The sequence below is a fragment of the Panthera pardus genome, unplaced genomic scaffold (genome assembly GCF_024362965.1).
Source record: "Panthera pardus isolate Hobbes unplaced genomic scaffold, ASM2436296v1 HiC_scaffold_15, whole genome shotgun sequence".
Taxonomy (NCBI): Eukaryota; Metazoa; Chordata; class Mammalia; order Carnivora; family Felidae; genus Panthera; species Panthera pardus.
Window position 1 is genome coordinate 3608708 of NW_026526710.1, and position 70527 is coordinate 3679234.

At 48.2% G+C, this 70527-nt stretch overlaps 2 protein-coding genes across 2 annotated transcripts; one reads left to right on the forward strand and one right to left on the reverse strand.

Annotated features, from left to right (window-relative positions):
- The first annotated feature begins 7486 nt into the window (after nt 1-7486).
- CCDC63 (coiled-coil domain containing 63) lies at nt 7487-51314 on the forward strand. Its single transcript, XM_019467459.2, has 14 exons — nt 7487-7548; nt 15520-15960; nt 16923-17029; nt 19777-19869; nt 20264-20433; nt 23291-23480; nt 29153-29272; nt 32951-33132; nt 33917-34098; nt 35972-36192; nt 42228-42302; nt 45833-46025; nt 48652-48855; nt 51122-51314. Exons 4-14 carry the CDS (start codon nt 19861-19863, stop codon nt 51208-51210), a joined length of 1635 nt encoding a protein of 544 aa, XP_019323004.2. The 5' UTR covers nt 7487-7548; nt 15520-15960; nt 16923-17029; nt 19777-19860; the 3' UTR covers nt 51211-51314.
- Nucleotides 51315-51886: 572 nt separating this feature from the next.
- MYL2 (myosin light chain 2) lies at nt 51887-60101 on the reverse strand. The gene is made up of 7 exons (XM_019467460.2): nt 59971-60101; nt 58630-58719; nt 55939-56014; nt 54697-54801; nt 54023-54101; nt 53886-53934; nt 51887-52224 (listed from the first exon to the last, which is right to left on the reverse strand). Exons 1-7 carry the CDS (start codon nt 59971-59973, stop codon nt 52126-52128), a joined length of 501 nt encoding a protein of 166 aa, XP_019323005.1. The 5' UTR covers nt 59974-60101; the 3' UTR covers nt 51887-52125.
- Nucleotides 60102-70527: the final 10426 nt, after the last annotated feature.

Genomic DNA, 70527 nt, shown 5'->3' on the forward strand with positions numbered 1-70527 from the left:
GCCAACATTTATTGCCAATTTACCAAGCTCTTTATACCCATTAATGTAATTTCTCCCAAGGACCTTCTAGGGCAGAACTGTCATTACCCCCATTTCACAGGAGAGCAAATTGAGGCCAGGAGAGCTGTGGCAAGCACTGCTATGTATCTCCCCACGTCCATTTGAAAGCAAAAGAAATCCAATTTTTAGCAGGGAACATGGCCACTTGGAATTTCCCAGCCTCCTTTGTGGGTAGGTGGTGACATGTGACTGAATTATGGCTAACAGAAGGAAGAGTTCTGGAGAACCCTGAGCCAAGGTGGATATGCTCCCTTTGCTGGTGCTTCTTTGTCCCTTCGTTAACTTGCAGTCTGGAACGCAAATGCCGCCCTCTTGGACCACGAGGTGGGACCCTGGACGGAAGTGCGTCTGGCTGGGAGGATCCTGTGTCCCTGATGCTGCTCGACACTCTAACCGGGCCTGGCCTGGACTTTTCCATCAGGGAGAAATAAGCTCCGTTCTTCTTTAACAGGTGCCACCTAGCGTGGGAAAATCGGAAGCCAAGGGGCCATCTCTACCCAGCCCATTTGAAATGGAATCTGGGTGAGGATCTGGGGCCACAGGCAGTGGGGGCTGAGGGAATCCACTCCTTTATTCCACAGAAGTTAATGAGAGCACACCACGGGCCGGCCCTGTGTTAAATGCTGGAGCCTTCCAGGTAAGGGGCTTGGGGGTGTGCCATGTGGGCCCCAGTCCTTCCCATCCCTACACGCCTGGCACTGCTGTCCCTCCGGTCAAGAAGCAGAGTCCATTTCTCCAGCCCTCCAGTCTGGACTTGGCCGTGTGGCTTGCTTTGGCCTGGTAGGCATTAGCAAACATGATGCAAAAGCGGCGGCTTGTGCACTGGGGATCGTTCGTTGCTGCCGGGAATCCTGCGATCACGGCTGTGCGAATGAGCCCGGCTGGGGCTGGCCTGCTGGGTGAGGAGGGGGGCGCGGTCATCGAGCCCGCTGCCGAACACGTGAGTGAGGATCTCCTAGATCTCCCAGTCCCATTTAAGCCACTCCAGGCCAGAGCTACCCAGAGTAGCGAGAAATAATAAATGTTTGTTGTTTTAAGCCACTAAGTTTTGGGGTGTTTTGTTATTCAGCTCAGTGATGCGAGAAAGGACCTCGATTTTCTCTATCTGGCCCGTCACCTTCAGTGCGTTGCCTCATTTCCTAACCTTGTCCCCTCATGTTGTCAAGATAGCTGCCATGTACCCCAGACCTCATGTCCTGGGAAGACAGCATCCCAAACGTGAAGTCGTGACTCAGCGGGTAAGAGCCTGTTTTTTGGTGCAGCTCTTTATCAGGTATAAAAATATTTCCCCGAAGTTTCCACCTTCAGTTCCATTGGCTAAGACTGGGCCATGTGTCCGCACCTACACCAGTCACGGGCAGAGAGAAACAGGATTGGCATGTTTGGCTTTGAGTAACCATGATTTGTCCCTTGAGGCTGGATATATTGCTGCCTAAACAAAATCAAGTTTCCTCTAGGAAGCAAGTTGGAGAGAGTGGCTGTTTTGGGGGACAGTTCCTGCCACACTGGAGACATGATATGAGCAAGGTTTCTGTGGCTGAAATGTGCAACGTGTATCCAAGAAAGTGACAAGCAGACCAGTGTGGTCAGAGGGGAGGAGGCACCTGAGAAGTGGTTCCCAGAGCGACTGTCATGGGTGTTCCATGATGATTAAAACAGGGTTCTTTGGCCAGGTGAGTTCAAGAAAGGCTGAGTTGCACAACATTCCACAGTTTGTGTTCCTGTCACTGTTACAGGCCTTCTGGGAGCCTTGAAAAAGGCTAATAGTTACCAGGAATTTCCAGGGACAGGAACGGAGGAGACCGACTGTACGTCTTTCCCAAACTGGGTTGTCCACAGAAGGTTATTTTCCTCAGAGCATCTTCTGGCACTTTCGGCCAGGGAACTGGAAGCTTTGGGAACTGCTAAGGGACAGTGAGTACGGCGGTTCTCGACCAGGGTAAAGGTGTCCCCCATGGGACATTGGGCAATGTCTGGAGACATTCTGGATTGTCTTTACTGCAGGAGGAGTTGAGGTGGGGGAGGCCAGAGATGATGCTGAACATCCTACAATGCACAGCACAGACACCGCCAGCACCCCCCCCCCCCCCGTCTTCTTCCTCTGTCAAACAAAGAATTATCTGGTTCAAAATGTCAATAGTCCACACAAAATGTGTGAATGTTCACAGCAGCATTATTCATTATTCAAAAGTAGAAACTACCCAAATGTCCATCAACTGATGAATGGACAAACAAAACGTGGTCTATCTCAACAATGGAATGTGGTTCAGCCATTAAAAAGAATGAGGTATTGATCCATGCAACAAAATGAATGAACCTTGAAAACATTATGCTAAGTGAAAGAAGCCAGATACAAAAACCACATACTATATGATTCCATTGATGTGAAGAGTCCAGAATAGGCAAACTCACAGGGACAGAAAGTAGATAGTGGTTGCCAGCAGCTGAGGGAGGGGGGATAGGAAGTGACCACTAAAGGGTGTGGGGTTTCTTTTTGGGTGATGAAAATGTTGTAAAATTGTGTTCAGAGTTATGCAACCCTGAATGTACTAAAAAGCATTGAATTGTAGGCTTAAATGGGTGAATTGTAAGATATGAGAATTATATATCAAAAGAGCTGTTTTTTTTAAGTCAGTAGTGCCAAGATCGACAGACCCTAAAAATAGTAGGTAATTAGATTGACAGAAGAAAGTTGGGGATCAAATGAGGGGACCATGAAGGGCAGGTTCAGAAGTCTGAACTTTATTACCACCAATGGGTGACAAGATTAGTGGACCCATCCCTGAATATAACCCATATGTCAAGACTCTTTGAGCACCTACTCTGTGCTGGGCATTTTCATGTACATCACCCCGTGCAAACCTCATGATGAATTTGTAGTTAGATCTACCTCCCATTGTAGAGATGAGTAAGCTAGACTCAGAGAGGTTCGCTGACTTGACTGAGAGTGCACAGCTGGTAAATTGTAGAGCTGGGGTCTGAACGCATTTGGATTTGCCCTTGACCCCAAAGGCTGTGTGCTGACTTTCAGTGAGGGCTCTGACCCAGGGGGTGGCATGTGGGCCATCTGCTTTGCCTCTCTCCTGCTGCAGCCCTGGTTGGAGCCTGTGGTCTTGGGGCCATCCCAGGAGGCCCTCCCTGGAGTGCTGACGTTTCTCTCTTCTGGTCCCTCTGCCCAGGCTGCAGCTGGCATCTGGATGAGGGTTGGTTGCTTAGCAACGCAGTTGCGGATTTTGCCCTGAGCCAAGGGAGCCGTCTCCTCAGTCTGGGCTATGGGAACTTCAGGGAGAACAGCCCCAGGAGGGCCTGAGGGAGCTAGGACTGAGTGGGGAGGGCAAGGACAGCTATGTCCCTGGGAGGGCCTAGAGATGGGGACACTCCTTAAGGGAAGACCCAGCTTTAGAGGACAGTGAAAGAGAGCCAGGAGACTTGAGTCAATCATAACAACATTATTTTAACCACACCTACATTTCTTGAGCACTACCTGCGTGCAAGGCACTGTGGTAATTGCTTTACGTTCCATAATCCTCCCCAAACACCATGGAATAGGTTACTGTTATTACGTCCTCTTTGCAAATGAGGATCTGGGCCCACGGGGGTTAACTGACTTGTCATGCAGCCAGAAAGTGGGGAAGCTGGGATCTGAACCCAGGCCCCTCTGACACCCAGCTCAGCCCCAATACAGCCATGGCTGGGAAGTTGGTGGAGAAAATCCACCACGTGGCTCCCAAGGCCCTGTGTGGACTGCTCTGTGCTCCCTGTCACTCTGCTTCTTCCAGACACATCATCTTTGCCTCATTTCCTCAAACACTCCAACCTCCTTCCAGCCACAGGGTCTTTGCACTTGCTGTTCCTTCTGCCTGGGATGCTCTTCCTCTACTCTCTTCACTTGGTTTAGTCTACTCACCCATCTGGTCTCCAGTGGAACATCACTTCATTCATCCATTGATCCAAACACAGCTATTGAGTGCCTCCTGATGCCAGGTAAACATTAGTAAACAAAACAGACATGATCCCAGCCCTCTTGGAGGGCTCATAGAAGAGACAATAAATGGACAAGTCACAATTGCATGAGAGACATTCCCTGACTCCCCAGACCTTTGACAATAATCATTAATTATCAGTTAATTGTAGAATTATTTATTTATTGCCGGTCTCCCTTCCTAGACTGTAGGTTCTGTGAGGCCAGGGATTTTGAGGTTGCATTGTGAGGATCAGTATTATTATCACCCCCATTTTATAGATGAGGCACAGAGAGTTTAAGCGATGTGCCCAAAGTCCCACAGTTGGTAACTGATGGAGCTGGGATTTGAACCCATGGCTCTAGGGTCTATCTATGGTTTCTATCAGTAGGTTTTGAGAAAGGAAAGAAAGAGGAAGAAAGAAGAAAGAAAGAAAGAAAGAAAGAAAGAAAGAAAGAAAGAAAGAAAAGAAAGGAAGGAGGGAGGGAGGAAAAAAAAGAAAGAAAGAAGGAAGGGAGGAAGGAAGGAAGGAAGGAAAGAAGAAAAGAAGGGAGGGAAGAAAAGAAAGAAAGAAAGGAAGGAAGGAAGGAAGGAAGAAAAAAACAAAGAAAAGAAGGGAGGGAAGAAAGAAAGAAAGGAGAAAGAAAGAAAGAAAGAAAGAAAGAAAGAAAGAAAGAAAGAAAGGAAGGAAGGAAGAAAGAAAGATGGGGAGGCAAGGAGGAAGGAGGGAAGGAAGAAAGGGAAAGGGCAGGAAGACTGGAAGGAAGAAAGACCTCATCAGTGGTCCTGCCTTCCGTGGCCAGGCAAATTCCGCAGGAAGCTGTCTGCTTCAGAGCCAGGCCCAGCCTCCTGGGTCCCAGCTTTCCCTGCAGCTGTGTGGCAGCCCAGGGTTGCACAACAGCCTGGGAAGCTCCTTATATAATGTACCACCCACCAGCTTGCTTTGGGCCACAGGGAGGGAGCAGGAGAAGGCAGATTTGAATGTCAGAGGAGTCTTTTGGGATCTGCATTCCAACGTCTGCTTCTTAGCTGGGCAAACTGGGGTCTCAAGAGTACAATCTCACAGCTCCTGAATCCAGCTCAGGGTTCTAGAAAGTACTGTTACTTTTCCCCAGTATTCCAGAGGGTGCATTCTCAACATCTATGAGCCAGTAACCTGGGCTTTCTGGGGCCTTCTATGTTCTCATATTAAGGAAGGATTCTGGCCAGAGAGACAGAGAACAGTTTCACACAAGGCTGGGGCCAGGGAACACATCCAGTCTCTGTTTATACAAAAGAAGTCTGACGCGATTGAGTTTGAACCATGTGCCAAGCAGTGGGCTAAGAATTTCGCATGGATCCCCGCCTCCAATAGCATATAGTGAAGGAGAACTTATTGTTTCTGTTTCACATAATTTTGTTCCCTTTCTTACCAGCTGTGTGACCTTGGACAAGTCCCTTCATTTTCCTGAGCTTCCATTTCTGTTTGACATTGGCAAAATAAAGGGACTCATTCAAAGTCACATGCTAGTAAGAAGGAGAGCCAGATTTTTCCATCCACCAAAAATTGCTGATATAGGAAAACGTACTACTATTTTGGGGCAGAGAGTAGGCAGAGCTGATTAAGACTCCACTTCTGCTCTCAATGAGATGACAGTCTCGAGAAGGAATAGCAAGTGTGGTTTTTTTCTTGGAAGATTGCCTGAATCAGTCGTGCCTGCCTGCCTGGACTGCTGCCTGTTGGATCCATTGGGAAAGAGCTCCAGGATTGATTAGTAATGTCTGCCATGGGCCCAGCAGTGAGGAAGTAGGTATTTGCTTCCTTTGGAATTGGAGACCCCACAGGTAGAGTTTGACATGGCCTTCTCAAAGGGACTGCTACAAACAAAGTGAGGGTCTGTATGGAGCTCTGCAGGGGTGAGGGAAGGAGGGAGTTTGCACTTCAGGGCAATCTCTGGAGATGATGATAGGTGAAGGGAAAGATGTGGGCGTGGCTGTGAAGACGTGTGGTGTAACAGCTTTCCAAACTGGAGGTCTTTGGGGAGGCGGAACAGCAGCCTAGAGAGCTCACAGGCTCTGGATGCAAAGAAACTCTGAATTCAAATCATGGCTCAGGATTTGTCACTTGTTTAATGTTTGACCTGCAACATATCATTTCAGCTCTCTGAACCTCAGTTTCTTGTTCTGTAAAATGGGGGCTAGGTTATTGGGATGATTGCTGCGTGCTGGTTCTCGCTCTGGTGGACCCTGACCGCAATGATCCAGGGAGGTAGTGTCAGCGCCACTCCCCACAACACTCAGGAGGGGACTCGGGCTCTGTCGTCTGTGCAAATGGTGCCCCCTGGTGCACCATCGTGAATGATGCCTCCTGGAGTTGTGTGACACAGCAGCCTGGATGAGGAAACAGAGGCCCAGAGAGGTTAAGTCACTAGCACGTGGCAGAGGTGGGATTTGAGCTCAGGTCTGTCTGACTCCACAGCCCAAGCCTGAACTACCGTGCCCTCCTGCCCACCAGTGATTTGTCAAATCTGGAAAACGGTTCGGTGTCCGTGACTGTTTGAACTTTGGGAGATCGTGTGAACCGTCACAGGATTTTCTCACGTGGATTTCTTCACAGAGATACATAGCAAATAAGCTGATGACTGCAAAATTCGTGAGTGTCTGGTGTGCAGTGAAAAGTAACTCAGAGAGGTGAACAAGAGGCTTGCTGCAAAATGGGACCCCGTCCTGCAGCTGAGTGTCTGAGGATAACCTAAAAGGAAGAGTGTGGCAGCAGCATTTTCAAGATGAGGGAAGCAGGCGAGTCCTTGGGCTGCAGGCAAAGAGATAAAGCAGGCTGAAAAAACAAATTTGGGGACTAGAGGGGGTGGCTGGCACACCAGCTCCAGTTAGGGTCCCACGGAACAGGAGCTGGGCTGGGGAAGAACACAGCCCCCATGAACCAGGCCACCTGCATCCAGACAGCATGCGGTGCCCCCGCCCCCAACCTCATGGATTTAGAGTGGGAAAAGGGAAATTGAGACGTCCTTACCAGAGGAAGTCAGGAAAAGTCAAAGGTGGTCATTACATGGATGATTTGAGAACATTCTGGTCACTCTCAAGTTTTTTAATTTGATGACCATTGACTCAATCAGCTTTTACTTTCTGGGTCTTTAAATGATGTGGAATATGGTGGGGTTTTCAAATGATGCCAATTCAGGGTGGTAGCTGAGGGGTTGGGGATGAGGGGTGAGGAGAAGTATGTTTACTGCCCTACATCAGGTGGCCTCTGCGTTCAAGCCATAGACGTTCCCAGAAGGTGAAAAACACAACTTCCCCAAACTCCCTGCTGTTATTAATCAGCAAACGTCTCGGGAGCAGGTGTGCCTGAGTGAATTTTGGGGTCACGGCAGATAATCCAGTCTGGCTAGGCTGAAGCAGGTGACCCAACTATCTCTCTGATCCTGAGCCACCGAATAAGGGGATTAATCTAAATCTCTCAGAGGAGAGGACAATTTTCGAGAAAGCCTGGGACCCACAAAATGAAAGCTGGACGTAGTGGCCTGAGGTTTGTTTACTGGGATCATTTAGAAAAGCTGCCATCGCGGTTGAGACACCCCAGGATCCCGGGGGCACAGAGCTCAAAGGGGTCTGGGAGGAATGGAAGTAGAAAATTGGGGAGGGGTTGGCGTGAGCTTTGATGGGAGTCGATGCCTTTCTCAAGGGGTCAGTAATGACCAGAGCTAGCGGATGGTCACGGAACAGAGCCAGACAGGGTGCATGTGGATTCTGGCTCTGCTTTCTTCCTCATCGCGTGACCTTCGGCAACTCACTTCCCCTCCCCTGTGTCCAGTTTCCTCATCTGTAAAATTGGACAATAATAGTACCCACCTCACAGAAATGTTGTGAGTGAATGAATGTTTGCAAATGCCTAGAACAGGGCCTGGCATGTAGTAGGAAACACTATATAAATGTAAATATATAAATTCAAAAGGATTTAGGAACTGTGTCAGGAACCGGGGTCAATGACTTAATGGTAGAACAAAATATGCTTCTAGTGCTCTTATCAGTGAGGAAATTCCAAGAGTGTTAGGAGTTCCGTGCCAGAAACTGGGGGCTGGGGCCAATACAGGTGACCACTGGACAACATTGGGGTCAGGGGCACTGACTCCCCTGCCCCCAGTCAAAAATCCCCATGTAACTTTTGACTTCCCCAAAACTTAACTGCTAACAGCCAATTGTTGACCAGAAGCCTTACCGATAATATCAACAGTTGATTAATACACTTTTGTATGTTATATATATTATATACTGTATTCTTATAATAAAGTAGCCTAGAGAAAAGAAAATGTTAAGCAAATCATAAGGAATAGAAAATACACTTAGGGCACTGAACTGTTATCAAAAAAAAAAAAATCCACATATATGTGTACCCACCCACGCAGTTCAAACTCGTGTTGTTCAAGGGTCCGCTGTATGTATTCTTTCTATTATTTCACAGAGGGGCCACGTGGAGAAGCACCAGGGTCAGGCAGGAGGTAGAGGGAGTGAGGGAAAAACATGGGCCAGAGCCTTTACTGTGATTTTTGCAGGAAGGAACGGGCAAGCGGAGAAGGTTTAAGACGGACTCATTTGAATAGCACAGCAGGCTCCCAGGTGCAGATTGTGTCCCCTTTTGATAGTACCTGGCACTGGGGTGATTGGGGCAGGGGGAGAGTAGCTGGGAGCTGAGAGCTCGACGAAGTAGGCAGCCAGAACTGGTTGGTCTGCATGTGGAAGGCGCACTCCCGGCTGGGTTGTTGGCTCTCCGGGAAGGAGCTGACCTTGCCAGAGGCAGTCCTGGACAGTATCAGCAAGGCCCCAAGTCCTTGGAGCATCGGAATAGATATGCTCACCGCAGCGCCTTACAAGCATCAGCGCTCGGTATCTGTAACCAATCTGCGGTATCAGTTGGAGTGACCTTGGCAGCTTGTACCAGAAGGACTGATTAATAGAGGCTTAAGAAAGAAGATGCTTAATTCAGTCTGACACTACAAGAGGTCTTGAGGTGGAAACTTCCAGCTTTAGCTTGTCAACTCAATAGTCTCCTCTGGGACCAGCCCGTTTCTCTCCTTTGCCTTTTTTTTTTTTTTTTTTTTTTTCCTGCCCAGCATGCTGGTGATGTCTCTCCCTATGGTCCCAAGCAGGAAAGCGGTTTCAGTTACTGTTGCTCTGTAACCATGCCAGAATTTAGTCGTGTAAAACAATGCGATTATTTCTTATACTCTGCGGGCTGACAAGAGTACAGCTGGGGGGTGTTTCTGTCCCACACGGTGTTGGCTGGGGCCATTCGCTGAACTGCATTCAGCTGGCAGCTGGGCTAAGCTGGAAGGTTCCAGAAGGCTTCGTTCATGTGACTTCGGCTTTGGTGCTCCTCTGGGTGGTCTCATCCCGTGGCCAGCTTGCGCTTCCTCACAGCCTGGTGGTCTCAGTACTCAGACGTCTCTCCCAGTCAGTGGCTGGCTTCCCTTCTGCTGTATTCCATTGGTCAAAGCAAGGCCCAAGGCCAGCTCCAGTTCAAGGGGAGTTTTAAAAGTGGGGCACCTGCCATCCTCAATAAAAGGAAGAAAAGGAAAGGAAGGAAGGAAGGAGAGAGTGGATTTGGTAAGACAAATGGTAGAAGCTTCAACGTCCCCTGAAGAGGCCAGACAGAGGCGATCTTTCCTTAGAGCAGCTGAGTGGCACTGATGAGGGAGCATAAGGCAAGCTGAGGGCAAAGTACAAGCGAGGGCACCCCCCCCCCCCCCCCACTCAACGGTGGGACATATGTGATATTCCTCAGGCTCTCCTGGCTGCCTAAGAACAAAGGAAAGGCAAGAAAACAAATGGTTAAATTGACAGGAGTCTCCTTAGTGTATGGACAACTTTGTAAACTGCAAGAAAAGGTCAATCTTATCCATAGCCTGATCTCCAGAAACCTATAGACTCTGTTTCCTGGAGCCCTAATATCACCCCTCATCAGGAGGGAAGGGGGTTTAAGTGCTTGCCATCGTGATGTCAGAAACAAAGGCAAATGAAAAATTAAATGCCCTGACTGCCTACAGCCCAGTGACGAGTCCTTGAAACAGGCAGAGTGACCTTCCTCTAGGAGCCCAGCTGACTCCGTGATGACACTTGGCTAGGGGCAAAAGGAAATCTTGGCTTAACATTACCCTGACCCCCCAGGATCCTGTGAGTCTCCTTAAACACATAAAAATCCCTTTGCAAGCCTCTTTTATCTTTAACCCCCAAGCGTGTGTTGGCAACTATACCCCAAGCGTATGACCCCTGATACGCATCAGAAGGGTCTCATGTCAGGGGTTTTGCTAAACAGCACTAAATGGCGTTTTGCTAACAACAGCTAGCCCCTCAAGGTCCTGGAAACCGTGCTTCCAAAATTCCTTAGAGACTTGGGCTGTCCCTAACCCCCTCCCAACCTGAAGGTATATAATCAGTCGCCCTTCACAACCCCAGTGCGGCTCTTCCTGCCCACGGGTCCTGTCCCCGTGCTTTAAGAAAATCACCTTTTTGCACCAAAGACGTCTTCAGGAATTCTTTCTTGGCCGTCGACTCCGAACCCCACCATCACCCCCAAACCCCATCAGCACAGCGGATGTTCATACTTCTCGGAGCACCGGGCTAACAGAGAGCATCCACAGTCTTCTCTTTCCCTCTCTCTCTCCCTCGCTCGCTGTGCTCTGCCTGTTCACAGCCTCGCCTTGGGGGCGGGATGCTAACACATGTGGGGAGGGGGGAGGGCCCAGTTATTTCAAAAAGATGGAAGCGTTTGGCACTGCTCCTGGTGCCAAATTGAAATTAATGCTGGCTTCACTCCCGGGCTGGTTCCGTCCTCTCCAGAGGGCAGCACCAAATCCAAGAAGGTCACTTGCTTGTCGCAGGGGAAGGTGGGGGACGGGGGCTGTGACTGTCAGGGCCCCAGAAGAAAACTGAATCCGACTCAAGTGGGTCAAAAGACTTTAAAGAAGGGGCTTTTCTCAGAGTGTGGACTGGGTTAGGGGGTCAGAGAAGGGAGGTTGATGCACAGAGAGATGAGCAGCAGAGGGAAGCCGTTACTACCTTTAATAAAGGCTAAGAAGTAAGATGCTTAATTCAGTCTGACATAACATGGAGTCTTGAGGTGGAAACTCCTAGCTTTAGTTTGTCAACTCTGCAATTGACAGGAAGACGGGAAGGAATCAGAGGGACTGAAGTGCATGGAGGGCTGGGGCTGGGGAGGTAGCCCTCTAGACAGAAGCTGGAGCTGGAGGTACGCGGTGGCTTACTGCCAGAGACACCATGCTCAGTCCAAGAAGGACTTTGAAGGAAATGCCCCCCCCCCCCCCGCCTTCTGATCTCCTGCTGGTCCCTCCCATTGGCTACACGCCCAGCTGGAAAAACCAGTAGGCAAGGGAGCCCAAGGGTGATGTGGACACCAGGTTGGCAGAGAAGGGTACAGAACGAACTGGTGTAGGGTGGGCAAAGTGATACAGGGGTGTTGTGTTATGCATATGCCCAAGACATGTGGTTATTTTTCTAATTATTTTTCAATATTCTAGAATGTCCCATTAATAGATATGCCACAATTAAAAAATAAAATAAAATAAAATAAAAACCCTCTTGGGGTGCTGGGGTGGCTCAGTCGTTTAAGCGTCCGACTTCAGCTCGGGTCGTGACCTCACAGTTCACGGGTTCAAGCCCTGCGTCGGGCTCGGTGCTGACAGCTCGGAGCCTGGAACCTGCTTCGGGTTCTGCGTCTCCCTCTCTCTCTGCCCCTCCCCTGCTCATGCTGTGTCTGTCTCTCTCTCTCAAAAATAAATAATAAACATTAAAAAAAAAAACCCTCTTGTTCATCTTTGTAGAAAACTTTTTTATTGAAGTACAGTATGCGTATATAACATATATACATCAGAAGTGAACCGTCTGACGAGTTTTCACAAGTGAGCTTATCCACGTAACCAGAGCAAGACACAGAACATTCCCAGCACTCTGGAAGCCCCCTGACTCCCCACCAGCTATGTCTGTTCCAGCTCCCTTCCACCAGATACCCTGTATTCTGACCTCTCATTGCACTGGGCCTTCTCCCCAGTTTTGTACTTTACATAAAGGACACTCTTCAGTATGAGCTCCTAGGGGTCTGGCTTCTTTCCCTCCACATGGCTATTTTGTTGCTGTTTGCTTACTTCCACTTGCCCCTGTAGAGTTGTTACAAGGGCATTTTTGTGTCTATGGATCTTTCTTTCTTTCTTTCTTTCTTTCTTTCTTTTTGCCTTTGGACTTATTTTTTTAGGAAGAATCCCAGACTTAGGTTTCCTGGGTTGAAGGGTGTAAACACTTCTAGAGATCTTGATGTGTGAGGCCACATTACTTTCTGAAGGATGTGGAACCCTCATCATTCCTTATGTTAGAAGTCTGCCATTGAGATTATAATTGCTGATTTGGGCTTTTGTGGAAGGAAAGCCAAGAGGGAATCAGTTTTGGATCCTGTTGAGGAGGAATCTGAAACCGGCAATGTGAACGAGGGACACTCAAACTATATGTATTTTTTCCAAAATTATTTGTTATTTCATTAAACAAAAAACTATTGGGGCGCCTGGGTAGGTCAGTTGGATGAGCGGCTGACTTTGGCTCAGGTCACGATCTCACGGTTGGTGAGTTCAAGCCCCTTACTGGGCTTGCTGCTGTCAGCTTAGAACCCACTTCGGATCCTCTGTCCCCCTTTCTCTCTGTTCCTTCCCTGCTTCGGGAATGCTCTTTCTCTTTCAAGAATAAATAAACATTAAAAAAAAACTATTATGGCAAAAGTCAGAATCTCATCAGACTGACCCTTCTCTTGTGGATTGCTACTATTTTTATTTTGAATCCATATACAGAGCGAAATATTTCACAATCTTGTTTTAGGCTTTAAAGTTCTCAATTTGGCCCTAGCAGTTTCAAGAATTTAAGGCTCAGAGAGGTCAACTGACTTTTCTAAGGGCACACAGCAAACCAGTGGCAGAGCCAGGAGTAAAACCTGAGTATCTTAACAATTTGTCCAGTGTTCTCTCCACTATAACGCTGTGCCCTCCCTGCCTGTGCCCCCTTTTCTGAGAGTTACTTTCACAGTTCCTACAAAGGGGCTATTGTATCCCCTGATCATGGTCCCCTGATACCATATGATTGGGCCGACAGTGAATATCAAATTTAGACCGGGCCAATTGGATTCTCTTTCCTAAGAAATTGAGATTAGAACATTGATTTTTTTTTTTTTTTTAAACTGGGTTCCAAAGTGAGAAAACTCAAAAGAAGCAAGCTGGGAAGGAAGGGAAAGAAAAAAAAAGTCTTTAAAAATAAGGGATCAGGGGGGCCTGGCTGGCTCAGTTAGTAGAGCACAGAACTCTTGATCTCAGGGTTGTGAGTTCAAGTGCCACGTTGAGGGTAGGGTTCACTTTAAAAAATAAAAATAAAAACAAAAACAAGAGGTTAGGTTGAGAGACCAGGTAGTTTGAGAGACAGAGCTGGAGAGAAGAGCTGACTTGGTCCCCGATAACTTTCCAAGTTCTTAGTTCTTATTCCTCACAGGGCTGTGCCTCCAGTTCACCCTTGATAACCCTAGTCGTCATATAAGTTAACCTGCTTTTGGCTTCAATAAGAAAATTTATTAATTCTTATAATCGGAAGTGCAGAGTGGGTTTCAGGCATGGCATGATCAAAGTTCCAGGTATATTGCTCTGCAACTCTTTCTTGGCTCTTCCCTCCATCATGTGTTGGCTTTGTTCTCTCATTGGCTTCTCTCATGGTTACAAGAGGGCTGCTATCAACAACAGGGGCCACATGCTTCCTTGTTCCCATCCATGGAGCTAGAAAAAGCATTTCCCCTCCAACCTTGGACTATAAATACTTCCTTTCTGTCTGTTTAAGCCACTGTAAGTTATGTACCTATTCTCTAAAGAGTTGCAGTCTCCAGGAGAATGCTATGCACTGATTGGCTTGCACTTATGTTCCTGATCCAATCGTTGGTGCGGAGGATGGAAAGGTTGTGATTGGCTAAGGATAATCAAAATCTACCCTGGAGATACCAGTGAAAACCAACTTCTGGTCACCTGGGCTGCATGGGAGAGGGCTGGTTACCTGGACAAATCAGAATCAGCTAGGAAGGAAGAAGGGAGAACAGATGCTGGAGAAGGAAAAAAAGAGAAAAATCATTTTGAATCATTTCAAGTGGATTTCTGATCCTTGTAGCCCAAGAATCATTTGGACAACCAGCTTCCCGGTCTGTAGCCAAATGCCTTTGCCCAGCCCCTCTGCAGCTTGATTCTAATTTCCTCCTCCATTCTGTAGACTCCGTTATCGCCAACATTTCTCACCACTGGCTCCTTGCTTTGGCAAGCTGGCATCTCAGTCTGCTCCAAGCCCTGCTGATGGAGCTGAAGATCTCTTTAGCAGAATCAATTCTGGCATGTTCTAATTTAAAAAGCCTTGCACTTCTCTGCATGGGGGCTGCTGAGATCTGTGCCCATAAAGGCAGGGAGAGTAAATTCTTCTGAGGGAGAGCCTATTTTTAACAAGTCCTGAACCTAATTGAACTTAATCATTTTTCAGTCGTTGACACTTGAAATGTGTGAGTCACTAGGCTATGCATGGAGCAGAGGGCTACGGCGGCCCTTTAAATATCAGAGACATGCTGAATACCAGCTTCCAGAATTGCTGCTAGGGCCTGGGGCGGTGGTTTTGCTCAGGGTTATGGTAAGACATGGGGCCCTAGAAACAGACAGCCCTGGATTCGAATACTGGCTTCCCCACCTACTGCAACAGTCACTGTGTTTCTTCAAGCCTCAGTTTCCTCATCTGTAAAATGAGGAGGCTAACACTTGTACCAAAACACTTCACGTGACTAATCAAGGCCTGACATGAGGCTGCTCAAAATCCTTATTCTACTTGGTGTGAGTATTCATATGTTTCCTTGCAGAAATGTTAATGTGTTTGCTCCTGACATGTTGCCCAAACCCCATACATAATATGCCATACCCTAACTTTCCTCATGGTTACAACATGGCTGCCAGTGAACAGGGACCACGTGCTCCCTCTTGCACCATACTGCCTTTCTGAAACCAAAAATGTAGTTAAGTTCTAAAACACATTCTGCCCCCAGGGTTTAGGGATAAGAAAAATGGAGCTCTTAGTATGGCTGAGCTACAATAATTCCAGGGCCTAGTAGGTAAGGTGGAAATCCCATGGAATCAAAATTACCCTGGTGAAATCGTGCTTGCAATCATTTGCTTTGAGCAACCTGGAGCCCCAGGACAAGTGGCCGGCTTGTGTTAAGGGCCATTTGTATGAAAAATGTTTAAGCTGCCAAACTCCATTCGGCCAGTGAAAAATGCTCACACCAGATGACCTGGGTCAGACTGGGGGTTCCCTGTGTCAAGCTCATAGAGGGTAGATATGGGTGCGCCCGAAGAAAAATGATGGGCAAATTTCCCCCCCGCACTGGTGACGTTCTTTTCTTCCTCTTAAATCCTGGCTTTCTTGTTTTGCAGAGCAGGAGGGAGTGGATCCCTCTTAGTGCGTGTGGAGACTGTACCCCGCGAGGCTGCTGTAAGTGTGCGGGAGAGGGAGACGAGCAGGAACCGGAGTTGCCAGCCACGAGGGCGGAGGGCCTTAGGCCGGTGTGAGCGCCGGTTACTCAGTATGGTGGGGGTGCGGCTAGTCTGGGAAGGGGTCGCTGAGAGGTGTGTCACGTCCCCAACCCCCACCTTCCCTCCATTCCCTTTGGTCCTCTCCCGAGGGCCCTGTGCTTTCCCACCGCCTTCCAGGGGAGAACGCCCGTCTGTGCGGGTCACAAAGGCGCGGGTTCTAGGGGTCCGAGAACTCCCAGACGCGGGTCTGGGGGGGTGGGTGCAGCGGGGCCGCACACACTCTGGGTGCCTTTGGACCCCGCAGCGGCTCCAGCGGCGGGACACGCAGCCGCGGCCATCGGCCCCTGGTAAGTTTCACCGCTCTGGCCACGCTTGCTGCTCCACAGCTCCCCCTGCTGGGCAAAAGCAAAGACGTGGTGGCTGCCCCCGCCCTTTCCTACCACCTGCCCTAATCTGGAAAATGTCAATTAACTATAAATAAATTACAATGTGTAAAATAACGTCAAGAAAATCCAACAAACTTCCATTTCCCCCTATAAAGATCTCAATTAAAAAAATTTTTTTGTGTGTTTCTGCACCCCTGCTTGGCAAGCATATGTTTAACTTACTACCGAGTTAGGCAGCCTTCACTCAGTTTTCACAGACTGGGGCCCAGCTTCTGTCTCAGACCTGGCGTTTTATAACCCATGTAGTCACGGTCTGGCTTTTCCTTTAATAGCAGGTTGTTAAAATTCAGCAGCAAAGGAGGAGCCCGCCTCCCTTACCCCAGCGAATTACATATTAGTTGGTAAAGATGATCTCAGCCCGGGGTGGGGGGAGACTTCATTCATTCAAACACTATTTGCTAAGAGCTTCTCATGTGCCCGAGACTATAGATATTGTAGTGGATGAAATGAGGCCCAGAGAACCAGACAGCATGTGCCTGGTGATCCCTGACCTGGGCCTCTGGACTTCTCAGCATTTTCCATTGCATACTGCTGTCCTCAGAAGGGGGCAAGCTGCAGATTCCTCTCAGGAACTGCCAACTCGAACCCCTGCTAGCTGCAGGCAGTTTCAGGGACTGTGGGAATTGGAGGGAGGAGTTAGGCACTAGGGAGAAGTGGAGTCTGCAGTCAGGAGAGTAAGGACATTACCCACATTCACATTTTAAAACATTGATTGCTAACCAGGACCGAAGGTAGGTTGAGTCTGACTGAGAGCTTCAAGTTTGAGATCCTTGAATAAGAGGGTGGTGGGTCAGGGGCCAGCATGCCTGGTGGTGGGGCTTCTGAAGGCCCGGCTGTGAGAATGGGGGTAAATCTCTCCGCAGGGGACGGATAGTCCCAGCCCAGTGGGCACAGAGAGTAAGAGGCCTGTGTTGGTGTCTGGAAGCTGGAAAGAGCCCAGGGGAGACCGACTGTGTGTGTCAGCCAACAGGTAGGAAGCTGATGGTACCTCCAGCTCCTGGGGGAAAACACAACGCAACCAAATACCCTCAAGGGCAGGATAACCTGATACTTGACAATCCTGATTCACAAGCAAGGGACATTCATCAAATGCCTGTTATGTGCTAGGCACGGCACTAAGAGCTTTATACACATTAGTTTATGCTAAGAGGTGGGTGTGGGCATCCCCATTCTACAGATGAGGAGACTGAGGCTCAGAGAGGTGGAATCACACTGTCAGTGAATGTCAGGTTTACTTGAGTCATGCTTTTAGAAAGGTACATCGCAGATCCTCGTAGATCCAAAAGAACCCTTGAACATAGAAGAGCTCTTGGATAATATGAAATTAGAGCTACATAAAACTCCAGAGTAGAAAGAGGTCCCAAAGTGAGTATCCTTTGGCTAAACGTCATCAGTCAGGTAAATCCTGCTACAGCTTTTACCCCAGCTTGAGCTCTCTTACACACTGGTCTTATTCCATCCTTCTTTTAAGGAACATCCTGGCTTTTCCAGACTTCCTTGCCAGTCACTTCCCACTGGATGCTGCGCCCTGGACTGGATGACACAGCAACTCTGAATACTCTTTTTATCCACTTGCCTCTCGGCCTTTGCTCAGGCAGTTCTCTCTACCCAGAATTCCTTCCTCAGTTTTCTTCTCTGCCTGGTGAGCTCCTATTCATCCTTCAAAACCCAAATTAAAACTCACCTCCTTTGTGGAGTCTTTTGCACTGTTTTACCCTGGACAGAATTCATAGCGCCTTGAAGGCTGACTTGCCACTCGATTCCCTAAATGTGTAGCACACGGTAGGGGCTTAGTCCCTGTGCTAAATGGATCTAAGCACTTCAGGCATGAGAACACATTTTGGTTACAAGTGATTGAAAACTCCTCTCAGATTGTTTTAGGAGAATGTTAGTTCATGTAATTGGACCTGACCCAGAGGTATCTTCAGGCTTGCCTAATTCCTGGGGTTTGGATGATGTCTCCAAGTTTCAATCTCTCACCATTTTGTCTTCTCCACGTTAGCTTTATTCTCAGGCTCCCTGCAGGGGCAAGAAGGCTGCCAGCCCCTCCTACCTCATTTACATAGGATCCAAAGCAGCAGGAAACCAAGTTGCTCTCTTCCTGAATGTCCGATCTTAAACCCCACTATTCACTCTGCTGGGACCAGCCAAGGTCGTTCCCATCCCTGAAATGATCACTCAGGCCAGGAAGGGTGGGATTATGCAGATTGACCAGGGATCCGGCACTCTGATTGGCCCTTCCAGAGTCATATGGCCCAATCTGATGGGGTGGGGTGGGGTCAGCCCCAGGGAGCAAAAACTGACCAGGAGTGAAGGAATGGGCAGCTTCCCCAAGCAAACCACGGTATTGTTACCAGGAGACGGAGGAATGCCACACACTCCTCAAGCCCTCATAAACAGTTATTACACTGGACCTTCACGTATGAAACAATCCATAGCATATCATATCATACCAGCCCGTTTACTGAGCACTTATTATGTGCCAGGCTCACTGCTAGGTGCCTTACTGCTTACCAACCCAAGGCTAATAAGTGGATGAGGAGGAATTTTTGTTGGGATTTGATGATTGGGACAACCTATCACTGGACTTTAAACCACTGGACTGGAGGACCCCTCAATGGGTGGCAAAGCCAGAAGTTTCTGCTTTAGGAATCCAGCCCTTGAAGTCTGGGAGTTGGGGTGCAGATGATCTCACAGTCCTCCAGGGCTTGTGGGGTTAACATTGTCGTCCCCGCCTCTGAATACATGGGCCAGATGAGGTTGAAGTTATGACTTGATAAAAATGCCTCTTGTACTACTGGCTGCTGCTTTTTAAAATTTTTTTAAATAATTTTTAAAAAATGTTTATTTATTTATTTTGAGAGAGAGAGAGAGAGAACCAGTGGGGGAGGAGCAGAGAGAGAGAGAGAGAATCCCAAGCAGACTCTGCACTGTCAGCACAGAGCCTGATGTGGGGCTAAATCTCACGAACCATGAGATCAAGACCTGAGCCAAAATCAAGAGTCAAATCAAGGTGTGCCTGGGTGCCTCAGTCATAAGCGGCTGACTTCAACTCAGGTCATGATCCCACGGTTTGTGGGTTCAAGCCCCACACTGGGCTCTGTGCTGACAGCTCAGAGCCTGGAGCCTGCTTCAGATTCTGTCTCCCTCTCTCTCTGCCCCTCCCCTGCTCGCCCTCTGTGCCTCTCTCTCTCAAAAGTAAACAAACATTAAAAAAAAAAAAAGAGTCAAATCTAGAGTTAGATGCTTAACTAAGCCACCTAGGCACACCCCAATGGCTCCTGCTTTAAAAGGCAGGTGTGTGTGTGTGTGTGTGTGTGTGTGTGTGTTCTGTCCTTAACTAAAGCTGAAGTTGGGCTAATTGCATTTTAACCCCATCAGAGGACACATTGCCCTGATGCCATTTGCCCCCTCTTCTTTGGGAACACAGGGAGCAGGAGGGTAACCGGCTCGCCAGAACCGTCTGCCTGGCTCCTAATAATAAATTGTGAGAGGAACAGGTTTCAGGCAAACACTGTGTATTAAAAAAAAAAAAAAGAAGAAGAAGAAGAAGGCTCTTCTCACACCCGGGCAGCCATCTGCCGTGTCCTCCACACGTGCCAAGTGGTGGGAGGAGGAAGGGACTGCAGCGGGTGGGGAAGGGAGGAGGTGCCCGCCGGGTCCTTAATCGCCAGCAGGGAGGCTCACACATTCTCTTCCTCTTGCCACTGTGGACAGGGCACTGCAGAGACAGAGAAAGGAGCGCTCGCTGGCTTTGACCTTCCTGGTATCTGAGCATAGGGAGCGCACAATTCCTTCAAGATGCCGATGGTAGGTATTAGCTCCTGTGTATGGAGCGCTTGCTGTGGGTCAGGCCCTGTGCTCGCCACTATACATATATTAGCTCATCTAATCCTAACCACAAATCTATATGCACCCATTTTATAGATGAGAGACTGGAGGCTCAGAGACGTTAAGTGATTCACCCAAGGTCACACAGCAAGGCCGCCTCTTCAGTATGCAATAATGAGGCCCAGCCTCCTCTCTACCCTGGCAACCCAGAGTGGGTTTTCCCTGTAACAGACAAGCAGTTGACATCACCCAAAGCCAGTCTCCCACCTCTAGCCCTGCCCCCAGACACCCTCTGCCCTCTGCCCTTGGGCTGAAATGTAGGCTTCTCTGGTCACCCAACCCGTTGGTCAATGCCTCTCCCCATCTCACGCAGTCAAAGAAGCACAGGAGAAAACGCTCCGAAGTTCTCAAGGAACCTTCAGAGAAGGTCAAAGAACAGCTGGCTGAGGCTGAGCTTCGGAAGCTGAAGCAGCAATTCAGGAAGATGGTGGAAAGTCGCAAGTCCTTCAACTTCTGCTCCCAGCAGAAGATCTCGAACCAGCAGTGAGTGATGGTCAGAGCTTTGTACTGAGCGAGCTTGGAGAAAATTTTGGATTTGGTTTCATGGGATTTACTTTCTCATGTGGCCTCTGGGCAGGAAGCCGATTCTGAGCCCAATCTGGGTACTTAGGTGGGACAGCTTCAGTAGGAGGGAGAATTTATTCTCAGAATTAGGGTGTCACAGGGACTCCAAGGGGGGCAGGACAGCCATGCCTCAGGGAAGGACCCAAATGAAAAACTATTTCTGGTTCCTGTTTCTTTGTGCACGTGGGTTTCGTTCTTCCCTATCTGGATCTCAGCCCTGGCCGGTGGGAGGTGGCTGCCCCAACTCCTGAGCTACCAAGGACCACACAGACTGTAGTGAATCCCAAAGTCCCAGGAAAGAGGGAATCTGATTGGCTTAGTTTGGGTCAGGTGTCTACTTCTGGTCCAGTCAGCTGTGCCCGGGGGAGGGACAGGACCATAGGGCACAAAATGGCTATTGTCACTCCCATGGTTCTAGCAATGGAGGTGGGGGAGTTCCCCGAGGAGAGGAAATCATCAGGCTGTGTCTATCCCAAAATATATTTCCTGCTTGTGCATCCTTAATGGAGTCTGCAAGATCAAATATTTGAAATTGGATTGTCCTAGAAATTATGATGTTGATAGCTTCTTTAGACAATAGAAAGGTGTTCCCTGGGGTTGAATAAGCAAATATCCTTAGATTCCCTTCAAGGGAATGTAATTCCTTAGCTACATCCTTAACATTTATACAGGCAGAAACTGCCCATTATTAGAAAGAAAATCTTACTGTTAGATGACGTGTGAAGTTCAGAGGGTAGGGGAAAAGGAGCTCTTTCCATTTCCTATGGATTCAACTCACACAGAGCTACCGCTAGTCCGTTTGGGATCTTCCTGTGAATTAGAAAAAGACGCCCTTTCTCAAGACACTTTACTGCCATCTCTTGGAAACACTGTCATCACATAGGGATGTTGTTAGAACAAGATGAAGCATCTCCCAAGAAAGGGTACTAAGTCAAGAAATCAATGATTGTTTTTCAAGCAGATGGTTCTCTCTTGGGCTGTGCAGTCCACAACCTGCACATCTGTGCTTGGCAGCCCTGATTCACAGCTTACCGCTGGTGGGCATCAGGAAATGCCTCCTTCCTGGTGGGTCTCTGACAGTTTTTCTGGAATCTTACCCTTCACACTACCACCTTCATCCCACTTTTCACTGTGATGGACCTAAAGGGGCAGGAGTGGAAAAGTGGAGATCTTAGATTCTTCAAGTGAAACACCTATAAATAGGGGCCAGAACTGAGATGAGCTGAGTGAGGTGCTCAGGGTGCAATATTTAAGGAAGTGCTTTTTCCAGTGCTTCTCCTACACCTATACCACCTTAAGAGTGAAAGCCTCCTTAAATTTAGGGACGCCTCACTCCCAGCCCCAGTCCTGCTGATAAGACAGACAAACCCTCCTTTTGCTTTTGCTGAGCCCTCTGAATTCCTAACTCCGGTGAACCTCTGTTCGTTTTTCTCTCCACCTTAACAAAGACCCCCTGCCAAGAGGGGCTTAAGATGGGGAGAAAGGTCCCAGCTACCAGGTTTAGAAGACAAGCTGCTCTAGAATTAGGGGTGCATTCCCACAGGTGGCTATTTACATTTATAATTGGTGGAATACCATTTCAAGTTCAGTTCTTCCTTTGCCCTCCACAGCCTACGTGGCTGGTGGATTCTATGGGACAGTGCAGATAGAGAACAGTTCCATTATTACAGAAATTCTATTGGAGTGTTGCTTTAAAACAGGGCTCAGCGAGCCATGACCCCTGGGCCAAGTCTGGCCGGCTGCCTGTTTTTGTAAATAAGGTTTTATTGGAGCATGGCCACGCCTATTTGTTTATGCGTCTCCTATGGTTACTTTGTTGAATCGTTGCAATAGAGACCATCTGGGCCTGCGGATCCTAAAATATTTACTTTTTGGCCCTTTAAAGAAAAATGTTTGCAGACACCCCCCCTCCCCCCCCAGAACATTTTGCTGTTCTAGAACAATGCTTCCAAAACTTTAATGTGCATGAGTCACTTGAGGATCTTGTTACAGAGCATATTCTGATTCAATAGGTCCTGAGTTAGGGCCTGAGCTTCTGCATTTCTCCAAGCTTCCAAAGGCTATGCAGGCAGCGGGTCTGCAAACCGCACTGTGCAGCAGGTGTCGGTGCCTCGACTTTGCCAGAAACAGCCTCTGTGCCGTTTCCAGTCATTGGGTTGTTGAGTAGTCGCGCGAGCCTTTTCTTTTCAAAATCCCTGTTTGCCCACACACCTACCCCTCTCTTCTCCAGAGGGGAAGGGGAAAGCGAGCGAGCGAGAGAGAGAGAGAGAGAGAGAGAGAGAGAGGAGACTCACGTCAGTCATTTAATAAATCATTAGCATCCCGCGTAGAGACAGTGGGGGAGGTTGGAGGTTACTGAGCATCTCTGTGTTGAGGCGAAATTGAAAATGCCTGGCTGATGGGCTTGCCTCTCGTGACCAGAGATCATTGGCTGCAAAGTCTGGAAAGAAAGTCGGCAAGATCAGACAGATGCCCATGAGCTGCTGTCAAAAGAGGACCTGGTCCTAGAACTTAGGTGTTGACAGGCACGGCTGCGAATTGTTCCCTAGCAAGCACAGGCCCGCTAGAGAGGGGCGGAGCCACAGAAGGTGCGGTGAACTGGGCGGCGGGCGGTCGGAGTTCTAGCCCTGGACCCCAGACCCTGACAAGCCCCTGCCACTTGCAGGGGCGGGAAGTACCTCTCCGAGGCTCCTGCAGCGCTAAGGAGCCTGGGGCACCCGGGCGAGGTCAACTCGGGGCGGGGTTCAGAGTCAACCACGTGCTGCTTTCCCAACAGCAAGGAGATCAAGACCCTGCAGAGGGAGCAGGAGGAGATCACTCTGCTTCTGGGTCTCATCAAGTCCTCGAAGAACTTGGAACTGAATGGGAGAAACTACACGGAGCTGTGTTTCCTGCTGCAGACCAAGGAGGACTACGAGGCCCTGATTAAATCACAGAAGGTGCTGTTGGCAGAGCTGGATGAGAAGGTGTGGTCTTTCTCGTAGGGGGTTAACCAGAGCGAGGAGCAAGGGCGGGGGTGGGGGGCGCGGGAATACCCACCATGCCTTAGGCCATATCTGACCCCCCCCTCCCATAGTCTAAAGGTGACTGTGGTCACTCCACCACCTTGGGACCCCTACTCTCCCAGTGCTACCAGACCATTCCTCCGCTGTGCTCCCCAGCGCCTCCCCCCTACCCTTAGAGTCAATTCTCAACCACGCGCTGTGTTGGTCAGGAGAGGTTAGGTTACACCGCAATAACACCCCTCCCCCCACAACTCAGTGTTTTCAGCAATAAAGGTTTCTTCTTCGTTCCTGCCGTGTCTATCATGGATTGGCCAGGGCTCTTCTATCTTCTCATCCTGGGACCAGGCCGATGGGGTATCCACCGTCTTGAATATTGCCAGGTGTTGTGGCAGACAAAAAAAGTTCTGGAAAGTCTCACACTGGCAATTGAAAGCTGCAGCCTGGAAGCAGTACATTGCTTCTGCTTATGACCCATAGGCTCAAAATAGTCAAATCCATATATATCCCAAATGCCCATCCCCGAACAGTCAACTCTACCCATCCACAAAAGGGTCGAAGAAGTGTATGTATCCAGAAGGCAAAGAGCTAGAGACATTTGTTGGACAATGTTAATGGTCATATCTCTTCCTATGGCTTGAGAGGCCCTGTGATCTAGGCCCTGCCTACCCCTCTGTCCTCATCTCACGTCATTCCTTCCTTCACTCATCTCACCCAGCTGCAGAAGACTTCCCCCTTCCAAATATGTGAAAACTGGTCTGACCTCAGGGCCTTTGCACGCGTTCCCCTGATCCCCGCTGTCTGTCTTTTATGTCTCAGCTCAAATGTGACTTTTAAAGGGAGGCCTATATAAGAAATTTATCGTCAAATTGGTTTCCATACAATACCCAGTGCTCATCCCAAAAGGTGCCCTAAAGGGAGGCCTTTTCTATGTCCTCTCTCCTATTTAAAGCATATCCCCCTTGCATTAATTAGGTTCCTGGCCAAAAACAAATAGTATGCTCAGTAAGGTACTTTGAGAAGAGTTTTATGAGGCACTGTTTACAAGGGCGTGAGCACAGAGTAGGGACATTGAAGCACTGTAGGGTTAGCCACAGTGGGCAGGGGGCACACCCCGGAACCTGAACACAGGGAGCATGCCAGGGGGAACAAATACCCCAACCTCTCTCTTCTCACCCATGGACCCCCAGTGCAAGGAGGCCATTGTGGACTCCTTCCAGGTCAGCTTCCTGGGGCACAGAGCAGGGTGGGTGGCACAGAGTGGAGAGTGAACCTCAGCAGTCAAACAGAAGATCCCAGGACACCCCCTCGGCCCCTTTCACGACATCCCATGGCCCCCCCTTGATAGCACTTCTCATAGTGGTAATTATGGCTTAACACAGGTGTCATCTGTCCCTATAACGTGTCACCTGCAGGAGGGCAAGGACCATGTCTGTTTTGTTCCCCTCGGTACATCCCACGCGTGTGCCAGTGCCTGGCACATAGTAGGCCCTCAATAAATATTTACTGACTGAAAGAATCTGGAAATCTCATTACATCTTTCCTCTGCTTGCAAATCCTTCAGTAATTTCCTGTTGTTCTCGAGATAAGGGCCAGACTCCCCCGTGTGGTCTGCTGGCTCGGCTGCCTTGTGTCCCTCCTGCCCCTTCCACCTTCCCTCCTGCTCCCCCCTCCGTGTTCCATCCACACTGGCCACCTCCATAAACCTACAGTGCTGTCTCTCCCGTGCAGGCCTTTGCACATGCCCTTCCCTCTGCCCGGATTGCCCTTCCATCTTCTGTGCTTGGGGAGCTCCTATTCATCCTTTAGGCCTCAGCCCAAATGCTACTTCTGCCGGATACTTGTCCCTTCATTTCCCTGCCAGATGCTCCCACTGGACGTGCCCAAAATGCCTTACATCTCCCTTTTCCTAGGACTAGTTATGCTTCATAGCTTGTTTCTAGTCCTAGATTATAGGTTTGTGTTGAGGCCAGGGGCCATGATGCCGTCTTGGTCACCAGCATCCCCCTGTTGTCTGGCACAGAGAGGGCGTCTAAGAATCATTGAGGAATGAATGAATGAATTTGTGGATGAGAAAGGAGGCAATAGCAGTGAAGAAAGAGGAAAAGTGAAGAAAAGATGGGGACATGGGTCCTCAGAAATAGTAGGAAAAGGCAGCCTGCTTTGGAATCCGCAAAAGAACATGGGGCTCACCGCCCTGTACAAAAGCCCTTTTTGCCCAGCTCCATCCCAGGGAGGGCAGGTCCCAGAATCCCCTGCTGCTATGCCCAGAGCTTCCTCCTTGCAAGAGGTCACTGGAGGCAGGGACCTCACCAGGCCCTGCCTGGCCTCAAAAAGCAAATAAGCCTATGCCTTCGTGCTGGAGAGAGCACCTTGCGTAGGCAACGCATTCCTCTGGCGGTGCAGCCTTGGATGTGTCTCTCGTTGGGCAGAGGCCTAATTACTCTCGGCGTCACAAAAGCAACGTCCGACAAAGAGATGCCAAAGGGAACAGGAGGCTGAGTTTAATGACAAGAGTCACTGGGCAGAGTGCTGACACCACAGCATCCTTTGACAAGGAGCTAGAACCTGAGGTCCCCCGGTGAACTCAGGCAGGGGCGGGCATCCCTTGGGCGCAGGCCACGCTTTGCTCCGGAGATGCTGCCCTCCCATATATTACGACGAGTCGTTTGTTTCACTTCGTAGGTGAGTTAGTGGGCCTCTGTGTTGAGGGAGCTGCCTGTGCACAGCATAAGAGAGAAGAAAGTAGACGGGGGTCTGACTTGAACCAAAACCTGGCTACTGTGATTGAATCATAAACAGCGTTCACGTGCCTTACGAGTTTGTGGGCAACCTGGCGGTTCCCTTGATGCCTCATCATCTGAGCTGCCATCTTGCTTGATGTACCAGTGGGAATGTGTTGGGCTATGGAAGTTTGTTTTTCTCACATAATACGATGTCTGTCTGGAAGAAGATTGTCCCAGAGACGGGTTAGTAGCTCTACAATGATGGGTTGGTCTTTTTCTCTCCGATCCTCTTGGTTGGCCCTCGCCTCATGGTCACAAGATGGCTGCCAAAGCGTAGGTGGTATAGCTTCTCAGAATCACATTCAAACATATGAAGAAAGGATAGGGGGACTTGTTCTTACATGATATTCTCACTTATGAGGGAGAGAATATTTCACAGAAACTCCCAGTTGATTTTCCCTCATTGGCCAGGGCATATACCTACTTCTAGGCCAATCACTGGCAAAAGGAAATGAAATTTCTATAATTGGTTGGGGGCTAGACCAGGGGGCAGTAAACTGTGGTGTGAGAGCCCAACCTGGTCTGTTTATGGCCCTCCAGAAAAGAATGATTTTTGCAAAGAAGACAGACTATCTCTTCCTATGACTGTTTTAGGAAATGAGGAAACTTTCTCCAGAGGCTTCCCTAGCCATCAGCCTGCCTAATTCGTAGGCCCTAACTGGTTTAGTCCTGTCCAACCTTGAATGAATAAATCATAGGCAGAGGGGACAGCATTACCATGGTTGGCTTGGATCAGCCTTCTGGGGTGAGATGGGTTTTGGGGGCCAACAACCCACCGCATCCATTACAGTTCTGGCTGTTCATACCTCTTCCAGCTGCCTGGCTCTGGAACATTCTTCTCTCCTTTGCTTGGTATCTCTCACTGCCTGAAACCATCTTTCATGGGCATACTGTGGTTCCTTCAAGATTAAATGTGGGTGTAGACCAAATTGGTGGTCTTCAGGACAGATTAAGTCTGACGACATGAGGGCTTTGGCCCAGTCAGTGTTTAAAATTTATTTTAATTAGTTAACTTGTTAAAATTGAGAGATTTCATGTAAAAAATTTGGGTATCTGACTTTTCTTCAAAAAAAGAAAAAAGACGGAAAGATTGGGTAACATTGACCCTGAATTTCCGTGGGACAGCTGCAACTAAATAGTGTTGTGGTGACACCACAGCTGTTTACCCACTCTCTATTTCTTCCTCTCTAACAGATTCCTAAAGAGCTATGTTTCTCATCTTCCCTTGCAGCTAAAGGTGGGCAATGAAATTTGAGGGGAAGTCTGTTGGGGGGTGTCTAGCAAGTTTTGCTTCCTAGATGTAGGTCCTAGCCATTTATCCATGTTGCTTCTTCTACCTTCCTGCCTGGAATATGACTGTGAAAGCTGGTGCAGTGGCAGCCATTTTTTGACCATCAGGGAAAGGCCAGGTGAATTACAGAGATCTTGTGTTTAGTTCCTTGAGTTACTGAACTTAACCTGGCACGTTTATGGAGAGGAAGATAAACCATAATTTGTTTGAGCCATTGTTTAGTTGCATTTTCTATAATTTGTAGTTGCATGATACGAGCTGCTGCCTCTTAAGGCAGGGAGTATGTGTTCCAGTTTTCTATATTCTCCACCGTCCTGTACGGTCTTATAGTGAGCCCACTTTACTCTTTTATGCCACCTGCTTGGGCATAGTTTGCAACCTCTAGTATAGATTTTTCTCTCAATGTTCCATGGTCATGACTGAGACTGCGCTGTATAGACTTCCTGAAGATTTGGCAATAACCAAAGGAAACCACCATCTCAGGGACACTAACATAGAACCCCGGATGCGACTGCTCCCAGAATTCATCAGCCCAAGCTCAGCACAGGGGCGCCTTGCTCCCAGCTGGAAGCCAGCCTCCATGTAGCTGACAAACTTTATATTTCATTACACCAAGCACTTAACGTCTCTCGTCTGGAACTTCTCAATTTCCAGACAGGAGCTGGGCTTCAGATAGTGAATTCAAGTTACTACCTCCAGACAAACAAGAACATAAAAAAATTGCTTTAAATGGCAGTGCCCTGACCCTTCACCCAGCAGGGTTCCAAAAAAAAAAGTCTCAGAGCTTAGTCTCAGTCCAAACCCTAAGAAGATAAAGTACCTCTGACACATTAGGACCCGGCACTCACTTGTCTTCAGATAATAGTTCCATAAACTTCTGTAGAACCTGCTAGGATTTAGCACTAGCCAGCTGCTTCCAGATGGGGCTAACTTTTGGGAGGCAGTTTGGATCTCTGCCTGGGTTGGGTTAAAGCTGTATGTCAGGTTGGTTACGCACGTTGCTAGTGCTGTGAGGAAATGACATGACCCGCTGTCGCTTGTATGAGAAACTACAGGGTGAGCTCTGTGGGAAGGTGACGGCGGGGGTGGAGGTGGGGGGTATGCTTGGGTCTGGAGAACTTGGCTGGAGCTGCAAGCGTAGAGAGAAACACCAAAATTCTCTCCTGCCAGCCATGGCAAGGGTGTATGGCCCTTCTCTGAAGTCAGAATCAATGATCCCAGTGCGTAAAGCGCACGGTGTGTTAGCGATGCTTTTGGCCACAGGTGACATGGTACCTAACCAAAAGAAGCTTGCACCAAAAGGTGAGTGAAATGTACAGGCACAGGTAAAAGCAAAAACTCTAAATCGCCTCATTTTACCCCAAACTGGCTAAGATTAAGTTCCGTTGAGCATGCATTCGAGAGAGAAATAAAAAATCCTTTTGTAGGAAAGGAAAGAACATTAGAGTTTTTATTTTAGCACACTTAAGTTAATGAACTGTTGAATCTGTACCCATATAGATATTAATTTAACACAGTTGGGGGGGGGGTTCTCTCTCTCTCCTTTTTTTTTTTTCCAGATTGCTCAGATGGAAAAAAAAATTATAAACCAAAAACAGATCTTCGCCAAGATACAGAAAGCCAATGACCCCCGGAAACTGCAAAAACAGATCCACATTTTGGAAACCCGTTTGAATCTCGTACGTACGTGTTCTCTGCAGCTTTGCAAACCGCTCTGCCTTCCCTTTGCTCAGAGCAGAGAATGATCCCCATGGTACCTTTAGCAGAACATATCCATCTTGTTGGTTGACTCAGAAGAAGGTTAAATAATAGGGTTCATACAAGCCAGGCAGCCTTTTAGACTTACCATCCACCCTACTCTATCCACTCTGTTCCATCCACTAGTTGACCCACTGTTACCCAAGGTGCCTTTCTCTTTGTTGCTCTCTGCGTTTTATGTACCATGCTGCTGCCCGTCTCCCCCCACCATCCCCATCTCCCACCCCTCCCGGGATACCTGTTCTTAGTCACTTAAAAACTCTTGCTCATTCTCAAGAAGCAGCTCAAATATTAGCCCTCAGCAAGCAGAATTAGTTAGACCTTCCCTCCCATCGCAATCTGTTCACACCTCTGTGAGACCTGGTACTTTTTGGTCGTTGTTGATGTTGTCTCTAGGAGATATTCAGCACAGACATGCATAACCAGATAAAGAGAAAAGCGGTATTTCCTGATCGCTTTCAGTTTATAGTGAGTTTTGCGTTAAGCAGGATTTTCTAAATTGCAAACTGGCTTAAGCAAAAAAAAAAAAAAAAAAGAGAATGGATTGGTCATGGAACTAAAATTTCAGGGGCAAAAGTGGGGCCTTCAGGAACAGCTGAATCCAGATGCCCCAAACATGTCTTGAGGATACTTTCTCTGTCCATCTCTCCTTTGCGTAGAGATGACTACATTCTTGGGCAGCCCCCCAATGTGAACAAACACCAACAGAAAAAGACAATCTCTTTCCTAAGAATTCAATCGTAAGTCGCAGGGAGGGCTCCCCTTGGGCCATCCTGAGTCAAGCGCCCATCCCCAAACCAATCATGGTGGTCAAAAGAACGAAATACACAGACTTGAGTCACATAACTACGCCTGTATCACTCCCCCCACTCCCACAGCCCCCACCCAAAGTCAAGGGACGGCGGCCCTATCCAACAGTGTGGACTGAGAGCCAGGGAGAAATGGTTCTCCTGGAAAAGCAAAAAGAAAGAAAGAAGCAATGCTGGGCAGGTACAAACACATTTCAGTCTGACTTGTGAAATTACAGTTCTCACAAAACGAGCCAGGAGAGAAGGAAAGTGAATTGATTTGGAAGGAAGCCTGTCAGTGCCTCATTATGCAAAGCTCTTAGCTTCCCCCAAACTCTGACCATCAGGCTTTAGCCGGGCATGTTTGAAGGTAATTGGATATGACCTCTGTCTGCCCCGGTAACCTGAAAGTAGACTGAAGACAGGGCAGTGTCTTTTTAATATCCATGCACAGTGATTTGTACCCGTGTCTCAGAATGCCTAGGATTTGTGTTAACATGCAGATTCCTGGGTCCCCTCCAGATTCACTGGTTCTGAGTCAGAACCTTTAAGGCTTAGACCCAGGCATCTGCACTGTTATTATAACTCCCAGTGAAACTCTTACTGAAAACCCCAGTGAAACCAAAGGTTAAGAATCAAGGTTAAGGTTAATGATGCCCTTGGTTAAGAATCATTACTGCCTGGCACAGTGTGAGGCTTAGAGTAGGTACTTAGCAAACATCTGTTGATTAAATGAATGAATAAAGGTATGCATGATAGAGGTCTACTTTTTTGTTTATAGATCTATTCAGGTTTTCTGTTTCTTCCTGAATCAATTCATTAGTTTGTTTCTTTCTAGGAATTTGTCCATTTCATCTAAGTTATCTTAATCTGTTGGTATACAATTGTTCCCAGTATATTGCCTTATAATTCTTTTTATTTCTGTAACGTCTGTCGTATGTCCCCTATTTTATTTCTGAGAGGTTTGCTCTTTTGCATCTCAAAATGGTCCCCTTTCCTTTCTTCCCTGACCAGTTCTGGGTGTGCCTTTTAGTAGATTAGGTAACCAACTCTAAAGGTTATTTCAGGGTCCCCAAATATTCCATGACCTTAAAGACTCCTCTATTTACTCAACGGGGCGTGAGAGTCCTCCCCATTTTTATCCCACAATCAGAGGATGGGTAGCATGGCAACAGTCCTGGAGTAGAATTCACACTACAGTGCAAATGACTGATAAGTGGTACCTTCTTAAGGGTAAGTGGAAGATATTGAGAGAATAAGGATGATTCTGTTCCTGGATTCCCTTCCCTTGTGTGGTGGCTACTGACATATCCTACAGAGGAGCCCAGGGCCAGGACTAGGGTGAGGCAAGTAAAGAGCCCAGAGTGCAGAATTTAAGAAAGCACTCATGGAAATGCAGGGTTGACACCAGAAAATGAGTACCTCCTTAAATTTTGCATCCTGGTGGCCTCACTTGCCGTACCCCATCTCAGCCCTGTGGAAGCCTGAGGTTTCTCCAAATATGCCTTGAAAACCTCTGATCGAATCTACTTTCTTGTGATTAGGACTATTTTCTGCAATTGTTTCTTTTCAGTGTCTATGGGAGCACTGCTCATAAAAATTTTTTTATTAAGATAAATTTATTAAGATGTACAGAAAAGTTGAGGGAATCAAATAATGAACACCCACATACCTATCACTTAGATTTAGTAACTGTTAACATTTTACTATTCTGTTTCACCCTTCTTTTCCCTGAAGTATTTTAAGGTAAATTACAGACATGATGACATTTCACCCCAAATACCTCCATCTCTGAAATCAATCATCTTTAAAAATCAAACATTTTCTTTCATAGCCACAAAACCATTATCACACCTTACAAAATTAATACTATTTCCTTAATATTGCCCACATTAAAAACTTCTCTGGCTGGCTCCAAAATGTCTTTTAAAGTTGGAGACTGTCAAGTTTCACCTAATAGGTCTCTTAAATTTCTTTAATCGACAACAATGGATCTCAAGCAGAAATGATTTTGCCCCCAAAGGGACATTGTCTCTAAAAAGAGACATTTTTGATTGTCACAACTGGGTTGGGGCTGTGCTACTGGCATTTATTTTTATTATTATTATTTTTTTAATGTTTATTTTTGAGAGAGAGAGAGAGAGGAGGGGCAGAGAGAGAGGGAGACACAGAATCTGAAGCAGGCTTCAGGTTCCAAGCTGTCAGCACAGAACCCGATGTGGAACTTGAACTCACAAACCTTGAGATCATGACCTGAGCTGAAGTTGGACGTTCAACTGATTGATCCACCCAGACACTCCTGTGTTATTGGCATTTAGTGGGTAGAGACCAGGGATGTTTCTTTAACAGCATAAAGCACAGGACAGCTCTCCACCACAGAGAATCATCCAGGCCCAAACAGTGCCAAGTTTGAGAAACCCTGCTCTACAAAAGCCCCATCCCGACTCTTTCCAGCCACCAACTTGTTGAAGAGTCTGGGTCAGCCGTCTTCTAGAAAGTTCTACCTTCTGGATTCGGCTGCTTATTTCCTCATGGCGTTATTTACCTTTTCCCCTCTCCCCTGCCCTTGCTAAAAACTGGAAGTTAGGGATAAAGGTAGTTGAGAAATTTAAAATCCGGGGGGTGGGGGGACTTACCTAAGACCACTTAGCCCGCTGGTGGCCAGCCCAAGTCTCCCACCCAGCACTCCCATGCGGTGCTGTGGGCCTGGGGCGGGAGGTGGGGGAAGACCTTCCCACCCTCTGGCTGTCTTCGGAAGCTGTCTCATGCCCCAGGAGTGAGCTCAGTATTGAAGCACGGCCCCGCCCCCAGGTCACCGTGCACTTTGACAAGATGCTGACCACCAATGCTAAGCTCCGGAAGGAGATCGAGGACCTGCGGTATGAGAAGGTTGCGTATCACAATGTGTATCAGCAGCTGCTACGGCGCTTATCGATGCAGAAGAAAACCATGAATGTGGCCATCGAGCAGTCTGCCCAGGCCTATGAGCAGAGGTGGGCTGGGGGGAGACCTAGGGGCAGGGATGTCTCTTAAGCCCCTGCCGAGCACCTCTGCCCCTGGGCTTATGCATTGAGGGATCTTGAATCATAATAACTCTGAGCACTGACTGTGTGCCCAGCACGATGCCAGGTTCTCTGGGTATCATTGCAACCCTCACAACTGCCCCCGGGGGTTATTACCCCTATTTTATGGACCAGGATACAGAGGCTTAGAGATGCCATTTGCCTGAGAGCCAGGTAAATGGCGGATGTGGTAGGACTGAGATTCAGACTTCTCTGCCGAACCACCTCCTCCAGGTAGCCCTGCCTCTGGTCCTAGGGGCCTCTCAGTCTGGCTTATCTTCTTGCCTCCCACTCCAGGGCAAGAGGCATATAGCTGGGCTGTGAAGAGAACAGGTTTTAGAGTCAGATCTGGGTTTGAATCCTGGCTCCATCATTACTGTATTATTGTAAGACCACTTTGGGTGGTAGGGGGGAATAAATATATGTATATAAGGACTCGCTGGGCCACAGTAACTGACAAGTGGTGATGATGATGATGATGGTGATGGTGGTGGTGGTGATGATGATGATAGAAAACTCACTTCCTGGGGATGGTCTGGAGCCAGCAGCTCCTGTCATTCAGGTAAGGAGGGCTGTTCTTCCACTCCCAGCGACCTCCACGATTAAAAGAAGTGATGGCCATTGGCAGAAAGTCCCTCTGGTCTGGTAGGGGGAGGGGAGGGGAGGGGAAGGGAGGAATCTCCAGACGCTCAGACCCTGTACCTGCCCCACTCAGGCTGGAAGCCATGGCTCGAATGGCCGCCATGAAGGACCGCCAGCAGAAGGACATTTCTCAGTACAACCTGGAGATCCGAGAGCTGGAGCGTGTCTATGCCCACGAGACCAAGCTCAAGTCCTTCTTGCTCATCAAGCTGAATGATCGTCTGGAGTTCGAGGAGCAGAGCAAAAAGGAAGAAGGTACGTTCTCCAGGCATTTTCTCTCTCTCTCTCCCCCCTCCCTGCCCATCTTAGCTGAGGGTGCCCAAGTCCTTCTGTAGTAGGCATGCCAACTTTAGCGAATAAAATTACAAGATGCCTAGTTAAATTGACACTTTAGATAAACTGAATACATTTTTAAATAAAATAAAAATTATTTGTAGGTTATCTGCAATTGGGACACAATTTATACTTTAAAAATGTATTGTTTGTCTGAAGTTCAAATGTAACCGGGGGTCCTGTATTTTATTGGCCAACCCTAACCCATAGGACGTGTCCTTACTCTGAGGTTCTCCTTCCATTGTTTTGTTGGGGGAGACTCGGGTATTAGGTCCCCAGGACCGTCCCCACGTTTGGCGATTTGCTAGGAGGACTCTAAAGATTGAGTGTGTAGGCACATGCATGGCTGGGAGGTGGAGACACAAAGCACGGTCAGCGAAGGTGAAAGGGGCACCGGGCAAAGTCTGGAGGAAACCGGGTGTGAGCTTCCGGGATCCTCTCCTAGGGGAGTCGCACAGGACGTACTTAATTCCCCCAGCATCTCACTGCGACAACACGTGTGAAGAGCTGTCTGCCAGGGGAGCTCATTACGGCCTCGGTGCCCAAGATCTTACTGGGGGCTGGTGACGTAAGTGTCCTCTCCCCTGCACACACCAAAATGCCAGCCTCCTGGAAGGAAAGTCCGTGTTTAGCGTCAACCCCTCACAACATCTGCCCAGCCTGGGCACAGTGAGTCCCTCCTAGCATTCGGGCAAAGTTTTATATCCCTGTAGGGCACTGGTTACCATTTAGGTGCCCAGGTGCCCGCCACGGGACACCCTTGCAAGAAGAGCCCTTTCTAAGGAGGACAGTCTCAGGGCCGTTGTATTCACTGTCTCCTGAACAGACGGAAAAAAATCTGAGCTCTTCTGAGAGCCCCCTCGGGAAGCTGCATTTCCTGGCTCTTCCTGTCTTTACATTTGGGACCGTGTTGTGAAAAGTGTGTTTCTGAGAAACCCCATCTCTCACTCTTTAACATAACACGTAAAGGAGTCACGTGGCCAGAGGTGCCTAGGAAGATCTAGAAAGATCCTTGTGATTGTCATGTGGAGGCCGAACCAAAGAGACAAGACTGGGGCGCCTGGGTGGCTCAGTTGGTTAAGTGTCTGACTCTTGATTTTGGCCCAGGTCATGGTCTAGGGAGGTGGGATTGAGCCCCGCGGCGGGCTCCGTGCTGAGTGTGGGGCCTACTTAAGACTCTCTCTCTCTCTGTCTCTCTCTCTCTGTCTCCCTAAAAAAAGACAGAGAGAGAGAGAGAGAGAGAGAGAGAGAGAAGACTGGGTTCAGGAAAGGTGGGGCTTTTGCAGGCATCAGGCTGGAGAGAACGAAGCCTGGAGAACCTTCCTGGTTCTCATTCCTTGAATTTGCCGGGGTCTGAGCCTGCCCGGGGCCCTCTGCCAACAGGGCTCCCTTGACCTTCATCCTGCTCAAATGTCATCTCCCTCGAGAGGACTTCCCTGGCCACCCAGCTCCCCCGTCATAGCACCTGACGCGTCTCCTCCATCACCTGGGCTACAGATTTCTTCTGTCTGCGTGGACATCTCCTTTTCCCTTCTCTGCTTGTCTGATTCCTGCGCTGGAAGCTCCACGGGGCAGGGGAGTGTGTCTGCAGAGCCCAGCACAGCGTCTGGCACACAGTAGATGTTCAGTCACGTATCTGTGAAGCGACTAGGGCACGAAGCTCTTGCACTCCCCCTCCTGGAAAAGCCTAGCCTCCTCCCCGAGGCACAATAAACATTACGGAGCCGTCTCCCCGGCTGGCATCGCTCCGAGCGGCTTCCTCTCAGCCTCACACTTCCCGGCTTTTCCTTCCCAGCCCTCAAGGCAAAGAAGTACAAGAGGAAGAACAAGGGTGAGAGTTTTGAGAGCTACGAGGTGGCGCACCTGCGGCTGCTGAAGCTGACAGAGAACGGGGACCTGAATGAGCTCATCGAGGGATTTCTGGCCAAGGAGGAGAAGAACTTCGCTCGGTTCATGTACGTCACGGAGCTCAACAACGACATGGACACGATGCACAAGAAGACCCAGAGGATCCAGGTCGGGGCTGCTCTTCTTTCCTAGGTCTCCTAACGGCCTTTCTCAAAGGGGGTTCCTTGAAACACACCTTGAGCTGCTCTATAGAGAAGAGGGCCTCGGGGTCTGATCGCTTTGGGAAACACCGTATTCCCCCAGGCTCTCCCCCCTGCATGGTAACCTTTCTGAAGTTGGTATTTGCCTTCAGCTGATGCAAAGTCCTTAGTGTGGTCCTGTCACCCCCCACCCCCACCCCCACCATAGTGACATAACCCATGGCATGTTCTATAGTCCTGGGTTCAGTAGACTATAGCCATGGCCACATACAGCCTGTGGTCTGTTTTCGTACAGACCTGAGCTAACAAGAATGGTTTTTACATTTTTTGAAAGGTTATAAGGAAAAAAAAAAGAGGGTATGTACGAGACAGATCGTATGTGGCCTGCAATGCCTACAGTATCTGCTCTCTGGCCCTTTGCCTTAAACGCTTGCTGACTCCTGTTAATCAGCAGCTTCACAGAACCGAGTAGAGATGGTCAAACCATCTTGAAGACACTTGATATACATGAGCATAATGAAGGCTCTGACGAGTCCTGCAGTAAAGAAACCTCTTTACCTTGGTTAAGCCCATCATTTCCCAAACTTAATTGGCTTCTTGGGCTACTTACTCCCCAGAACACACATAAACAGCCTTTGGAACTGTCTGAACAGGATAGAGTCTAAACTTATATGACACTCCAGTCCCTTCAAAATTTGGCTTCAACCTGTTGCAGCAGGCACAGCTCTCTTCACGACCCCAGGGTGCCCTGGGCAGCTCCTAGTCTCATCCATCCTCGACCTTTCCCTCCTCTGAGGCCTCCCTGTGCCATTTCCTCCCCGCCCCCGCCCCCCCCCCTCCTGCTTTTCTTCTGATGAAATACTGCTCATTAGTCCTGACCCTGCACAAATGTCATCACCTCTGGCAGTTCATTACTCCTCCCTCTGGGGTCCCCGTGCTGTTTGTGTGACGAGGCGGGCCACTTCCGTTTGCAATGTCACTGTTTCCTAAATACGGAGCAGGTGCACTGGCTATGTGTAAGTAGCCAGTACCAGAATTTAAGGGAAAACAGTTTATTTTATTTTTTTAATTTTTTTTAACGTTTTATTTATTTTTGAGACAGAGAGAGACAGAGCATGAACAGGGGAGGGTCAGAGACAGGGAGACACAGAATCTGAAACAGGCTCCAGGCTCTGAGCTGTCAGCACAGAGCCGGATGCGGGGCTCGAACTCACAGACCGCGAGATCATGACCTGAGCCGAAGTCGGCCGCTTAACCAACTGAGCCACCCAGGAGCCCCAAGGGAAAACATTTTAATTTACTAGTGATGAGTTAATTTTTATGAGGATTAGGATAAATATAGCTTGTGAACTTTTGATTGAATGCACATTGGTACTTAGGATGATAAGAAATACTCGTAACAGTAAGGAAATAAGGGTAAACATAATAAAATGAACACAACTGGGCTGATTTAAAGAAAACTCTTAATATACAATAATAGATAGTGATAAACAATACCACAGGTAGCACAGGAACACGATGGAATTGAAGGTGGTTCTATCTGTGAGGGTTATCACAGGAAACATATGGCACGCCCCAAATGGGTAAATTGAGGTGGGTTTTTTTTTAAGGCGCTATTTACAATGGCTTAAGGAAATTATGAAGGGTAAGTTCAGGAGCAACAAAAGAGGGCTCCAGAACAGGTAAGGGGAAGGAGCCGTTTTCTGGAATCAGGGGAGAAGGCTGTCCATGTGTCTCTCCTGGAGGGATGCAACCGAGCTAGTGACCTGCCAGGTACCCCCAACATCTTTCCAGTCCTGTTGTCCGGGCCCAACCCAAGCCAGGGGACAAGGGAGCCCAGAGCCGAGCCCCTGGGGTTTAGGGCAGGAAGGGAGGTAGGTGGATTTGGGGGAAAACGGAGAATGTCCAGCTCTGTGTGTGTGGTGGGGGTAGGGGTGGGAGAGATGAGCTTGTCTCCTGTCTCCCTCTGTCTCCCTTCTGGAAGCTGATGTTCCAGGGGACAGGCACAAGAGTATACTTCCTCTTCTTTCCTAGTGCTCGGGATGGCCCTGCACACAGTGGGAGACACCAGGAAATGGTTCCCAAACAGTAATTGACCTGGACCTTCCCATTCACTTATGAGGGTACCATCCATTTCTCCTTCAGCCGGCAGCCTGTGTCTGTTAGGAGGAGTGTGTCTGATGAAAGATGACCAAACTCCTGCCCTTTCTGGGCCTCAGTCTCCACATCTGTAGAATGATGTAATGGGACTAGGGCAGTACTTTCCAAACTTTTAATAAAAAAGCTACAGAACATTTTTGTTTAAACCCAGGTTGAGGAAACACCGTATAGCAAACAGGTAAGGGGCGCCTGGGTGGCTCAGTTGGTTGAGTGTCTGACTTTGGCTCAGGTCAGGATCTCACAGTTTGTGAGTTCAAGCCCCACTTCGGGTTCTGTGCTGACAGCTTGGAGCCTGGAGCCCGCTTCAGATTCTGTCTCTCTCTCTCTCTCTCTGCCCCTCCCCTGCTTGCTTGCACTCTGTGTGTCTGTATCTCCCTCAAAAAAAAAAAAAACAAAAACCAACAACAAAAAAAAACATTTAGAAAGAAAAAAAAAAAAACAGGTAAAATGGAGCAGTTGTGGATGAAGGGGGTGGGGGTTGGGAGGGGTGGTTGGAGGGGTTGCCTGGACCCTTGACCTTTTCACCTTCTTGTGGCACCTCTGCTCAAACTAGGGTTCAGGTAGGAAAAATATGTAGGTGAAAAACAATTAGGACACTAACATCTGACTTCGCCCCTTCCCCGAGCACCGGGATCAGAGGTCGTAACTGATTGAATCCCACTTTCTTTCTTCTTTTGCGTCGTCTCCCCTACCTCCCCCTCCCAGTTTAAAAATTATTAGTTGCTAACATTTGAAAATCGGGATATTCCACATGGGAATCGGGATTCCGGTTCCTCTCGGGAAATCCGATCAGACGACTCCGGCCCGCACTTCCGCGCCAGGTTGACGTCCACGGGCTCAGCATCCACCGAGACCCGCTGGGTCCGATTTGCGCCTGCGCCCAGCCCTGCGGGCCTTGGAGCTTTCGGCCTCCGGGGTAGGCGCTTCGCCGCTGCCCTCAGGTGGCCATCTGCAGTATTGCATGGAAGGTCTTTGAACGCAGAGGTTTGAAGGATGGAAAGAAAGATGGTCCGTTTGGGACCTGGGAGTGGGCAGGACGCTGATTCTTTTTTTCTAGGAGACAGCACCTTACTAGCCCGCTAGGATGACAGGGACGGACCATAGCAGAGGGATGTGAGGACGCTAGTCGGAAACTGACCCGATGAGGAAATAGTTACTGAACAAAAGTGACCTCGATCTTTCCCCTTCACCATGATGGTACCCCCTCTCTAAGATACACAGTCTGTCTCTGGCCTGGGCGCGAGTATGACTGATGAAGGATGAGCAAGTCCCTGATCTGCCTGGGCTTCAGTTTCCCCATTTGTAGAATGGTGTGTGAACGACGACAGTAGCTTCTGAGCTTTTCTTTGAAGTTACAGAACTGTGTGCCTTTTGGGGCTTAGCAGAGCTGCAAATTCCTGTTGAATAAGTCCTGAAAACACTTTGTTTCTAAAGAAAATGCTTAATATTTAAAAAATCTTATAAGAGAAGGGTATGCTTGCTTATTATAGAAAATTTGGAAACTACCTAAGGATTGAATTTTTTAAACCATCCATTATCCCATTCCTGAGAGACAATCATTGTTGCTATTTTGATCTATTTCCTTCTGATTTATTTTTTGGGGGGTGATGCTTTTAAACTTAACATAGTGATTATTATATAGTATATATAGATACATGTATTCTGATTGAAAAAAGTGTTCTTTTGGTTATTTTTTCATTCAGCAAGTATTTATTGAGCACTTACTATGTGCCAGACACTATTCTAGACCCTGGTTATGGGACAGAGAACAGAACAACAAAAGGCTCTGCCCTCATGGAGCTTCTATTCTGGCTGAGAAACAGACAATGAACAACAAGCCTACTAAATACATTAATTATAGGGTAGGGGTGCCTGGGTGGATCAAAGAGTCCAACTCTTGATTTTGGCTCAGGTCATGATCCCATGGTTTCGTGTGTTCGAGCCCCATTCAGGCTCTGTGCACTGGCCTGCCATGCAGAGCCTGCTTGGCATTCTTCCTGTCTCCCTCACTCTCTGCCCCTTCCCCTCTCACACTCTGTCTCTCTTAACTAAATAAACTTTTAAAAATTATAGGATATATTAGAAAATGAGAAGTGGTGTGGATAAAAAGATGAAGCACAGCAGGTAAAGGGGGGGTTCTGGAGCCAAGTGAGGGCATGGAAAGTTGAGAAGTGAAGTTTGAGCAGACTTGCAGGAATAAGCTATGTAGATCTCTGGGGGATGAATATTCCAGGCAGAGGAAACAATAAGTGCAAAGGTCCTGAGGTAGGAAAGATGCCCATTTACAATACCAGGATCATTCTAGACAGTTCACACTGTTTTGAAAACTTTTCCCCCCAAGTTCATCATAGAACCCTCCAACATCTTCTATGTTCTTTTTAATGGCTTCTGGGGACCCTGGAATCTCTGTGTAGAATCATAAGAAACTTCTTAAAAATGTGATCCCCAAGTTCTATCCTATACTTACAAACCTAGATTCTCTGAGAATGGGCCAGGAATCTTCATTTTAAACCATATTTTTAGAAAAAAAATATTAAAAACATTTTTGAGACCCATTGCCCCATGATATGAATACTATCTTTGATTTAACTCATCTACTATCAGTAGACATTTAAGTTGTCTCTAACTGGGGGCCATTCTTTTCTTTTCCTTTTTAATGTTTATTTATTTTTGAGAGAGACAGAACATGAGTGGGGGAGGGGCAGACAGAGAGGGAGACACAGAATCCGAAGCAGGCTCCAGGCTCTGAGCTGTCAGCACAGAGCCCTATGTAGGGCCTTGAACCCACGAACCGTGAGATCATGACCTGAGCCGAAGTCAATAGCTTGAACGACTGAGCCACTCAGGCGCCCCTAATTGGGGGCCATTCTTGAGTAATAACCTGACAGACAACCTTGAACAGCCACTTTGCCCACATGTCCTACTATTTCCATGGGACAGATTCCTAGAGATGAAATTATTCAGAGGGTAGCCTTTTATATTTAGACACACTCTTCTAACATAGGGGTTCTTGAATCTGGTCCCTGGATCAACAGTAGCAGCAGCTCCTGGGAACTTTCGAGAAATGCACAGTCTTGGGCCCCGCCCAGACCTACCGAACCAGAACCTCTGGGAGAGGGGCCCAGCAATCTGTGTTTTCACGAACCTCCAGGTGATTCTGATTCATGCTGGAGTTTGATAACCTCTGCTCTGGAGCTGCCTTTACGTTACATCCATTACAGTAGCCACTAGCCACCCATGGCAAAGTAAGTTTAAATTAAGTAAAATTAAGGTTTAGTTCCTCGGTGGCACTACCACACTTCAAGTGCTCAATACCCACAAGTGGCTAGTGGCTGCAGGACTGGGTGTTGCAGAGAGAACATTGCCACCATCACGGTTCTATCGACTGATGTTCTAGACAGTTCTTCAGAACTGATGAACCACCCGCCCTCCCACGCCCTCATCCTTTTAATTAAGAAACATCAGGGGCGCCTGGGTGGCTCAGTCGGTTAAGCGTCCGACTTCGGCTCAGGTCGTGATCTCGCGGTTTGTGAGTTCGAGCCCCGCGTCGGGCTCTATGCTGACAGCTCAGAGGCTGCAGCCTGCTTCCAATTCTGTGTCTCCCTCTCTCTCTGACCCTCCTCCACTCATGCTCTGTCTCTCTCTGTCTCAAAAATAAATAAAACGTTACAAAGAAACATCAGAAAGAACCTCCATGGGCATAAGTGGGGCCCAGGGGTTTGGGGGCTCCTTCAAACAGATAATTTAGATCCTCATCATCGTCTCAAGGCACAGGCATGGTTTCAGGTGTGGCGGGGAGGGGAGCACGCACTTGTCCTTATGGTCTGGTTCTCTCGTGAGCAGAATGAGATCATCCTCTTGCAATCCCAGCAGAAATCATCCCATGATGACAACTGCTCTGTCCTGAGACAGATGGAGGTAAGACCACGGTGGGGAGGGAGGGATGTGGGAGTCTCTGTTGTCTGTCTGTCTGTCTGTCATGCAGCCTGCCAGGCGGCCCTCAGGAGGAGTATGATATCTGCCCCATGAGACTGAGCTGGCCTCGCTCATGTCTTGACATGTCCTGACCCTTTGTCATGGGCAGCCTCTGCTACAGATATGCCTGTAGAATTTTGTCCCTATAGGCCCTTTGTCTGCTTTAAAGACTCCCGGACTTCAGGGAGCATAGCCCAGGCACTTGTGCCTATAATTTCATCCCAGACTGGCAAATTCCAGACAGAGCTCTGCCTCAGTAACTTTTTTCTCTCTCCCCCTTGTCCTGGCTGTGGCCTGCTGTCAATAACAGTTATTATGAACATTTGTTGAGCATTTACTACATACCAGGTACTGGGCTAAGTGCTTTGCGTGTATTATCTCATTTAATCCTCACAACAGCCCTGTGGGTTAGGTGCTGTGGTCTCTACATTTTACAGATGAGAAACTGAGGCTCAGAGAGGTAAAGTCATTTGACTAATACCTTGGAGCTGGGATGCTGTATTTGAGCTTTGCATTGTATTTAGTTGCCAATCACCAGGAACCAAAGCAGCAATGGCCTACCTAAGCAAGGTAGAAGTATTTATTTTGTTAAATACATTTGGAGATAGGTACTTCAGGTCCTGATGTCATCAGTAACCCAGGCTCCTCCTGTTTGCCATCTTCAGCGTGTGGCTTATTTTCCCAGGGATGCCTCATGGTTGCATTGTGACTGCTGATGATCCAGACATCACTTATATGTTCCATTCAGGAAGAAAGTGGGGGAGGCAAAAATATCGTTCCCATTACCTTAAAAGTTATTTCTGTGAAGACTCAGCCAGTGACTTCTGCACTTACATCTTGCTGGCCATCCCTATTGCAAAGGAGGCTTGGAAATATAATTTTCAGCTGGGCACATTGCCGCCCCAAATACAATCAGGAGTTTGTTATTGAGGCGTAAGGGGAGAATAGATAGCAAACACCTGACAAAGATATGAACCCAGAGAGTTTGCACAGCCCTGTTGTAATCCAACAGTCCCTGACCCAGGAACTGCAGTCCTGGATCATTTTCCTTTCCTTCTTTGTGGCGTATTTTCTTTGTTGGCATCCATCTGGTTAGACAGGGATGGCGGTGCCATTCTCCAATGGGCCACTGGGGGGCAGCAAAGCACAAGGCACCATTCTGCGGCTCTGGCTCAGAGAGGCCTCTCTCAGGAGCCCAGATATGGGGAATGACGCTTCAGGCAGGGTCCAAGTCCAAGGAGACCCTCCTCAAGCTGAGCACATGATTGGGGCCCCACGTCCCCAGTGGCTCACGGCCACCCAGTGTCGTCCAGATGCTTCCTTGGGGTTGGGACTGGTGAGGCTCTGCACCTCTGGGTTTTGAAGGCCTAAAGAGGGGCACCTTGGGGAGGCCGACCAGGCAGCCCCCAGCGTCTCCCCCGCATCTGAAGTCTTTTCATCCCGTCTTTGTTCCCTTGGCTGCAGCATGACTTCTGGGGGCCTCAGTTCAAAGCATATACTCCAAGCAGGAGAATTTGTCTTAACAGCAATGGAATCACAAGGGCCTTTTTTTCCCTTACCCCCTGCTAAAGATCATTTCCCTCTGCTCTATTCCCGGAGACTTTCCTCACATCTTCCCTTTCATCCTCTCCTGCCCCTCTGAGAGAAGTGGGAGCACCTGCCCCTTAATGGGAGGGTTTTGCATGGGAGTTAAGCAACCAGGACCTGGGAACAAACGCTTGGGTATGACTCTCAGAAAAGTCACTCCCTCGCTGTGTGACTTTCAGAAACTGACTTAACCTCTCTGAGCCTCTGTTTTCTCACCTTTAATATGGAGATAATAATCATCTTCACTTCAGTGGACTGTGAAGTTTGAGGTCAGTCATGCATGTGCACACTAAGCAAATGGCAGAGCGGAGAATTATGAGTGTAGCTATCGTTGTTGTTCATGATGTAAATCAGTAAAACCTCACAATCCCCTCACCTTGGTACTAAATAATCGCTCAAGAAATGAACCCAAGGTCAGGTACGTAGACCACTCCATACAAGGAAGCTAAACACAAGTTCGCCTTTCTTCTCTGACCTCTGACCTTCTGTTTTCCTCACCTGAAATCTGTAGCAGTTGTGAGGCTGTGTTGAGATGATGTGTAAGGTGCTGGACACATGTTATCGCAGCCACATCAGGCTTTTTGTTTGTTTGACCACGTGATCTCCTAACGTGCCTCTAGAATGAGAGGGCAGCTCTTGCAGTCATATGGGGAAACTCAGCCCTGGGAGCCAGGACAGAGGAAGCTGCCCGGTGTGATGGTCGAGTGACAGTTCGGATCTTGGCTTCCCTCTCCTGGTTGTGTGCTTCAGAGCCTCAGTTTCCTCACCTGGAAAATGGGGGTATGGATAGGACGGGCCCCTTGGGATTGTTATTTGGGACGATGCGGGAGCCACAGGGAATGGGCAGTCCTCACTGGGCCCAGTTCACCTTAGCAAGCTGAGAGCTCAGAGGGAGAGTCAGGAAGTGACTGGAAGCTCTCGACCCAAGAGCAGGGATTCTCAGCCCAGGGCTGCAAGTCAGATTCACCTCGGATGCCCAGGCTGCACGCCAGACCAAACCAGCTGAACCTCTGAGGCTGGGGTCAGGGCAGCAGATGTTTTGAAGGTCCCAAGCGAAAGTAACGTGAAGCCAAGATTGCGACCCAATGGACTCGCAGGGGTTCTCAGACTTTACCATGCATCAGAATCACCTGGAGGTTCATTAAAACACACATTGCCAGGCCCACCCCCAGAGCCTCTGATTCAGGGTCTGGACTGGAGCCCAAGAATTTGCATTTCTAGCAAGCTCCCTGATGAAGCCGATGCTCCTGGTCGCCCAGGGACCCCACTTTGAGAACCACTGGACTAGAGCAATGTGTATTACCCAGTGAGTGGTAAAATCAGTTTGTTGGATTGAACCAGCCTTCAAAAATAATGAAACAGAACAATAGAAAATATGAGAACACACAATAAGAATATTGATCTGTGAAGCATTTACGTCATTTGGTTAGATAATCTATTTAAACACACACCCATACCCGTATGTATATTTACATTGTATACTATGAATTAGGCTTCGTTGTAAAATGTACTCCTTTCTGTGGGCCACAGTTTTAAAAAATGAATCACCAGCTTTTAAAAAATATTGTAATCCCGTACACATGTAGACACATGTACGTACATGTAGGTGAAACAAAACTTAGATTTAACAATATTTACCCTCATTACCTGCAGTGTCTATTAGTATTTTCTTTTCCTTTCTTTTCTGTTCTATTTACTTTCTTTAGAATGCTGATTAAGGCTTAGTATGTTGATTTTGTATCCCCTCAGAGTCTGAAAATCTGTAGTTCAGAGGCTCTGGTTCCAGAGGGTCCCAAACCCCCATCCCCACTGAAAGTCCTTATGGGTGGGCGGAGCCCAGGGTGCAGCCTGGCTGATCTTGGGTGGGAATTGGGGTCTGTCACCAGGAGAAACTGAAGAAGACCACGGAGGAGGCAGACATGTATGAGAACAGCTACAAGGAAATCAGCAAGACCTTGGAGTATCTCAAGAACTCGGTGGAGAGTCTGTTTAAAAAGATAAATTGTGATGCCACCAAGATCCTGGGGCACTTAGGGGAGACAGGGAAAATCAATGACACCAACCTTCCACAGTACTTAGGTGAGTCAAGGGGGTGGGGGGCTCGTTGGGCCTTTAAGAACTATTTCCGGAACTTTCTGTGAGCAGTCACGAGGACTTGTTCTTTGGGTGGCATTGAGCCTGGTGATGAAACGTGGGCTGTAACGCCAGCCTGCCTGGGCTCCAATCCTGGTTCTACTCTTACTAGCTGTGTCCTCCCCCCTCCAAAAAAAAATGAGGAGTAAACTAATATCTACCTCATAAGGCTGTTGGGAAGTTTAAATAAATTAATAGTTCTTAGAGTAAAGCTATATGATCGTATTAATAGATGCAGGAAAAGCACTTGACAAATTCAACATCCATTCAGATAAGAACTCTTAGCAAACTAGAGCTGGAAGGAAACTCTCTTAACTTTGAACGGTATCTACAAGACACAGCTAACCTCACGCTTAAGGGTAAAAAACTGAATGTTTTTCCTCTAAGATCAGGAACAAGGCAAGAGTGTCTGCTCGCGTTGTTCCTATTCAGTATCATCGTGGTGGTCCTAAACAATGCAGTAAGGCAAGAAAAAGAATTGAAAAGCATACGGATCGGAAAGGAAGAAATAAAGTGCTCAGAGCAGTGCTTGGCATGTAGCAAATGCCTGTCAACCAGAACACACATTTCTAGCCATAGGCCCTTAGCTCAGGACAGAGAAGGAGGGATGTGCCTCCAGAGATCATCACAATTTGGAGCGAATGGCTTGCTTTTAGAATAATACCTAAGGTTCTTAATACGCTCCGTGTTTGGGGATTTCCCAATCACCCCCTCGTGCCAGGTTCAGTGATTTGCTAGGAGGGCTCACAGACTCAGCCCGTAGTGGTACTCTGGGCTTTATGTGTTGTAGCAAAAGGATCAAAGCAAAATCAGCAAGAGGGAAACGGGCATGGGGTGAAGTCTGGAGGAAGCCAGGAGCAAGCTTCCAAGGGTTCCTCATCCAGAGGGGTCACACAGGATGATGCACTTAGTTCCCCCAGCATTGAGTTGTGATGACATAAGTGAAGTGTTACCAACCAGGCGAGCTCATTAGAGAGGCTGTGCCCAGGGTTTTGGAAAAAATAAAGCAGTTACTTAGCATAAACATGTCTTATACATACAGGTGAGGCGCACTGAGCCTCTATTATCATTTAGTGAGGATAGGAACCTTCCTGAAATCCAAGTTCCCTGATGCCAGCCTCAGGCCAACCTGGCAAGCTGGTCTTTCAGGGGAGAGTAATCAGGACTGCTGTGTTAACTCTTTCCTGCCCACACCCTATCACGTCTACACAGCCTGGCCCCTGCTCACATTTGTCATGTCCTCGTGTCCTGCTCTCTCACAAGTCACACTATTCTGTGGATTCTTCCAACCCTCCCCTCAACACATTCCCACCTCAGGGCCTTTGCACAGGCCGAGTTCCTTCTCATTCTCAGATCTCCGTTTAAATGTCCTCTCCCTAGCCGGGCTTCCCTCCACTGCCTCATCTGAGGCTGGCGTCCCCTCCACACACACTATTGTTCCCATTCATGGCAGTCCTTTTATGTAACATCCATCCAGTTTCTTTCCATGTACAAGTAGCTCTCACTGTGAATCTATGAAGTTTTCGAGATCTGATAGCAAGTGCCAGATGCAAATATTTTTGGTATCTGATTTTCAGAAAGAATGGCAACAGTACAGGTAGCACGAGGTTTATTTAAAACATTCTCCAGATCCAGGAGTTACTGAGTCTAGATAACGAGCATCTGGAAAGCAAGGGAAGCGTGTGCTTTTCTGTTTACCTGTCGAATTTGTCCTTTTGTCCGTCTTCCTCCTATACACTGAAGCTTATGAGCTTCCTCGGACCGAGATTGCATCTTTGTTTTTACTGTTGTTGTTGTTGTTGTTGTTGTTGTTGTTATTGTTTTGTTTCTCCTCCATGCATCGCAGCATCCAGCTGTGTGCCTGGCATGGTAGGCATCCAATACTCATTGGTAGAGTGGGTGGTTGAACACACAACTCCAGTGAATGCACAGGGCTCTGACACACAGCAGGATAGGGGAGCTCCCCCGGACTAGACAGGTCAGAAAAACATTCCTGCAGGTGGCAGAGGCCTGACCCAAGTCTCAAAACGCCAGTAGGGGTTATTCAGGGAGGGGTGTATGGAAAGGCATTCTAGGCAGAAGGAACAGCATGAGCGCAGGTCTGGAAGCCTGGGACAGAGCGTGCAGGGGAAAAATCAGTAGTTTTAGAGGCTGCCTGTGGCTCCCAATTGTTAGTGTAACCCACTGTTTCCCAACCGTCTTTTCATTATTGCCTCCTAAGGAGTCTTTTTAGACATTCTTTTCCTAATTGTCCTCCTCATGAAATTTTAACACTGTAGATATAAGCTATAGTTGTTTATGTTCTGTATGTATATGTTTTATGTTATAAACATAAGTCAGATTTTTTTTTTTTTGCGTCTCAAAAACCAAATATTGCCCTCTTGCGGATAGTGCCCTCTGGAGAATGCACGGTGTAACCCAAGAGAAAGCCCTCGTCCTTAGAGGTGCACATGTCCCCACTCTTTGTTCTTTCCCTTCTTCTCCAGCCCACAGGGGGGTGGGGGCACCACCCCCAATTCCTGGGAACCAGGTCTCTTGGCTGCCATCTTGGTTCTGATTGATTTTCTTCCAGCCATCATTGAGGAGAAGACCAATGACCTCTTGCTGCTGGAGTCCTACAAGCGGATCCTGGATATGGAAGGGGCAGAGACCGAGATGCCACCGCCCTTCATCAACCCTTTCTGGGGCGGCTCTTCCCTCCTCAAGCCTACAGAACCCATCAAAGTCATCCCCCCGGTGCTTGGGGCTGACCCCTTCAGCGACAGGTTGGATGAAGGTGAGTTCTCTTTCTCCCCCAATCTGCACAGGTTGCTAGGAGACCTGTGCCAGAGAGAGTCTGCAGTGCTGAGCCTCAGTTTCCCTTTATGAGTCTCGTAGGCCCATCCGTTCCATTGGGTTCCATCATGGCTGTGGTCCCTTGACTTGTTTTGCCTGGCGATGCTTCCCTCTACAGTGCAATGACCTAGCCACAGATCCTGAAGTTTAGTGATCCTGGGTATTTTTTCCAATCACTACTTTGTGACCATTTAAAATGAACCTTAAAATGCTTAAGTTTACAAATTGGCAAGTTGCAGACACACAAGATTCCCTGGGCCCATCTCTCACCCTAACCTGATGCCCCTGAGTCTTTCTCCACCCATGGCCGTTCTTGCCCCACCCCAACCGTGTCCTGCAACCTCATGGTTGAGGCAGCTGCGGCTTGGTTCCCTGGAAGCCAGATGCCTAACTGTGGCCCCTGTGGCCAGGTTGTCAATCTTCCCTCCTGACACTCCCCTCACCCCGGGAAGCAGCCCTTCTCTCTGGGGGTGGGGAGAAAATTGGCCCTGCCTGGGTTTTGGAGGGCAGTTTGGCCACATGTGTGGCAAGCCTGGGACACAGATACACCTGTGAAGCCCATCGTCTCGCCTGTGCAGATTGGTCCTCCAAGAAACATTTATTCAAGGTTCAAGGGTGAAAGTAGGGCCGTGTTCACTGCAGCCCCGAACTGGACACTACTGAAACGCTCACCCATTGGAGATTTGTTACGTGAATTACGTGTCACCCATCTGTGCAACAGGCTTACTGTGCAGACACAGACAAGAGTGCAGTGGGTCACTATAAACTCTCCCTCTCTCTCTCTCTCTCTCTCTCTCTCTGTCTGTCTCTTTCTCTCTCTCTCTCTTCCACACACACACATACACACACACACACACACACACACACACACACACACACTCTCAAACTTATAATTTATATATAAATTATATATGTGCAATTATATATGGATTATAGGATATAATCCTATATCCTATAGTATCCAGGGGACTTTGAGCCATGTCTGGAGATATTTTTGGTTGTCACACCTGGGAGGTAAGGGGTACTGCTGGCATCTAGTGGCCAGGGAAGCTGCTAGAAATGCTACAAAGCACAAGATAGCCCTTGACAACCCCAATGTATAATAGGGAAAGAACTGTGTATAATGAGAGAGGAGGAGGAGGAGGAGGAGGGAGGGAGGTTGAGAGAGAAGGAAGGAGGATGGGGTCTTGATTATGCATACAAAAACAAAGGATCTGTAGGCTGACTTGTGGTGGGTGTTTCTCGAGGTGGTGATTTACAGACATTTGCCTTTCTAAGTTAAGCAATTCTGTATTGTTTAAGTTGTTCTTTTCCAATGGTCCTGAGCAACTTTAGGAATTAGAGAAAACTAGATTAAAAAAAAAAAAAGCTGCCACATCTCTCTAAGCAGGGCTTCAAGCGTGCAGGTGTGTCAGAGATGGAGGGGGAGAAGTGAGGAAGGATCACCAACACACACACACACACACACACACACACACACACACACACACACACATCTCCAGTTTGATTGAATCGAGGCAACTGAAACTTGGCAGGAGTGAAAGTGCGTCTGGTGTTAGTCACCTTTGCACACCTTCCCTTTGCCCTTTGATTCCTAAAAGAGGAGGGTGGCAGGGCACAGATGCTGGTAATGCTACCCTCACCCAGTCAGGAACTTGCAGGTGATGTCTTCACTTCTGCTCAAGGGAATGTTGATTAACACTGGGTTCTCTTAGCTCATTAGTCTCTGTGGCTCATATGTATGAATTAGAAGAGGCACTCTGGACAGGTTAACTAAGGTGCCCCTTCTGTATGGACATGATTTGGCAATCAAGTCGGGCGAGGGCTGGATTTCAGCCCATCCATTCACCTGTCTCCACTAGATATCTTTGTTCAGTCTACATCCTGAACAACAGCACATGGTGGCCCTGTCTCCTTGATATTAAACTAGACTCAACTTCACATACTCCTCTGGGAGAAAAAAACAGTTATCATCTGGGCATCCCTGTGCAGTACATCTCTGCCGATGCGCCTCCTCCCTGAACCTCGAGAATATTCAACTCCACCCCCAGCACTGTGGAGGGACCCCAAATCAGGCTTGGCCAACCTGGCCTTGGGCATCCATGAACGGGGCAGAGAGGCACTGTCCCTGGGAGGGAAGCTCCCCACCCCCACCCCTTGCTGGGTTTGGTTTCCGGACTCCTCACACAGTCCTGTCTTTGATGCAGTGGACCAGCCCCTGGACCACAGCAGCCTTCGGCAGCTCGTGCTCAGCAACTACACTGCGAAAGAGTTTCGAAACAGGGACTTACACTGAGACAGCATCCTGGAAAGGGGGGATGATCTGAGGCCCAAGAAGTTATGGTCTGAGGCGGAGGGGGCTACATTTGTACCAGAGAGAATAAATGTTTTGTTCTTTAACCTCAGTGTCTCCCCACACGCATTACTAAGAGACTAGATTAGGGTCCTGGGAGCCACTGTGGGACACGGAGGCACGGGGACACAGGAGGCAAGAGTTATATGAGGTCACCAGGGCTCCCGGGCTCCCCCTGAGATGGCGCTCCTTTATCTGAAATTAGAAATTAGCCTCTTACAGTTAACAGATATGAGTTTTTGCTAAATTAGCCGTATTCTTAGCATGAACGTGAGGCCTCTTCCTCTTAATTTATCATGGGGCCTGGCTGAGCACATCTATGGGAGAAACATTCCGATGTAACGTTTCCTAAAGGAAAGGATGTCATGGGAGCTAGGCTCTACCGATGCTTGAACTCTCTGCGAGAAAGGGCCGTGGTCCTCTAGTTACCATTCCAATAAATTGTGGCCCTTGACAGAAGTATTCCTAAGTGGCTGTGAAGGTCTGTTTCCAATAAAGAATCACTAGGATTCAATAATAATGACAGCAGGGACATCACTCGCTCATACCCTGCCTTCACGGGAACTAGCAAAGGACCTTCCTCACTCAAGGCACGTCTGTCAGAGAAACACCACGAACACACACACAACCTCCTGTTTATTTGAACACAGCTTCTGGGTGGATTTCCATCTGTAGGACGTGTGGCTACATAGTATCTTGCAACCACTGGGGCTGCAAAGACCATGGAGGTGGATGATGAAGCAGCCACACAGCTAACAGGCCAGGAGCAGGGACGGCGGCATTACTGGGCAAAGTGAGAGGAGGGCAGGGACCACCTCCCCACCAAAGACAAGCCCGGGGTTGGGTGATGAGCCCCTCTCAGTCCTTCTCTTCTCCGTGGGTGATGATGTGCACCAGGTTCTTATAGTCCAAATTGCCAGTTACATCAGGGGGGAAGGCAGCGAACATCTGGTCCATCTGCAAAGAACCAGCAACACATGCTGAGGGGGACAGGAGGGCAAGTGAGAGAGGAGGGTCGCAGAGCAGAGGCAGTAGGGGTGCGGTGGACATGGGGACCCGACACTCGGGTCCCCCTCCGGGAAGGCCTTGTTGCTCAGCTGCCGTGGAGAGCGGCCAGCCCCAAGGTCACGGTCCACCTGGGGCAGCCCACGGCCAACTGATCAATGTGAGGCCTAACGTGGGAACTCCTCGAAGGGTATTCTGGCTCCAGGGCTCCCTGCAGGGCAGGGGGTGGGGAGCCAACACACTCTCAGGGCCTGAATTGAAGTTCGGCATCTCCCTCCATGCCTCCCTGCCTCCTTGCCCTTCCTTGCTCTTTCTTCTGCAAGGGCTGACCCCAAGGGCCATCCTATAGGGATGTTCCTGGGAATCCAGCCTGCAGCAGGTAAAGCAGGGATCACAGGGTTGCAAAGGAGCTAGGCAGGCTCTGCAGGGGAGCAAGGGGGCTGGTGGGGACTGTGGGGAAACGCAGACACACAAGCTACCTCCAGAGGTGCCCATGGCTCAGAGCCGGCTGTGGGGCCGGCGGTGTGGTGGGGGTGGGGGGGAGCAGACTGAGGGAACTTAGTCTTTGAGGGAAACTAGAAATCTAGGCTTTTAATGTGCAATGTCCACATTTAGAAAGTATCAGCTAGTTATTTTTAAAAATACTACAAATATTTTTAGTACTAAAGCTACTAATTTAGGCTAATAATAGCTAACGCTTTATATTGTGCTTTCCACATGCTTTAGCACTTCACATTATCAACTTGTTTAATCCCCACAGCACGCTACGAGGAAAGTTTTATTACTGCCCACTTTACAGATGAGGAGAGTGAGGCCCAGTGAGGTCAAAGAGCTTGTCCAAACTCCCCAGGCTGGTGGGAGGTGAAGGCAGGCTCTTTTAACTGCATGGGTTTTGGTGGGGGAAGTGGGGGGGGGGAGAATCTAAATAAAAATTTTAGCGAAATGTGAAACCTGTTGAAATCAACCCTGAGAAGGGGCTATTTTAAATAGATTCAGGTTCATTAATAATATCGACAGGGCCATTGCTTATTGATACAGGACTTTTGATGAATTAGCAGCGAAAGTGCCCCTTCTTCAAGGCACATTACTGCCCCCTGCCAAAAAAAGTCATATATACGGTTTTCTTAAAAAAAGAATTATATCAAGACACTTTACCGCCATCTGCTGGACGACGGTTGCAATAAATATATACTTCACAATATATTTTATGAGTACAGCATCCAGGAGAATTGTGCAGTGCAGAACCTTCATGACAGTACGTGGTACCCTGCAGGTCACCCTCACTCCATCAGGAAATTGGTGCTCTAACCAGCACCAGGTCTCTAACCAGGCCTCTCTAGACCTGGAGTCAGACAGACCTGGGTTGGAATCCAGGCCTCAGCATTTACCATTAGTGTTGTCCTTTTAGGCCCGTGACTAACTTCCCTGGGCCTCAGTTTCCCCATCTATAAAATGACAATAATGCTGGTAGTCCCTACCTCATAGTGTGATTGAGAGAACGAAATGAGATAGGGGCTCAGTAGCAGGTTCTCTCTCAGTGTGGGGCCAGGGGTGTTTTAGAAAAGAGGGTGACACGGGAGCTGGGGTGCAGTGTGTGTCTGAGGGGCTGTTACCTCCTCTTTGGAAAATCTCTCTGCCTGTGTGGTCAGCATCTCCCGAACGCTGCAAAAAGAGAACAGCGGGTGTGGGCACCAGGTGTGTGTGTGGGAGGCAGGGAACCCCCACGTCCTCCCCCACAGATCCCACTCACTAATCAGCCTTGAGCACCCCTTTGCCTTCGGGGTCAAACACTTTGAATGCGTTGAGAATGGTCTCCTCGGGGTCTGCCCCTGAAACAGAAAGCAGGGTTGAATCATGCTATGGGTGGCTGGAAAACCCACGGTGCCCCAGGAGGCAGGGCCCAACTCCCCTTCAAAGATGGAGGGGCCAGAGCAAGGCTGGTTTGCTTGGAGGAAAGGCCCTGCCTTCCTCTGAGCACTGAACCTCGATAATTAGAAAGAGTGGGCTGAGAATCCAGTCATTTCTGAGCAAACCCAAGGTCAAAAGTGGATCTAGATTCGGAAAGACTGGGATTCGAATCCTGACTCCAGCATTTGCTAGCTGTGTGTCCACAAGCAAGTGGCTTTCCATCTCTGAGCCTTAGACAGGGGATAAAACAGAACCTACCTCCTAGATGGCAAATGAGGTCATGGATCCAAAGTGTGTAGCATGGGGTCTGGCTCAGGCTAAGCCTCAGAGCAATGGTAGCTGTTGCTTTTACCCTCCCCACCCCCAATGTTACTCTGCCTTCACCTTCTGCCAACACCCGTGTGCCCTCCTAGTGCTTTAATTCATGCCCAAAGATGAAGACACGTAAAGACACACACACACAGGTGCACAAATGCAGATGCACCTACACACAGACAGACACACACATGAGCTTACCCTTAAGTTTCTCCCCAAACATCGTCAGGAACACAGTAAAGTTAATTGGACCTGGAGCTTCCTTGAGCATTTCATCGATTTCTTCATTCTTCACATTCACACGCCCTAGGGCAGGAGATAGATACACACTCAGAGCCCCCCGCGCTAGGGCAGAAACAGCTGTCAGGACCCTGGCATTTGCCCGCCTAATGGCGCTTCATGGAATCTAGTCTAAGGGACAAGCAGAGATGGAGTGGGCGGGGCCAAAGAGTCCCATGAGAAGATGTTCTCCACAGTGTTATTTATAATAGCCAGACAGCTGGACACAGCCCAAACATCCAACGTGGGGAGGGGTTAGCTATTTTTTATAATAGTGCCTTCAGAACCTCGAACATTTTAAACAGATATTTTAACTTTTTACTGAAAGGGGAAATGTTCCTATTACAAATGATCCCTTCTCAGTGGGAGGTGGGACACAGATCAGAATCACCTTGAAGGGAACTTTTTCCTTGAAGGGCTGCAACCCACACGCCCTTGGAGATTCTCATAGATCCTGTGCTAGCCTCTGCCACGAGACCAAATAGCACCTTTGTGCAAATTTTTAAAAGTCACCCCTTCTTAAGATAATTTATGTTTTAAATATAAAAATCTACAGTGGCCACAAACATGAATAGTAATCTGTCGAACTGTGCAGTGCACAACCTGCTCAGCTGTTCATGGTGGCCCTGAGTTCTGGGAGTAGGAGTGGAGGGGGGTGAGTGGTGGCAGGGTGGACGTGTGTATTTTGAAAAATCTCCACACACTCATGCTTACACTACTGAGATGTTAAATTTAAAAAGCTGGCTCCCAAATAGAATAATTCCAACCTCAAAACAACAACAACAACAAAAATTCCACAAAAAAACCCAAATGTACCTAGAAAAGACTGAGAGGCGGAAATGTTACAGTGGAATGTGACCTAATGGCTAATGTTTTTTCTTTTATACTTTTCTGAGTTTCTCAGATTTTCTATTGTGAGCTGGCATTGCATTCAAAATCACAGAAAAAACAAGTCAGTTTAAAAGAGAAATGAAAGATATGTGAAGACACTCAAAGCCTAAACACTTCTTTGCTTTTCCTCTGAAGTTTGTCTTAAAGGCCAACCGTGATTGAGCTCTTTCTTTGAAAAATGATAAGCTCTTGACCTTTTCAGTGGCCCCACTTTCCACTCCTCAGGAGGGTGGGGTAAGGAGACCCTCCTGCAGGCCTAGAGGGGGGACATACCAAGAGCAGCAAACGTGTCCCTCAAATCATTCTTGTCGATGAAGCCATCCCTGTTCTGGTCCATGATGGTGAAGGCCTGTGGAAGGGGGCAGTTGGCCGGTCAGCCCAGGAGAAGTTGAGTGGACGAGACCAAGAGATCAGGCTGTGGACTGGGGGTAATGGGGTTCTGGGATTCAGGAGCACCGAAGGACATTAGATCAAGGGTCAAAGACTGGAAACTGGCCGTTCCTCAAAATGTTAGGCGTAGCGTTACCGTATGATCCAGCAGTCGCACCACTGGGCGTCTGCCCAAGAGAACTGAAAAATCTGTCCACGTGGAAACCTGTGCCTGAATGTCCATAGCAGCATTATTTACAATGGCCCAAACCTGGAAACAGCCCACATGTCCATCAACGGATGCATGGTTACACAGAATGTGTTCTAGCCATGTGATGGATTACTCCTCAGCAATAAAAAGGAAGGAGACCCTGACGCCAGCTACAGCCCAGATGAGCCCTGACACATGACGCTGTATGAAACAAGGGGCAAAAGGCCACATACTGTACGATGTGCTTCTACAAAATGCCCAGAACAGGCAAATCTGTAGGAGCTGAAAAGAGATCAGCGGTGGCAGAAGGGAACAGGTAGTGACTGCTGATTGGTGTGAGGTTTCTTTATGGGGTGATAGAAATGTTGGGAAGTTAGTGATGATGGCTACATAGTTCTCTGACTATAGCAAATAACCACTGAATTGTACACGTAGTTTTAAAAAGGTGAATTTTTTTTTAATTTTTTTTTAACGTTTATTTATTTTTGAGACACAGAGAGACAGAGCATGAACGGGGAAGGGGCAGAGAGAGAGGGAGACACAGAATCGGAAGTAGGTTCCGGGCTCTGAGCCATCAGCCCAGAGCCCGACGCGGGGCTCGAACTCACGGACCGCGAGATCGTGACCTGAGCCGAAGTCGGCCGCTTAACCGACTGAGCCACCCAGGCGCCCCTAAAAAGGTGAATTTAAGGTGTGTGAGTTATATCTCTATGAAGTTGTTCTTTAAAAAATCAAGTTAGGGGTGCCTGGGTGGCTTAGTCAGGTAAGCATTCAACTCTTGATTTCCACTCAGGTCAAGATCTCATGGTTCTTGAGTTCAAGCCCCACGTCCAGCTCTGTGCTAACAGTGCAGAGCCTGCTTGGGATTCTGCCTCCCTAGCTCTCTGCCCCTCCCCCATGCACACACACTCTCTCTCTCAAAAATAAACAAATGTTTGATTAAAAAATAAAAATAAAAAAATAAAATAAAAAATCAAGTTAATACCTGGGGTCTCATCAGCAGCCCCCCTTCCCTCACCAAAGCCCAGTTATCTATAAAATGGGGCCAGCTATCTTTCCCAGGTGGCTCCCACGGAGACGCCAAGAGCTTTGTAAATGCCCGGGTATTTTACAAATGACTTATCATCTCCATGTTTTTTGAGTTCTTTGTAGCTGGTTCCTGAAAGTATTTGCACCCACACCCCACACCCCACACCCAGCAACTGATCTCGTTCTGGAGATTGGGGCAGGGTGAGGGGGAAGGGAGGGGAAGGTGACGATTTCAAATATGACAGAAATATGACAGAGTTCAGATATGACATTTCATCGTGGGAGTTCTTCTTTCCCGGGGGACGTAGGGGACACGACATTCCTGTGATCTAAGGGCAAAAGGTGTTAAGGGTTTGTGTACCATTTGGAAGTCCCGAATGGTTTCGCCTTTGATACAGGACACACTGGCCTCTTCAACATCCCTTTCTCTGAAGGCCCAGGTGGGAGTGTGGATGACTCAGTGTGAGCCACGGGGACTGCTGGAAAATTCATTGAGAGTCTATCCTTCCAAGCCTGCGGGCAGTGGCTTAATTCGGCCTAATTGGTACTTAGGTTTATTTAATAAGGCGCACTCCCATTGAATGTGACAGGGTTTCAACCTTGCTCGTGTTCGACAATGGACGGCTATAGAATTTAAAATCTAAGAGATGCTCTTTTTCATCTCTCAGTTTGGCAGAAATAATATTGTTAGGCTCTTAATACCCAATGTTGATGGAGATGTGGGGGAAAAGGCACTTTTTCCTTTTGGGGCTGCTGGGAGTCGGTATTTGTACCACATTTCTGGAGGGCCACTGCTTCTAGTGGTTTTTAGTTCCTTTTTTAAAGTTCTTTGACCCAACAGTTCTGCTTTTAGGAATTTACCCCAAGGAAACCAGCAAAGATGTGTTATTTATAATGGTAGAGCATTCTAAGCACATGTAACATCCAACCATGGGAAGTGGTTTCAGTAAATTGGTAGAAAATGTTGATGCAGAATTGCTCAAAGAAAAATAGCAAAATAATTTAAAAGTATATACATGTAATACGAAAAGTGACTTAAAGGGCGAATATTAAAACGTTAACTGATTATTTCTGGGTCATAGAATTGTAGATCATTTTTATGTTCTTCTTTGTGTTTTTCTGAAAATTTCCCCCAACATTTTCAACAAGAAATACGCTTTACTTTTAGATTGGCAAAAATTATTAAAAATAATTTCTTTAAACGGTTCATGCACATGTTGAGACTGAATTTGGGGTTGTTTGGATGATAAAAACCTCTAACCACTAGGTCCCTGCGGGGAACGTGGAACGAGGGAACGTCCTCTTTGACAGGTGGGAATCTCCATCCGGGCGTATGATTCAACAGCTGCACCCACCTCCTTAAATTCCTGGATCTGGGTCTGTTCAAACATAGAGAACACGTTGGAATTGGCACCTTCTGCTCTCTTCTTGGCTTTCTTAGGTGCCTGCGGGGGGTGGGGGGGGGAAAGCATTAATTAAAAGAGTCAGAAGCTGGGAGTCGGGTCCCATCTCTGGGTGAGCCTCAGCTGCTCATCTGTGAAATGGGGGGTTTGACGCCCACTCTCATCTCAAAAATGGTGATACTGGAGGGATAAGAGGACCCAGAATCCACCCTGATTCTGGTGGATCCTCAGAGACAGAGGGTTTGCAGCACCACCTTTGCAAACTAGGGGAGGGTACATCTCCGGGGAAGGAGGTAACACTTTCAGATCAGCCCCGGCGGGATCCAGCTGCCTCTGTTGCAATGCATTTCACAAAAAAAAGTTCAGTAATGCGCAGAAGGAGAATTGATTGGAGAGGGAAAACGTCAGGCTCACTAAACCATGAGGAATGCCGAGATGAAATGACACTTTCTCAGGGTGTTAAAACCCGCTGCTCCCCCTCCCCAGTTCTCCTTTGATCCAAATGGCAGTGAAATATCCTTTCTAAATGTTCTGTCCTTGCACACACAAACAGTGAAGAGAAGAGCAAGTTAACATTTGTCTCCACCCCGCTTCTCTCTGACTTTAAATAGAGCAAACGCTCGAACACTATACATATACATACATGATTTCATGTAGTCCTCTTGTCAAGTAGGGGCTATGATTACTGTAGCTATTTGACTGGGGAGTCAACTGGGGCTCAGAGAGGTTGGGTCACTTGCCCAAGGTCACACAGGCACAAAAAGGCAGGACCAGAGTTGCACTTGGGCAGTCTGACTTCAGAGTCTGCGCCCCTAACCATTCTCCTACACTGGCCCTGATTTGGGGGCTTCCTGCTTTGGGAGGGGGACACCTAACCCAACAACACAGGGAGAAAGGTTTTAAATTTGCAAGTTCAAAAGGTGAAAACAAAAAGATTCTTTTCCCCAGCTGCCTGAACAAGAGAAAAGAATTACAATTTGATCCTTAAAAGCGTTCAATCCCATTTTGCAAGCCCTGGGAGTTATTGATTCCTCGAGAGGTCAGTAGACAAGCCATAAAAAAGCCAACTCTCTTATTTTGTTTTTGCGAGTCCCTGGGAGCTGCTGTTATTTGTGGCTTATCGGGGCATTGATTGGGGTTCCTCTGTGTGCACACAGCAAGGGCTGCTTTTTCCACCAGGGGCTGGGGCCCTCATAAGCCAGCTTTCTGCCCCTCCCCTCTGCCCTCTGCTTGTAGGTGGTGTTTCCTCCCCCCTTCCACAGCATCACACCTCAAGGAGCCCTCGCTACTCACCATGGTAGAAAGGACACAGCACTGCTCCCCCAGAAGAATCCTACAGGCTGCCCAGCTCTCCTCGGCCCGGGAACAATAAATACTTCCTCCCCACGTTTAAAAATAACCCCATGACCACTTTTGGCAGTAATAGGTGAGGCGGACACCACCTAAGGCCCCCCCATCCCATGCCGTTCTTCTGAAGTAAGGGGAGCTCACTCGCCACCCAGTGACACATGAGACCCAAAAAGGCATTCAAGGTTAAAGAGACAGGCGGCTGGGTCACAGGGAGAGATGCTGCACACTTTCGGCAGCACTTGGGCGGGAGACACTTGTGCTTGTCAATTTTGAGAAAGAAAACAGCAGACAGAGAGGAGACCCTTATGATTCTCTAACAGGATCAGGGTCCCGCCCCAGGGCCTTTGCACCTGCAAAGAGAGGTTGGGTCCCTCTGCCTGGAGAGTTTGTCCATCAGACATCTGCGAGGCACTCTCCCTCCCCTCCCTCAGATCTTTGCTCAGATATCACCTTCTCTGTGAGACCTCACCACCATCCTTTTTCAAATAGCCACTCACCCTCTGGCCTCCAGAACCCCTTCTCTGCTTTGTTTTTCTGCATAACACTGATCACTTCCTGACTTACTGTGTAATTCACATATTTTTTTGTGTTCAGTGTCAGTGAACAGTCAGCTCAGAAAAGCAGGGTCCTTTTTGGTTTTCCTCACTGGCTCCTAGCTGGTGACTGGCACACAGCAGCTGCTCAATGAATACTTGTTGATTGAAGAAGTAACAACCTTCACTTACCGAGCGCTTGCTATGTGCCAAGTCCCATGTACACGTGTCTCATGCTCATATTAACTTTCCAGACACGCTGTGGGGCAGGGACCACCTTATCCCCTGTGTCTCCAGCATTCATCCCCCTTTATGGGGATGCTAGGCACTGTGCTAGTGTAAGGGGAGACCGATGCCAAGTGACAAACTCCCTGCCTTCGTGACACATGACACATGGCACTATGTAAGGAGATGGACAAAAGTAAAGAAATGCATAACCTGAATAATTTCAGGGAGTAACAAATCTTACGTAGGTTTGAAAGTGATGGGGGGAGAGCTGCCTGTGAGCTCGGGGGTCCACTCTGAGCAGAGACTGGGGGAGAGTGCCCTTAGTAACAGGGACAGGAAAAGCCTCACGGGAGGGGTGGAAGGACCTGTGTGGCTGAAGCTGAGTGAGTGAGGGGGTCAGGGTCACAAAGTGAAGCCAGCGAGGCGGGCGGGACAGATCACAACCTGGGGATTTCATTCCAGAAGCAAGGGGAGCAGTGGGGGGTTCAGGGCGGAGACCCTTTGTCTAACCAGTCCCCGAAGCTGCCAGTGCCCAGGAACATCCTGATTTGGGAGCAAGGCCAGCAAGCACCACCCAAGAAGGAGATCCTATCAGGAAGATCAGTCCACAATATGTTCTCAGTTGCTCTGATGTGCCGGAACCACGGATTTTGCTGGAGAAAACTGGCAACATCCTTGGCCCCCCAGGGTATGCACAAACTAATAAAGGAGTAAGGCTGACTTTGCCCTCCTGGCCCTGGTGGGGATTGTTAGAATGTCTCCATTTGACCTGATAAGGTTTGAGGCCAGAGAGTGGAGTGATTTAGCCCTCAGGCTGGGAAGTCCGATAAAATCGCATTTGAACCTGAGCTCTGTGTGACCTTGGGCAAGTGACTTCACCTCTCTCAGCACATAAAACGGGAATGATAAAAAGACCCTATGAGGCTTTCTGCAGGGTGAAAGGAGATGAGGCCCAGGCAGGCATCACTCACCACCCCTCTCAGGGAAAACAAAATTCAATTTTGAGGGCACAAACCCAGAACCATTTATTGCCACGACAAAAAAAAAAAAAAAAAAAGATGTAAATTTGTTTCCTCTTTCCAGTCATACATGGGTTAGAATTACCCAGAAGCATCTTCCAACAGAATCTTTAATAACAAAAGGTGTGTTTTTTCTGTGTGTGCGCGTGTGGACACACGCACATGCACACATGCACAGACAAAACATATCCCTGCATTCATGCACACGCCAGGTCACACACCCGCACACTCACACACACAGGCACATACACACAGATCAGTCAAGAAGAGCTTTTCTGTCCAAGATTCTCTGACAACACCGGAATAAATGTTTCCCTACCTAATAGACACACCATGGATTTTCGTTAAAACACTTGTGCGAGCAGTCAGTAGCTATAAATGGCCAAGCAAAATGCTTGTTGCAGCCACAGTGGATATGCAGAATGCATGGTGAGGGGCGGGGAGCCCCAGGTTCAGGGGTTAGGATGGGCTCAGGTGCTCCAGGGGCAGGAGGGGTGTATGAGTGTGGCCCTGAAGACATATTTTATTCAACCGGACCTTTCAGAGGGAGTACTGGGAGAGGGTTATGGCTCAGTGGATAGAGGTGTTGGGTCTCAAACAGGGCACTAAGTCCCTGGGGCCTCAGTTTCCTCATCCGGAAAATGGAGACCATAATAGTGCATACGCCCATAAGACTATTCAGAGGAGTGAGATTAAGTGTGTCAGGGGGATTCTGGGAACATGGCGGCCTGAATAGCATGGCCCCCCATGGCTGCCAGGACTTAGGGCCCACAGGATGTGTGTCCGGCCTTGGGTTCTGCCGAGAGAAATGGAGGCCCAGAGGCACTCTACTTGCCAATGGGCTGGGTCACCACTGAGGAGCCCCCAGAGCCCTGGGACAAGGTCCTGAGAGTGGAGAATCTGGGAAGACTTGGGGTTTGGGTCTATGTAGACTTTCAGAGGTATGCTTCAGCATCAACCTCAAGAGTGCAATGGAGAGAAGAAGCTGAGTGGGTGGGCTGGGGCCTCTCTGTCCTCAAGGATGGGGTGACTAAGACCGTGAGCCAGAGGCTCACAGGGCCCGAGCCCCCCACCTTGCTACTACCTGTGGGATTCCTACGGCTGAGAAGTGTCCAGCCACCAGACAAGTCTCATGGAGCCAAAGAGAAAAATAACTGCCTACCTGAGGTACTCAGAAGCCAAAGAGAAGAACGCTGGGCAGAACAACCACACCAGCAACTTCTAAAACAATCAGGAAACAAACCTAGTGTGTTCGTTTCCGATCGCTGCTATAAAAATATTACCATAAATTTGGTGGCTTAAAACAGCACCAGTTTACTGTCTCACAGTTCTTGAGGTCAGAAACAGAAGCTGGGCTGGCATGGCTGCATCCCTTCTGGAAGCTCCAGTGGAGAATCCTTTCCTTGCCTTTTCCAGAACCTGCCCTCATTCCTCGGCTCATTTGGTGGCCACATCACTCCAGTCTCTGACCCCAAACTCTCTGTCCCTCCTGCTTCTCTTCCATCTTCGAAGGATCCCCTGTCCTTATCTTGGGTCCACCCGGATAATCCGGGATAAATCCCCCATTGCCACATCCATAATCACGCCTACAGAGTTCGTTTTGCCACGTAAGCTAAAGTAGTCATAGGTTCTAAGGATCAGGACGAGGGCATCTTTAATGCTGCCTACCTACCACACCTAGAGAAACAGAACAGCTGGAGAAAACAGATCAACAGCTGAGCGATATTAATTACAACAATAAAACAAGTCAAGATTCATGAAATTATAGACTAGAAAAAGGTCAATTTTATTGAATGGTAATTAAAAAAAAATTACCCATGGATAATTTTAAAAGAAGAGGTGAGGAGAGGGAAAAAATGTAAGTAGTGTTTATAGATGTTCACTGTTTTTAAGCAAGAATGATTTTGATCCCCAATTCAAAGGATACTGATTACTTAAATATTTACTGGAGTCTTACTATGTGCCAGGCCCCGTTCTCAGGGCCTGAGGTCCATCGGCAAAGCTTCATTCAGATAAGGGGAGACACACATGTAAGTTTAAATTTGAGAAAAGGGGGTATTTATGTTCCACTGTAATATGGCACAATAATCTTCTATTTAGAAAATGTAGCAGTGTATTCATTTGATTATTTTTTTTTTTAAACCAAGTATTTGGTTTACTCCATAAAGTTAATGCAAAAGAAAACACCTAGGGAAATTCAAGTGAAACTCTAAAATGATTTCTTGGGGGCGCCTGGGTGGCTCAGTGGGTTAGATGTCTGACTTCAGCTCAGGTCATGATCTCGAGGTTCATGAGTTCAAGCCCCGTGTCAGGTCTGTGCTGACTGCTCAGAGCCTGGAGCCTGCTTGGGATTCTGTGTCTCCCTCCCTCTCTGCCCTTCCCCCACTCGTGCTCTGTGTGTTTCTCTCTCTCAAAAATAAACATTAAAAAAAAAAAACAAAAAACCTTCCTTTCTATCATTGCAGCCAAATCCTCTCTCAAGGGAATGTGTTTGTGTGTTTGGTGTCAGGTCTTTCAGGCTGTATTTTTTTTGTTTCTGTTTTTTTAAATAATTTTTCAAAATTTTAATTCCAGTGTAGTTAACATACAGTGTTATATCAGTTTCAGGTGTACAATATAGTGGTTCGGCAATGCTGTGTATTACTCAGTGCGCATCAATATAATCGTACTCTTAATCCCCTTCACCTGCTTCACCCATGCCCCCACCACCCCGTAACCTGTTTGTTCTCTATAGTTAAGAGTCTGTTTGTCTCCTTTGTTCCCCCCTTTGTTCATTTGTTTTGTTTCTTAAATTCCACATATGAGTGAGATCATATGGTGTTTGTCTTTCTCTGACTGGCTTATTTTGCTTAGCATTATACTCTTTAGACCCATCTGTTGTTGCAAATGGCAAGATTTCATTCTTTTTTATGGCTGCATAATATTCCTGTGTGTGTGTGTAAACACACACACACACATATCACATCTTCTTTATCCGTTCTTCTATCTATGGACACTTAGGCTGCTTCCATAATTTGGCTATTGTAAATAATGCTGCTATCAAACCCTTCAGATTAGTGTTTTGTATTCTTTAGGTAAATACTCAGTAGTGCGATTGATTACTGGATCATAGGGTAGTTCTATTTTTAATTTTTTGAGGAAACTTCATACTGTTGCACCAGTTTGCATTCCCACCAAGAGTGAGTGAGGGTTCCTTTTTCTCCACATCCTCGCCAACACTTGTTGTTATGTCTTCCAGACTATATTTTTAATTGTTTACTCTTTAAACTTGAGATGCACCTGTAGCAAAGTGCAGGTCTCTTAAGTACCCAGGGCAATGAGTTTTTGTGTACGTTCATGCTGTGTCACCACCCAAGGCAAGACAGAACATTCCAACTCCCAAAGCGTTCCCTAGTGCCTGTCAACATCCCCCCAAAGTAACCTTTTTTCTTTTAACCTCTAGCACGGTAGATTAGTTTTTCCATTCTAGAACTTCATGAAATTCCTTCTGGACTTGTTTGAAATAAATTTTTAATTTTAGATTTCACAGAAAAGTTGTAGAATTCCACATACACCTCACCCAGTTTCCCCTAACATTAACATTTTACTTTACCAGGGGACACTGGTACATTACTATTAACCAAACTGGAGTTGGTTTTCTTTCTTTGAAAATTTTATTTTTGAGAGAGAAAAAGAGAGAGAGAGAGAGAGAGAGAGAGAGAGCGAGCAAATGGGGGAGGGCTAGAGAAGCAGAGAGAGGGAGACAGAGGGTCCAAATCCAAAGCAGACCCAATGTGGGGCTCGAAGTCACAAACCGTGAGATCATGACCTGAGCCGAAGTCAGACACTTTACTGACTGAGCCACCCAGGCGCCCCCAAGCTCCAGAGTTTATCCAGATTTCTCTGATTTTTCCACTGTTGTCCTTGTTTCTGTTCCAGGATCTAATCCAGGATACCACGTTGCATTTCCTGACTCTCTCTCTCTCTCTCATTTGCACATATAAATATACATTTATATATGCATATATATAATCATTATATGCAATATACATTGATATCATACCACACACATGCATGCACATACAAATACACTTTTTCACACAAATGGTGACACGACACGCACGTGCACGCACGCCACGTAGGCCTTTGCGCTCCATATAGCGTTGGAGACCTTTAGAGGACTCCCGGCCCTCCCCTCACTGCGAGGATGGGATGCGTGTCCTCCCATCTGTGGCCGATGGGGAGGCTGGTGGCAGAGCCGGGTCACATGCGGGCACACTTAATACATGCTTAGGGCACCAGCTGAGCAGGGGTGCCAAGAACAAAACAAAGAAAATCTCAACAAACTTTTTTTGGGAAAGGATTAGATGTATTTTTAAAAAGGATGAAAATAGTCGTCTTGGGGAAAATCAGAACATTGTGGGATGGTCTTATGCTAGTTTGACCATTACAAACTGTTTTTATCTTTCATTTTATATGAGGCAGTGAGAGTGAGCGTCTTTTCCATTTTTAGGTATTTTGGAAGTTTTAATTCAGCCCCAGCTGGGGGCATTTTTAAATTAATTTCCTTTGCAGATGCTTTTCCTCTTTAGCTCTTGGATTTCAGATCGAAGCCTTTATATCCCACCCTGTGAGGTAAAAGGGAAACCCTTCTCCAGATGGTTGTTTTATAAAGTTCTTCAGCAAAGCAAATGAGTTCATATATTAATATCGGTAACTTAAAGAGTTAATCTAGTAGCACGTTAATATTTGGGACAGAGCCTGGCACAGAAAAGTGCCAGATTAGCGCTCGCCATGATACTACTGGAAGTAACTGGCTTAGCGGGTCAACTCGCCTCGGGGCGTAATGCCCCTTTAAGGCTGGTGAAGTCAGCCATCTCCAGATAGAACAAAGGCATACCAGGCCCTGCCAGCCCAAAGCTTGGTGGCTGATAGACTCTGTCATCAAGTGATAGTGCCTATCTCCCTGTGTCAGGGCCCCCAGGCGCCAGGGAGAGCCACCAAGTGGGGAAGGCGGCTTCTCCAGCAAGTCAGACAAGGGTGGACCAGGCCTTGTGCCCAGTGGAGATGGGTCAGCCACATTAATGAGACACTCACTGTGTACAGAGTGCGACTTGGGCAAGGAGCATCAGCTCTCCCTGCCTCGGTTTCCTCATCTGTGAAATGGGGACAATAGTGGTCCTCACCTCAAAGCCTTATTAGGAGGTTTGAATGAGTTAGCTAACACTTGGAAAGTGCTAGGACATTGCTGGGCACACAGCGAGTGTTCTGCAACCGTCAGCTCCTTTTCTTGGCTGTCACCCGGTGGGAGTAAAAGAAATAACATGATCAAATATGAGTTCATTTTTTCTCCTCTTCCTCTCCCAAACCCTTTTTCCATTAATGACTTCACCTCGCTTTTAGGAACCCAGACAAAGATCCTCAGCCATCTTGATTCTGCTCTATTGGTAACAAAGTCTGCCTACTCTGCCTCTAGAATGTCTTGCAAATCCACTCCTTTCCAGTCCTGTCCCAGGTCTGTCCTGTGGTAGCAGATCTCAATTGGTTTGGGCCCTGTCCTCTCTTGCCTTTCTACCCCTGCCTTTCACATACCCCCACTCTACTTCCTTCCATGCCTAGCTCTGATGATGACCCACACATGTTCCAGAACTCTCAATGAATCCCCACTACCTCAGAAGGAAATCTCCCCTCCTTGGCCCAACAGTTAAGATCTTTTGCCACTTGATGCATACCTACCAGGATGGCGCAATGATTGAAAGCTGGGGTCTAGGTCAGCTCTTCTACTTCCTTAACAAGTGGAAGCCTTGAACAAGTGACCTAACCACTCTAAACCCCAGATTCCTTATTGATAAACAGAGGCAACGATGGTGTTGACCTCAGAAGATTGTTTTTAAAGTAAAACTAGAAAATTCTGATACTAACGATAGCAGCTAACATTTATTAGGTGCTTACTCTGTACCGTGCACCATTCCAAGCGCTGTCCTCATGGTAACTCATGCAGCGTGTGTGAGTGGCTTTGCCTAGTGCTGGGCACTGAGTACACGCACCACGAATGTGTGCACGTGTGTGTGTGGTCGTTATGGTTTACCTTTGCAGGCTCACTTCCTACTCCAGCCCCCACCTCACCTGCTAGACCCCTCATGCAGAGCTCTTTTGGGGGACTGCTCAGTGGTACAGGGTGGGTATGCTTCGTTTTTTTGAGTTGTTCCTGCCTTTAATGACAGTTACATGGCGGAGAAAGATATGCATGAGCTGGCTGAGTACAGCAGACGCGAGTTGGCTATGTGGAGAGGGTAGTGAGTCTGGTGGTGGGTCCTTGGGGGTAGGCAGTAAGGACTGGGGAGAGCAGGCTGCCACCAGCCACTGCCCCGTGAGCTTGCCAAACTGAGGTCTCCAAAGAAACCGGACCGTCATCGTCCCACTTATCTCGGGCTCCCTGTGTGACAGGCATTGTGCTAAGTGCTTTACCCATCATCTTATTTCATAGTCAGACAACACTGTGAGGCAGGTGCTAATTTAGACCCATTTTCCAGATGTGGAAGCTGAGGCTCAGAGGAGAGCAGTTACTCTGCAGGGTCCCACTGCTAGTGCCTGCCAGAGTTTTAACTCAGAATGTCAGACTCTACCCCTGGAATTTTCCCCATCCTGATATTCAGGTTTTAGGGGGTAGGGATCTGGGCCCCAGCTCTCACTGCTTGCAGGGAGCTCAGAGGTCAGATCCAGCCCCAGGCAGCCAGACAACCCTTCGGTGGTTTTTCTCTCCTGGTATTTTTAGCTCTTGGTCATCTGCCTTGCCTGTGTGGGGGACAGAAGCGCCCAGACAATTCCATTTTTACTGGTGCCCTTCAGATGCCCGCCTGCCCACACTCACCCGCCCCGCAGGCTCAGCTGTCTTAGTGGCGTGCCTGGCGTTCCAGGGGCATTGTTCCTCTTGGCGAGGCCCAGATTCCAGCAGCAGCTGCTGCCCCAACCTCCCCCCAACCAGCTTTTCCTCACCCTCCTCTTCCCGCCTGTCAGAGCCCCTTTGCTGAGGCCCTGACGCTGTAACAGCCAGACCTGTCACTGTTGCCTGCTCTGGAGCTATATAAAGGTCGCGCTCCCGGCTCATTAGTCATCCGACCTGAGGTTCTCAGGTGAAGGACCTTTCAGCATGCCTTCAGCTAGCACACAGCTTTGTAGGGCCGGGGCCCCTGGCCCTTCCCAGCACAGATGTGGGTGTTCACAGGGCTTTGATTCTGGAGGATTCTCAGCCTCAGCTCTACTGACATCTTGGGCCGGATCATTCTTTGTTATGGGCAAGGAGGCTGTCCTGGGCACTGTAGGACATTGAGAAGCATCCCTGACCTCTACCCAGTAGATGCCGCTATCAACCTCCTTCCCAGTTGCAACAACCAAAAATGTCTCCAAACATCGCCAACTGTCCCCACAGAGGGGAAATTCTCCGGGCTGAGAACCACTGGCCTAGAGAATTAACGCTAGGGTGAGGGTGAGGGGTTCCCTGCCAGTAAAGAGTTTGAGGATGGCATAAGGGTCCTGAAGTCCACTGACCACCCTTTGCCTTTCCTCCTGGTGTCTCCTGGCCTAGCCTTAGGGAAGAAGGGAAATGTGGAGTCATGTCTGGGATAGAATGCTCCCTTTGCCACTTGTTAGCTGGATGAGGGAGGGCAAGTGGCTTTCCTTACAGACCCTCCCTTTTCTCGTCTGTAAAATGGGTTGGGTAGGAATACTGACCTCATGGGCGTGCTGTGAGGCTGCATTGAGATAATGTTGAACAAAATGCAACTTTGTTTTTGCTTTCCACTGTCTTCATAAATCCTATTTCCCGAGGTTATCTAGTCCGCCCTTAGATGAAAAGTCAAAGACGTTTCTGCTCAAGGCTTTTCTACTCACTCTTAGGTAAAGGATGGCCCTGTGGTCATTTAGTCCCCAGCACAGTCTTACTTCAGTATTTAGAATGTCCCGCCCCAAATGGGAGCCCAACTCAAAACTTCTCCCTTGATTTCATGTCCTGTCTCCTATCCTCCCTCAGCTCAGGCCTACAGAGAATGCATAGCTAGCCCGATCAGAACCCTGTAACCACCCACCTGGATGACTCCAAAAACCTCTCCAAGTGTCTCTCTGTTGCTGGCCTTTGACCCTCTGCAGACTATTGCCACATGCCAGCCCGAGGGACCTTTTCAAAATTAGCTGCCACCACTCATAATTTCAAATGGCTGCCCACTCTCCCAGGATAAAGACTCTTCCATCCATCTGGACCTTTCTTTCTTCCCCTCTTTTCCCCTCTTTATCTAGACTAGGGTTTTTCATTGTCACCTTGCATGGCCCTAGAACTTTCTTTCTGTCTCAGGTCTCTGAGGACACCTATAACGGAGCAATAGCAAATGTATCACCACTGTCACCTTTAGTGACCGTGGCAGACATTGCTAATCAATCACAGCACTCTCTCTTATTGAGCCAGGATGGCCATGCTAAAATTGGAGTTGGCAGGGGAGATGGGCTGACGTCTTTGACTTCTCCAACATGGTTGGAGGTGGGGGATAAAGAACGATGTCATCAGCACTATTGACATTTTGGGCCAGATAATTCTTTGTTGTGGGGGCTGACCTGTATGTCGGAGGACGTTGAGTAGCATCCCTGGCCTTTTCCGACTAGATGCCATCCAGCTGTGACAGTCAAAGGTATCTCCAGACATTGCTACATGTCCTCTTGGGGACAAAATTGCCCCCATTCGAGAACCACCG

What these genes read in the sequence shown, in the direction of transcription:
- CCDC63 (XM_019467459.2), top strand. An exon ending in CAGAAGATCTCGAACCAGCA is followed by an intron (nt 20,434 to 23,290) that starts GTGAGTGATGGT and finishes CTTTCCCAACAG; the next exon opens with CAAGGAGATCAAGACCCTGC. An exon ending in GCAGAGCAAAAAGGAAGAAG is followed by an intron (nt 34,099 to 35,971) that starts GTACGTTCTCCA and finishes TTTCCTTCCCAG; the next exon opens with CCCTCAAGGCAAAGAAGTAC.
- MYL2 (XM_019467460.2), bottom strand. An exon ending in GGACACGTTTGCTGCTCTTG is followed by an intron (nt 54,802 to 55,938) that starts GTATGTCCCCCC and finishes CTCCTGCCCTAG; the next exon opens with GGCGTGTGAATGTGAAGAAT. An exon ending in GTTTGGGGAGAAACTTAAGG is followed by an intron (nt 54,102 to 54,696) that starts GTAAGCTCATGT and finishes TTTCTGTTTCAG; the next exon opens with GGGCAGACCCCGAGGAGACC.